A 60,345-nucleotide genomic window follows, 5' to 3' on the forward strand; every position below is an offset into this window, starting at 1 on the left:
GAAGATGAACAACTGTGGCTCCCCTTAAAAAAGCTCAACATTTTCCCTTCTCCCTGAAAAAACTCAACAACCTGAACACCCCAAAAGGGGGTAGATCACTGCCAGTTTTTAACTCTGTGAGTAGATCGCAGTCTCTTGGGAGTTGGTCACCCCTGGTATACACTAATACAAAGTGTGAACAAGTCACTGGGAAGAAAGGGTGACATACAGCCACTGGGGAAGACGACTTGTGTCTAGGCTGTGTCCCCTCATTGTGGTTGCCATGTTGGCCGACGTGTGCGACTGCATTGTTGTTTCTGCTAAGAAAGTAGAGTTGTTTAGCAGACCCAGCTGATTATATATATATATAATAAAGACAGAAGCCATAACATGCACAGGTACAAGGATCAATAGGAAAACAAATTGTCTTTTAATATGTTTGAATTGCATATGCATTCCATAAAATATAAATTCTGTTTATGTAGTGCTTTTTTCCCTAGAAATTCCACTCCTTGACCCCGCATAAAATACAGCAGTGAAGCAGCATAAGAAATAATTAGCATTCTGTCATAATTTGTGAACGTGTTTTATATATTTATATGTTGTACAATAACTATGGAATACATTCATATATGTTTACAATTGCATTTGGTATTCAGAACAGATTTAAATCAATGATATATGTGCCTTCTAACAACTGATGCCTACCAACTTCCCACAGAAAGGCCATCCCTTTTTTAAAAAAAAATAATCAGGCAGTTATTCTCTATAAAGACAAATTGTGCTTCTTTCTTTTTACTGTGCCCTTTTACAGACACAGAGATAAAGTGATGGGAAAAAATTCACCAACTCAATTTCTGCCCATCCAGCCAATGCAATAGGCTTAAGAGAAGGGTTGGTTAAAAACAAAGTCATCAACTCTACTGAAGAATTTGTGTACCATATAGTATCTACAGTAGGGCTGAGGAGACTGTGGTCTTCCAGAGATTTCTGGACTACAACTCTCATTATCCCTGACTATTAGCAGGCCTGGCACAAGCAGCTGGCCAGATCCAATACTGGCTGAATGCCTTAAGGGCTTGGATGGGCCCCTCACTTGCCCAACTCAGTCATGCCCTAACTCCCCACCCTCCCTGATGGCTCCCCAGAAGCTTTGCAATAGCAGGCCATGGCAGAGTTTTGAGTGGGAGCCATGCACCACTCCCATCTGCCATGGTCACCTGCCATTTTAGTTTACCTGAACAAGAAGGCCCCAACCCACAGCTCTATTAAGTGATTTGGTTTCACAGATCTGTGGATTAGGGCATTGCATTTTGGGCGAGTTAAGATGGCGGTTGGCCATCACAGATGGAAGTTGAGCTCAGTTCCCATTCAAAAGCACCACTGATGCATATCCAAGGATCTGGTGGAGAAGAGTGAATGGTGCTGCCATTGTCAAAGCAGCAGCAGCAGCAACTGCCCAGCCCAGCCCTAACTGGCATGGGGGGTGGGTCCTTGAACGGCACCATGCCAAGGACTCCCCAAAGTCTAGCACCGACCCTGATCATTGGCCATTTTGGCTTTGCCTGACAGGAGCTGATCCAACAACATCATGAGGGCTGCAGGTTAGCCACCATTTGGGGGGGGGGTAAGAGAGCGGGGGGGGGGGATTCACATCTGGCAAGCAATGTGCCCCTTTGGTTTCAGATAGTGGCTATGGTGGCTCGTTTACCAGAAGTAATGTATTTAGTGTTAACTCTGGAAGCATATACTCAATTCTGACCAAGCTAAGCCTCCTGGTGTATATTTTGTATATACTGGCATTATTTTCAGCTTTCCTCCCCTACTACTTGCTCCTTGGCTGTTTCACGTATAATGTTGATCATTCATTGGCTACAGCTTCTAGCGATGGTTCGCATGCATAAAATGAATCACAACACACAGAGATTTCCTGTCACCCGGTGACAACATAAAGAATACATGTCACGGAAACCAATCACACATTCCATTAAGCACTGGGAGAGATCAAGTAACATGTGAACTTGCCAAACTCCTTAATAATACCACTTTTCAATAGGGGATTTCTCCCCTGCAAATACATGGGAGCTTCAGTTCACACAATCTACACAAATGGTAGCCGGCATGAATCGCTAACTTTTTGTCATGTCACATGCCAAGTTTGTAGCTCATTCCCTTGTGGAAGATGGTGAAGGTATGGACTGAGCAATTAGGTGATGAGTAAGACGCATAACTCTGGCACGTATGACTGAATCAAAAATGGCAATTCCTGTTGGCTACCCCATGTCAGAATTACCTATTGGAAACACTTCTCTCACTGTTTTATCTGTGCCATATTTCCATGGGGCAAGAATGTTGCTGCTGGTTTCCCTCTGCCACACCTACTTTTCTTTCAACAGAACAGTATTTTCCCTCACCCTTCTATTTCTGAACTGGACAAATTTAAAAACAACACTCCAGAATTATTGCAGCAGCGTAAGGAAGGCCCAGCAAACTGCCAAAGACCGCCCCCCCAAAAAATCTGGCAGTTGTGCACCAGCACAGCTCCCATTCATTGTCTTGCTGGGGCTTGCCAGTAGAAAACACCATAGTGGATTGTGCCCCTAGCCACTTAGATATCATATACCAGTGGTGGCGAACCTATGGCACGCGTGCCAGATTTGGCATGCAGAGCCCTCACTGCTGGCACGCGCACCATCGGCCCATCCGTGCTGTTGTTGTTGTTTTTTTTCCCCCAGGCTTGCGTCCGCTGTTGAAACCTTGAACTTTTTTTTTTTTTGGCTAGTCGCTGGAGATTGTGTTCGGCAATTGATCTGTTTTTCAATTTGCTGCGTCAGTAGTTGTTTCTGATTGGGCATAACAGTGTTCGTTTTTTTAACCCTTATTGTGCTGTGTTGTTGTTTTTTGGCGCTTTGGCAGACGATGATGTCGGCGCTGCATGTTAATTCCAGCAAAGGTATTATTTGTCATTTATTTCTGTTCTTTCCCCCCCCAAAAAAGCTCAGCAGCTTTGGGGCACCCCCCCCAAAAGCAAAGCAACTGTTGTGCGATCCCCCCCAAAAGCTCCAAAACTTTGGTCAGCAGCTCCCCAAAAAAAGCTCAACAAGTTTGGGCACTTTGTGATAAATAAGTGGTTTTTGGTTTACAGTTTGGGCACTCGGTCTCTAAAAGGTTCGCCACCACTGTCATATACCCTGTCCGCTATGAGCGAATCTAGACATACTTTTACATTCCTTTACCTAAGACTTCAACCAAGTGCCTTGCCCATTGTGTTCAATTTGATGGACAGCACTGGATCACAAATGTGTTATGTAATTACAAAGCCAGCAGGAAATATTTATACCATTGTTCTGTTGGCATCAGTGTTGCTAAAGGAATTCACTTCAGCATATGGACTAGCACCAGGTGGCAGCCTGGATCATTTTGATCCATGTTGCAATAAGGACTTATAAAGGGCAGTGAAGAGGAGAAGCTATAAGGCATGGGGCAGGTGCCAGAGTTACTAAGCAAAAAGAATTAAATAATGTTGAAAGGTTGCTATGCAATTTAAGTTAAAAAAAAATAGGAACCAGAACATGTGGACGTGTTTGCTATATGCAGGAATGAAGGGCTCTAGCAAAGGTACCACAGAAGTAAATTAACAGCTTCCCTTTGGGACATACGGTAGCTGGAGACGAGAATTGCTTTTTCAAATATCTCAAGAGCTGAGAGAAGGGCTACATAGTTCAGTGGTAGAGCACATCCGTCACCAGCAGAAGGTCCCATGTTCAATTCCTGGTGTCACCTTTAGCAGGGCTGAAAAGAGCCCCCTGCTTGAGACCTTGGATAACTGCTGTCAACCAGAGTAGATGGACTCAGGATAAGAGAGTCTCAATATTCCTTTGATAAAAGCATCATTATTTATGATGTGTAGATGCACTGTTGCTGCCCTCCATGATCTCTCTTGTAGTTTTGGCTAAAGGCAACAATGGGCAAAAGAAACGAGCACATACACCATGGGCAATGATGCCACCTTCAACTCTCATGCAAACAACTCTCTGTTTCCAGCTACAGTGTGTCAGCAATGACAGCCCATGGTTAATATAAGCAGGCACTGCAACCGTCCAGTACTACTGAAAAGCTCGTACTTCTCTGAGACCTTGGCTTAAGGTTTCACTAATGCGGGTTTGTGCATGACCTTGCAGTGTGGTCCTTGCAGTGTCTCTACTATGGCCAGATTTGAGCCAGCATGTCTCCTTCCTCCCCCCACCTCTTGTCTCTTCCACCAAAGTTGTTGTGTGGCGATCATTAGTCAATTGTTTTGGGGAACAACCACCACCCAGGACCCAAGTTGTAATGTGAGTGGAAAAAAGAGGTAGCAAAGTGGAGACAGCGAGAAGCAGAGGTGGTGCTGTTGATGCTCTGCAGTGATGTAACCATACTTAGAACCAAGCTAAGTATGGGTGCATCCATGGCATTTGGGGGCCCACCCATCAGTGCCATGCAGACAGACTAGAATTTATTTCTCCTCCTGCTCTTCCGCTGCAGCTCTTTCATGTGCATGTGCAATCAAATCTCTCAGCCCTACGCTGGCTTAGTCTCATTTCCATTATGGAACAGTGGTGGCTGAGAGAGCTAATAACCAATTTTTCTTCACAGGGATTTAAGTGGTGTGTGCCAATGACTGAAGCTTCCTTCCCACTGCAAGAGCAATGCAGAAATTAAGTCGAGCAACTCCTGGATGTTGGCATGTTGTGCCTCCAACCTCCCAAGGAGAGCTAACTTCAGTCCTAGTTGCACACAGCTCAAGGGGCACCAAGCTCTGGGGCAGGAAGCACATTATCCTACTGCCCCACAGGCTGAGTATACACATCTGTACATATTAAGGCAGGTATGAACAGAGCTTTTATAAGCAGCTTGGGGCAAGAGTAACACAAAAGCATGAGCATACGAGGGTCTTGGGATCACATTTCAAAGGTGACATCAGCTGCCACCTGTGACATGTGGGCATGGAAAGTCCCTGGCCGGGAGCACCTCCCTCCCAAAGCAGGAAGTTGGGGGAAGAAGGCAAACTTATGCTGGGCTGTAGACTGTCTGGGTTCACCATGATTTCATCTCCTCCTCCTTTTTATCATGCCTGCAGTTTGTTGGTCACTGAGCATCAGCAGCATTCTGTCGTTGGAGCTGAGCCCGCCGGCAGAGTGGTCCTCGAGGGCGACCCGAGCGGCGGAGGCGGCGTGGTGGCAGGCCAGCCATCTGGCGGCAGAGCTCCTCTAGAGACAGACAAGAGAGAGAGAAGAAGCTCGAGAGTGGGCTAACCATGCCACATAATTTACAACCCGGCCATATGCACATAGAATTCCATGACCATTTTTGGGGTGTGGGTGTATGTTATAGTTAGCATCTGTGAGGGAGGGGAAAGGGTTGCGGGGAAAGAGTCTGACACCCCTCTCTCCCTATTTTCTCCTCTTGAAGCAGTTTTACTTAAAGGGGGGGGAAGCATCATCAGCATTGTGAAGTAGAATGGCCCCCATTCAGACTCTTCGAATTGTGGCCACTGAGAAAGGACAGCTTGCTTCCATATATGCCAAGCAGTGGATCAGAGGGGTGGCTGGGGCTGATTTCAGGACACTTTCTTGGGAGTAGGGGTGGGAAAGAAATTCAATTAAGCTTGCACTTAAAGGCCAATCTATCAAATCTGCACTTTCAGAAACAATATGAGAACTGAAACAGCCATTCTTTGAAACTTGAACTTATCTGAATTTTGCGATGTATTTCTCCAACCACCAATGTCTTATATTCAAACAAGAACATCTCTGGGTCTTCAGTTTTCTCCACTATTGCTTTTGCCATTAAGCCCTTCACCATTTTTGTACCTTTCCCCATTTGCCAGCACTCTTCTTGGATTATGTTGCCTGCCTCTGAATGTTGGCCATTCACACAAGGGCATACACCTATTATATAGGCCATCTTCTTCCTCTAAGAGAAATTGAGCAACTTTATTTCTTCCTTGTTTATGGGGCACATCCCTATGGGCATCTTTACTCACCCTGCATGGCTTCATCCTCTTTGCAGACAATGCGAGAGCAGATTTCCTTGTTTATCATGTATGTCCGACGGACACTGTCACCAGAAACGGGGGGGGGGGGGGGGAGAGAGAAGGCAAACAGTAGGAACATAAATCCTTGCGCATCAAAAACTGATACAGACAAATAACTGTGGCTAAATCGTTGCTAGCAGGGGTGCAAAAGGCCTAACTACACATTACACACAAATATATGTTACAGAACCTACACAAGCGTGTTTTACAGGAAAAGCTGATGTGGGGGCTGTGATTTGGAAAAGAAAAGCAGTTGCTGGGGGAGAGGGGAGGAATATGAATTCCCTGCCCTGCCCTTTGCTTCCTTGCTCCAAATCAGCCTTCTAGAGAGTCTGGTGTCCTCTAGATTACTCAAAACTACCATCGGCCTCAGCTAGCATTATCTGGAATACAGATAATGGCCCTGTGCCCTGGGTAATTGCTGAGTAATATGAACAAGTGAAACTTTCATTTGGACAAAAAAGCAAGTCTCCAGCTGTTGCAGCTGCAGAAAATGGATGAAAATAGATGGCCAGTTCCTGCTTTAAACTGTGCTAAAAATGGGATGGGTTAGTGTCTGGTGGGGGCGGGAAATTCCATTGATAGTTCACAGCTTCCTGTGCCACTCATGGCATTCATCCTTTTGTCTTTCTGCCATGGTATACTAGTTGCCCCTGTAAATGACTCCTGGTCATTTAAATGTTGGCGGTTGTGGTGTTTAACTATTTCCAAATGTTTTAAAAATTGGTTACAAGTCACCTAGAGATTGCCCTGTGTTAGGCAACTAACAAATTAAATTAATAATAATTACTTTTCACAGATCACTGTAAGAAATAATATCCAAAGATGCCTGCCAAAAACTATCTGCATTATCTTGTAGAATCATAGAATATGGGGCATCTTAGTAGAGAATTCCTAAACCTCCTCAGCTTCTACCAGAGAGTCTCCTCTCTTACCTGGTAACACACAAGTAACTGATGCATTGCTTGACCGGCTTATGAACAGAGTACAACCGTGTACAAGGAAATTGCTCTTCACGGCATTCTGGGAACAAACAAAGAGGAACATGTTCAAGTTAATGCCACTGGTGTGGCTACATCAACTGGATGGTGGCTCATTGAAACTAACTGCCAAGAGACCAAGTGATACCGTATATTTCCTTTAATGGCACTGGCTTGCCGTAACTTTTCTATGGTTTCCCCTTGCAGACTGAAATTTCATCCTGCTCACACTATGCCATCCTATTCACATGCGGAATTTTGTGCAAAGTACTCCACCCACAGAAAATATTTCGCAAGCAACTTAGAATGCTGGGGGATAAAATCAATGCAGAGCTGTGTTGTGCAGACTTTGGCGGTATATTCAATCTGGAACAGACACCCATGAAAGCCAACTGGAAAATAAGTGAAAAGACCTAATGGGGTCTGAACTGGCAGTGTCTGGCTAGGAACAGGATCTTGAGGTTGTAGTAGGTAAGTCCATGAAAACATCAAGTGAGGAATTCAAATTCCATGCTATGGATTGAAAGGGATAAAAAAATGAAACTGTCATGATCACAACACATCTATATTAATTTATGGCGCAGACACATTTGGAATACTTGAGTAGAGTTCTGGGCACCATGTGTCACAAACTGTATTATTTTTGGACAGACACAAAGAAGTACCTCTGCACACAATGAATCGTTAAAGTGGAATTTATTCCCAAAAGATACAGTGGTGGCCATGGACTTAAATGTACACAACATGCATTCTCCCTGTCTTGTGGGTTTATTGGGAGATAGTGAAGGCTAGTCAAATTCGCACCAATTAAATGCTGGAGTGGTGTGCCCCATCCAGCAGATAATCTGAGCATCTTTAAAATTTCTGCAGCCACCAAGCCATCTCCAGATTTATTGGTAGCTACCCTTGCACTAGATTTACCCTATGACAGTGGTGTCCAAACTTTTTCCAAAGAGGGCCAGATTTTATGAAGTGAAGGGCTGTGAAGGCTGACCAAAGGGCCAACCAAAGTTGATGGGATTGAAGTTGTTGGGCTTTTTTTAGGGTTTAAGTTGTTGAGGGTTGTTTTTTTTTAGGATTTTACCCCAGGAAATAAACTGCCACAAGGGCTGGATTAAACCAACCAGCAGGCTGGATTAGGCCCCCGAAATGGACTTTGGACATGCCTGCCCTATGAGATCTATAGGGGCTCACAGAACTGGGAAATGGAGCCTCTAAATGACTGGCCCAATTTCTGCTGCAGACCCTGGGGAGGACACTGTTCCTTCCTTGTTTTCACCCAAAGAGATGCTGAAAACCCATTCCTTCACAATAGTGGTTTCCATTAGCACCCTTAACCAGGGCTTTTTCTTCTTCTTCAGGGAACTCAGATCTGGCAGTTCTCAGGTGGGTGCCATTGCCATTCTAAGAGAACGAGGGAGGTGTTCATGGTGAGTTCTGGCACTTCCTTTTCTAGAAAAATAGCACTGCCCTTAACCCTTAAGCTTTTGCTAATACATTTTGTGGATTCAGGTTTATTGTTTTTATACTATACTTTTGTAAGCCACTTTGACATGTGAGTTTTAAGTGGGCTATACTTCTTTTCAATGAGTTTATAGGGGAAACAGTGTTTGAATCATGCACATTATTAATCTCTGCAACTCTAATTGAGGTAAAAGTCCAAAACGTGGATGGGGTCAGTATCTGCAAATGACTCAGTCCTGCCCACTCAATCCCCAGCCTACGTGAGTAAAATGAACAAACCAAAAAGCCCCTATAGACCTTCTTTGCTTAGCACAGGAAATCTGGGGCCAACGTACACTGGACCAGACACATGGGGTAGGAGGTGGGGCTTGCAGCTGCCCACACTTTGAGCTTGTGTGTGCTCAGACAAATGCCTGAACATAGCTATGGGTCGAAATAGCCAATATTTAATATGCAGATGTTGAACTGTGTGGGTTCTTTCTGCTAATACAGGAACCAGAAAGCACCTCATGAAATTCACAGCAGTAGAGTAAATACAATCAGATGAGTGCATTTCTCGGCACTGATACACCCAGCACAATGTTGACCCACAAATTTCAAAAACAACTACAGTGGAACCTTGGTTCTCAAACGCCTTGGTACTCGAACATTTTGGCTCCCGGATGCTGAAAACCTGGAAGTAAGTGTTCCAGTTTGTGAATGGTTTTTCGGAAGCCGAACGTCCAATGTGGCTGTCGGCTATTGTTTCTGGGGCGCCTGCACCAATTGGAAGCCATGCCTTGGTTTTCGAATGTTTCAGAAGTTGAACAGACATCCGGAATAAATTACGTTCAAAAACCAAGGTACCACTGTACTGTGTTGCTTCTTGAACATTCCTAATGTTCCATTTTCAGTCAAAAGTAAGTCTTGGGCTGGTTTAAATTTTACTGTTGTTACCTGTATAGCCAGCCTTGCCTTCCTTTCCCTTAGAGATTCAGGCAGGTAGCCATGTTGGTCTGACGCAGTTGAAATAAAAAATTAAAAAATAGTCCAGTAGCACCTTAGAGACCAACTATGTTTGTTCTAGGTATAAGCTTCCGTGTGCATGCAAACTTCTTCAGATACCACTCATGCACATTATTGTATATCCTCTTCAAGAATCCAAACAACCAGCAGGCACAATTTCAGCAGTGTCCTGTGCAATGCCAAAATCTGGTGCCCCCCCCCCACTTGTCCTCCATTCTAAATCACAGTTGTGGAGCCCCCAAGGCTCTGCGTCCAGTGTGACTGAACCAGTTGCATTCCCCTAATTCTGCCTTTGGTACCAGCCAGTCTACTAAGAGGTTAAAAAAAGGTATAGGACCCCTGGATGGTCCAGTCAAAAGCAACTATGGGGTTGCAGTGCTCATCTTGCTTTTCAGGGCTACTAGAAATGGGCTAATAGCTCACTGATGGATTTCAATCTATCTGAAACTGTATTATGCTTCCTATACCGTGGCTCCTGTTGTAATATAGAATTACTGATTTACACTTATGTGCATGAAAGAGTTAACCTGAACCCTGAGCTCGTTACCAAAGTGAAGCCTCTGCTTCCCCTTTCACCCCTTCTCAGTCTCTTTTTCTTTTTGTGCTTCCTGGAACAAGTGAAGCAAGAAGCCATGCAGCCATGGCTCCCTGCAAGTAAACTGAATCTCTCCAAAGGGGTTTTTTTTAAACCTGCTGACCCAAAGATTGCATCATCCTATCATAAGGAAACCAAGTACTTTTCTTTTTAAGTTGTTTGGAACCTTTTTTCATCTCCACTTTACTGCCAATGGATGAACACTTGTTTGCTGTACCTTCTGGAAGCTGTGATTAAAACATTCGCTTGAACCTGCTCAAAAGTTTCTGCAGTGCTCTTCCCCTGCCACCAAACCACAGATCAAATAATAAGAATCTGGCTCCTCATCTGGTCTGAACTCAGGCACATGGTTTGTTCCTTCCAAACAAACCATGAGCGCTAAGCCCTGAACAAATATGGGTTTATTTACGGTTATTTGGAGGAAATAAACTACAAGTCCAGGTTTGGATAATGCAAGGCACAGTGGAGGGGTATGGGGATAGAGAAGCATCATGAAAACCTTTGAGGAATGTGCACCAGCAAGCTGCATCATCTGCATTAACCCCATTTTGTTTTAAATTGTGGTTTTATGTGAGGTGTGAGTCAGGCCATTGGTTGAACAGGGGAGAGCAAACAGGAGAAGAAAGGGATAGAGAACAAAATTAAAACTCACCAGGTGCTGTTGATGGAGCAGTGTCACCTGGAATGAAAAAGGGAAAGGGTTTAAATGCAATTAATATTAAAATAAAATAAAAATAATTTATTATTTATATCCTGCCCATTGGGCTGGGCGGCTCCCAACAGAATATTAAAAACACAATAAAACATCAAACATTAAAAGCTTCCCTAAATAGGGTTGATGTCTTCTAAAAGTCAGATAGTTGTTTATTTCCTTGACATCCAATGGGAGGGTGTTCCACAGGGTGGGTGCCACTACTGAGAAGTCCCTCTGCCTGGTTCCCCTGTAACCTCACTTCTTGCAGTAAGGGAACCGCCAGAAGGCCCTTGGGACTGAAGGATGGGGGTGGAGATGCATTTCCCAAACTGTGGGTCAGGAAGCCTGTGCAACTAGGTTGCTTGCTTTATAAATAAACCCTAAGCAATTATTGTTTTTAATTTCCAGTTAGATCCTTACTGAACTGCTGCCCACATAGCATTTGCTGGATCCTGTGATGCAAACTTCGTTGCTAGTCATCAGGACAAAATGTTGGCAGGCTCTCTCTCCCTCCCTCCTCCCCTTCTTAAGTGTGCTCTCAAACCCTTTCTTCACCAGAGCAGATCAGGGAAAGAGAAGCAGGTAGGGTGCTCAGCTGCAAACTGCAGCCCCAGCAGCAGGACTTGAAAAGCAACCTTCTAACTTGTAGTAGCAAAGAGCCAACACTAAAGGCTGACCAGGCATTGCGTGCACCAGAATGGGAACTGACCTGGCACATCTGCTGCTCCCACTGCAGGGTCAGCTGCATCTGCTGAAAGGAGAAGGGATGTTATAGTGTGGATGTGCATATATATATACATCCAAGGAGCATTCCACACATTATGCGACAGCAAACCTGGGACTCCCACCAAGTATTCACTTGGCAGACCTGACTCACTGTTGCACATACAGTCGTACCTTGGATCCCAAACGCCTTGGTACTCGGACGTTTCGGCTCCCGAATGCCGCAAACCCAGAAGCGATTGTTCCGGTTTGCGAACGTTCTTTGGAACCTGAACATCCGACGGAGCTTCCGTGGCTTCCGATTGGCTGCAGGAGCTTCCTGCAGCCAATCAGAAGCCGTGAATTGGTTTCTGAATGTTTTGGAAGTTGAATGGACTTCCGGAACGGATTCCATTCGACTTCCAAAGTATCAATGTACTTGTATGATACCCGTGTTTTCAAACAGAGGTTTGTCTTCTTCATTAAGCTTCACACTAAAAAAAAATCAACAAAATCTTAGGCATAAACATAGAAAGCAGCATGTGCGAATTGGCCTTGACACTAGAGGTGGATGTGCAACAAGAAGAACTCAACTCACCTACATCACCCGGTATATCAGGTGCATCTGAAAAAAAGAGACAACAGGTTTGTAGCCACCAGTTGTTTGGCGCACGGCTATGCACACAGTTGTTTGTTCTCTTTATGAATCATTTCCTATGAAACATCTTGAAGCAGTTTTACAGTAAAACACAAACAATAAAAACTTAATTAAACAAGTTGATATATATATTTAAAAATTCAAATCCAATCCATCAGACTATACTGCTAGTGGATCTGAGGACAGGTCAGGCCCAGAGGTGAGGGGGTGGTGATGTGGCTGTTTTTACTTACACACCCACCCACAACCCACACACTGCTGCTATTGGGCAAATTCTCAGTTCCACATTTTAAAATTCTCCAGAAATATTTGCTTGTCACATTGTAACTGGCAAAACCACAAAAGAACGCTGAAGGACACACGACTGTGAACAAGATAACAATGAGGGAAGTTTACAATGAAGTAGACAAATATCAGTATAAGCACAAGTTGTACATACTTTCCAGCATTACAAAGAACCATAAAGTACAAAAACCGTTGAAGAATGCTCTAAGGAGCTGACAAATATCATAACACTTGTAAAGTATACATTTCTGGAAGGTCTTTGCCTGCCCATAATTTTGGACCTTTGCAGTGGTATTGATTCCTCCTGGAATCTAGTAAATTCTTTGGGGAGATAGACATCTCTGATGTCCGCCCAGTTATGGAAACTGCAATCAGGGCCTTAAAACACCTTTGAAGTGCTATTATCTGAGGAAGTTCTTGGAAGCAGGACCTTATCCGGAAGCTGGTCGTCAACCACTTTGAGCATTCTTCAATGCTAACTATAGTACCGTTTGTGCTTTATGGTTCTTCATAAGCATTGCTTGAATGTGCACATTCAATTATATTTTGTACTATACAAAGAGCAAGCATTTGAAAATGAAGGGAATCTGGCAGCTTCACAGGATGTAGCATGCATGCTGTCCTGTTTCATTATCAGAATATCATATTTTACATGGGCATGCATGATTTATGCTCACATACATGACTGCATATATGCTCTCTCTCTCTCTCTCTCTCTCACACACACACACACACACACGCACACACACACACACACACTCAGCCATATTATAGGTCCCATGTAGACTCTTAATATGTGCCTCCCCATATATGAACACACAAAATTCAAACACCACATCACAGAGTTGCATAATTGCACTAAACATGATTATGCAGACTGAGGCTGAATCTACTCTGATCTTAAAAACACACACACTATGTATATAGCTCTCCATGCAGTTTTCCATTGACTGCTGTACAGAGCCCCCTGGTGTCACATTTTTATAACACATATATAATGTTATAACTCAGTACATGTACAGTATAGATTGGTTCTGAGTCTAGTGAGATTTACTTCCTAATACATCTGTTTAGGATTGAAGCATTGGTGCAGGATTAAAGGAAACGTACCTGTAGGATCTTCCTGAGCAACGACCACAGGCAGAAACCAGTCTAGGACAAAGAAAAAGATTGTTTCCCTTGTGTAATTCTCATGTGGTAAAATAAAGCAGCTGCAATAAATCAGCAATGTCCTTACTCTCTCCCCCACCAAAGATGGAACTGCAGTTCCCACATTTCTAAAGAAAGAGAGGCAGGAGAAAGAGCCATGCAGACTTTTTTTTTGGGGGGGGGGGAGGAAAATGAATAAATAATGAAAACTGAGTTTATACTTTTTCCACTCTTCACCACAAGGTCTCAGAGCAGGTTAGAACAACGCAATAATATAAAAACAGATAAAATTTACAGTTACAAAGACTAAACAAGTCCAGCCAGAACACAACACTATATATTCAGCAGAAGAGGTGGGTCCAGCAAAGCAAAATATCTTTATGTCAGCGTATTGTTAGTTTTTGTTGTTTCCATTTATATACTGCCCTTTATCAAAAGATCCCAGGGCGGTATAGAATATTAAAAACACATTACAGAACATCAATGATAAAAACATAATAAAAAGCCTACTGCCAGACACCCTAATTAAAAAAAAAGAATAGCCATCATAACAACAGTCCTCTCCTGCCTCAGTCTGCTCATGGACAGGCCAGCCCTGACAGTGACCAAGAAGCCCTTTCTGTCCAAGAGAGACTCTACCTGGTGAACCAGCCACTCCCGTCCGCTGAGGCTGCATGAGCCTCCAAGGACAGAGTTGGATCCACAAGCCCCGCCCCCCAAAGGCATGGACCTGTCCCTTCCAGGGCAGTGCGGAACATGTCACCTCCCCACCTACCAGATTTGAAAACTCAAAACATATACAGCCTGTTCATTTTCAGGATCCAACTTCAATTTGTTTAACCGCATAGATGGGACTTTAAAAACTAAGCGAATGTAATATGGTACAGTGGTACCTCGGGTTACAGACGCCTCAGGTTACATACTCCGCTAACCCAGAAATAACGCTTCGGGTTAAGAACTTTGCTTCAGGATAAGAACAGAAATCATGCTCTGGCGGCGCAGCGGCAGCGGGAGGCCCCATTAGCTAAAGTGGCGCTTCAGGTTAAGAATAGTTTCAGGTTAAGAACGGACCTCCGGAACGAATTAAGTACTTAACCAGAGGTACCGCTGTATATGCTTTTGTAGACTCAAGCCCAGGCTTATGCCATAATAAATGTGTTAATCTTTAAGCTGCCGAAAGACTCTTTGACTGAATTTAGACTGTTGCAGCCATAATACTCTGTTATGCAAAATGCCCCTCTCCCTCTAGATTTTGTATAGCTTTATACATGTTGGCTATCTGTGGAGTCTCCCAATTAACGAACAGCAAACATTCCAAACATCTGGAATATATCAAGGCCAAACTGCATATGATAAAGGACATCTGTGATTGAATTTCCTAACATTTATAAAACAGCAGCTGTGTGTATGCCTGTTGATTTCATATTGGAAGGCAGTTAACCTTCTCCCCCTGTGCTGTTTTCCCGGTAAAAATCTGTCCCTGCAACTAATATTACGAATGTTAGGGGAGCGAAGGAAAGGGTTAAACTCCCTCCCATCCTTGGTGATGCTTCTGTGTTCAAATTAATACCTCCTACAGCTGCTTTGAATTTTTGAAGTTAAAGGGAAAGATATGGGTGGTGCAACAGAGCCCATTGCCACCTGCCCAGCTATTGGCTGGCCAGTGCTTTTTTCGGGGGGGACGGGACGGGACGCAGGGGTATGCATACCCCTAAACATTTTGTGAATCTAAGCTTGGCCTCATTGAGGGGCAGGATTTCAATATGAGTAGGAAAATAATAGTACCCCTAAAAGTTTGTTTGTTTGTTTAAAAAAAAAAGCACTGGCTGAAGATAACATTGGGAGGTAGGATAAGGTGATAGAATCAGCAACTTCAGGGTGCTTCAGTTGTTTTAGACCAGGGTCAGCAACCTTTTTCAGCTGTGGGCCGGTCCACCGTCCCTCAGACCATGTGGTGGGCTGGACTATTTGGGGGGGCAGGGGGGGAATGAAAGAATTCCTATGCCCCACAAATAACCCAGAGATGCATTTTAAATAAAAGGACACATTCTAGTCATGTGAAAACACCAGGCAGGCCCCACAAAAAACCCAGAGATGCATTTTAAATAAAAGGACACATTCTACTCATGTAAAAACATGCTGATTCCCAGACCGTCCTCGGGCCGGATTGAGAAGGTGATTGGGCCACATCTGGCTCACAGGCCATAGGTTGCCTACCCCTGTTTTAGACTGCCTGCTTGCTGGAAGGCTATCTGCTTGATATGTACATTTGTAAATTAATGGACATTTAAACACTAGTTGCCGCTAGGGCTTCCTCCTCCAGACAAAACTGACCTGCAGCGCTATCCTGGAACCTCTCTCTGCTGTTGGGGTGGCCCATCCTATTTCATCACCTGAGGCAATGGAAAAGTGCCTTCCCCCCTCCACTGCTGCCTCTGCCCACCTGCCGGTCCTTGCTTACTGGGGCTGTGTGGCGACAGCTTCCAAGTTCTGGCAAGATCTTGTGAGAGGTCCCCGAGAACTCACGAGAACACAGAAGCTTCCTGACAGGAATGAGCCAGCAGGAAACCACACAGACCAAGTTGGAGTCAACTCTTTATTAGCAAAAACAGGATCTGCACAGGAGTGTCATGCCTAATGAGCACAGCAGCTCATCTCCTGCTTGCCCCCCATGAAGCAGTTGATGAGACTGAAGGTCCCCTCCTCTTCAAGGCCTTTCCCACACAACCTGAAACTGCGCCTTCATGAAGCTAACTCTGCTCTCTTCACGCCTCTTCTGGTTCTGGGAGACAAGGAGGGAGGGGAGCTTGTCGCAGCAGGAAGGTGAGATACCCATGACTCTTCTCTGGCCTGACTCATCTCTGCCTCTTGGCCTCCCTCCTCCCTCCTGCTTCAGCTTCTGTCTCTGATTCTGGATTTCATTTGTCCACAGACTCTCCCAGCTCACTAAGCCCTGTTACCTCTTCAGCTTCTGAAACCTCCTCCTCCCAAGTCTTCTCCCTCTGACCACTCATTGTCGTCCCACCATCACTCCTGGGCTTTGAGCCGTCTTCCCCTGGAGGTTCCCCAGCTGGTTCCTCCCACCATTCCTCAGCGTCCAACCAGTCTACAACAGCAGAGAAGAAGCAGTGGCTTCCATTGAGATCTTGCTAGAACCCAGAAGCAGGGGCGGAGGAACCCTCTCCGGCACCCAGGGCGGGACGCTGAGGGGCGGGGGTGAACTGCCTAGTGGTGTACGTGCAACATCCATACGGACTGCGTGCACATGGCTTTCCATAGGGCTACGCATGTACAGCATCCAGTACAGAGTGTGCATGCACGGCAGCCCATGCACTACATATGGGATGCCGCACATGGTGCCCATACTGACTGCATGCGCCCTCAGCCGCTCTACAGTGGGGGAGGCATGGGCCATCTTGTCAACCCCCCCCCCAGAGGGGCACCCAGGGCACCCCACCCACTCTGCCCCCCACTTTGTACGCCCCTGCCCGGAAGCTGCCACTGTAGTTGCTTCTCCAGTGGCTTCTGGTGAGATCTTGCGAGACCTTCTGGAATCTAGAAGCCGCCACTGCCATTTCTCCAGTGGCAGGGTGCCCATGGGGTTATTGTCCCTCGGATTCCGTGGCCCGAGGTGGCTGCCTCAGTCTGCTTCATGGATGGGCCAGCCCTGCTCTGCTCAAAGGGGAAGGTTGCAAAACCATGCTTTGCTTGTTTGAAACTACAAAAGGACAAGGGAAGTGATTGTTCTGGTAGTTGAAAGATGGGGAAGATTCTTTGCAGAACTGGACAAGAGGAAACAGCTGCATTAGCTGTAAAACTGGCAATGCATAGCAGCAATCGGCAGATGAAAACAGCAGGCAACAAGGAGATGGGGTAGCCCTTTAGATACAGTTAAGATTAAAAACTTCTATTGGTTTTAGACCAGTTTAACTATTATGGCGTTTCTGCCTGAAGAATCGTGGCAACTGTAGTTTAGTGACAATTTTGAGAATTCTGTGTTAGTGGTTCCCAGCCCTCTCACAGAACAGGTCCCAATATTCCCCAGGAAGAGGGAATTATTCTAAAAAACTACACTGAAATCTTGTGCCACAGTACACAGGAACTAGGTGGGTTTATATCTGAGGTTGCATGTCAACAGTGTAGAAATAAGCCATAGCCTGCAGCCAATTTATATATATTTGCAAAACGTACCCTGGGGTTGAACTAATGTTAAAAAAGCTCTGAGTTGGGGTAGGGGCTGACTCTCATAGAAAACATTGCAGAACATCACATTGTTTTAACAGTTGTGAATAAACTTTAAAAGAAAATGCTTTTTTTAAAAAAAAGAAGAAGAAGAAAAGGACCAGCTTGTTTCATTTTAAAAGCATACGCTTCCTTAATCTACAATTCATTTTATCAGATACTGAAATTGGATGAACAAGTATGAAAGTTTTTTTTCAATTTGGAAGGAAAGCTCCTTGGTGAAATCTTAAAGTGATATGCATTCCTTTCTTAATTAAATTAATTTATTGTTCTATCGAGAGAGAGAGAGGAGTCTATAGTCCACCAAGACCTTAAGTGACAGACCTCAGATATGTTGGTTCAGGCAGATAGAAGGAAAGTGAGATTGCAGAAAAAGAACAGATCCAAATATTTCGTTCCTTGAACAAATCACTGGATTCTTTAACCTGATGGAAGGAATTGTGATCTATCGTTATTAAGATGAAGATTCCACTGAGGTTTCCTTCTAAAATGTGTGTTGTCAATTGCTTCATTTCAGCACCTGATAAAATGTTAGAATCATAAAACTGTAGAGTTGGAAGGGACCCTGAGGGTCATCTAGACCAGTGTTTTTCAACCTTTTTAAGGCAAAAGGCACACTTGTTTCATGAAAAAAACCATGAGGCACACCACCATTAGAAAATGTTAAAAATTTAACTCTGTGCCTATATTGACTATATATAATTTTTCAATTTTCCCACGGCACACCAGGCAACATCTCGCGGCACACTAGTTTGCCGCGGAACAGTGGTTGAAAAACACTGATCTAGACCAACGCTGGAATTTCAGCCAAAGCATCCATGACAGTTGGTTACCCAATCTCTGTCAATGAAAGCTCATGCTCCTCAAGTACACAGACACATGCACAAACTAACCTGACTCTGAACTTAAATTTTGTCAGTACAGAACAGGCTCCATGTCAGTTTTGCCCCTGGGCAAATGTCCCTTTCACCCTAGCCTGGTGTCCTTCTCCCCCCTTCCCCCATCCTCCTGTCCTCTCTTGATCTTCTGTATCAATCCTTCTTATCACAGAACAATAGCTTCTATATTAGCATACAAGCACCAGGAAAAATATGGCAAATCCTATTTAGCTTCCACTGGATAGACTCACCAGTTGACAGGGCAATGAGAGCTACAAGACACAGCAGCTTCTGAGCTCCACAGGCCATCATCCCTGGAAAGTGAGGAAGAAAGAGAGAAAATCAGTTAAAGCCAATTTTTGTTTTTTCGCCAACTGATGCCCAGCATGCTCCTTTATCTCTCCCCCCCCCCCACTTTCTATGACCAGAAGGCAGGCTGGCTGGCTGGCTTGCTCTACCTGATAACCACACAATTCAAAATTATTCTAACTTAACACAACTCTGTCTTTCCTTTCCTTTCCTTTCTTCTCTTCTAACCTCCTGACATCTATATGCTGTCTTGTACCCACTTACTGTACTACGTCGATTGCTTGCTTAGAAGGATGTCTTTACAAAATCACCCTCTGCAAATAAATAAAAAAATAAAAAAATTGAGACACAACTCCTTCCCTTCACTGTCATTGAGGCACTCGGTTCCTTTGCACTGTGGACGGAGTCTCCTCCCTTCAGCTGGTCCCCCTAGCTTGGCCAGAGTGCCTAGCCGCTCCCAGTCCCAGCAAATGTTCTCCTTTGGCTTGCCTTCAAAATTCAATTCAGCAAAGTAGTAGTACGATTGGTGTCATCATGCAGATGGAATGAGGAGAGGGGGAGAGAAAAAAAACTGTCCCATGACCTCACTGAGTTTATTGTAGCTCGAGTGGAATCGGCACCTCCTATTCCCTCCGGATGAGGAATAGCCAGGGATGGAGTCCCACAGTCTGTCATGCATGTACACAATCTGCTTCATTTTGCCCTGAAGAGGATGAAGCAACGCTTATTTTTCCATGCGAATTCTCCCCAACACAATATATCTTTTTTCCTGGAAAGAAGCATTCCAATAAACCCAAGCCTGGCCTCAAGGCCAGCCTGACCGTTAGGTAGGGTGAAGCAGCATAACTGTTGAGGCAGAAGAATTGGAGGTACCACCACAGAGCAGGCAAATTGTCAATAGCCTAGTTTATTGTTGTTGTTTTAAATGCCACAGTAAGAGTTGCCATTGGGGATGCTCTGCCTTGGGCATCAAAATATTTTGTGTGTGTGCTTGTCCATAAGGTGCAGTAAGGTGGCAGCCTTGCATGGTGATGGCGGCCGATGGGTCTCAAACCCTCAGTGAGTTAGGGAGTTCTCCTACATGAGAAGACAGGCTCCAGCAGATTGAGTTGGCAAGTCTCAGATTGGGTCCAATGGATAAAAAGGCAGTTTTTTGCAAATGCTGCAGAAGGAAGTGAAGGGCAGGGAAGGAAATTCTGATCCTAAACCTCCTCTGCCTTGTGGGATATTTTCAGGAGAAGAAAAGGCTAAGAAGTAAATGCTACACAAATCCAGAGTGGATTTGTCCCTAAGACAGTTGGATGACGTCTACTTCCAGTAACACCATAGTCAAGGTGGTGCCAAATGCATTGCTCTGCTTTCCTTTGGACACATCAATGAGGCCGAGAGCGGGTGCGACGAACCTCCACTTCAGACTCTCCCCTCGTTACTAAGTGAATTTTTAATCAGGTGTTCTGGGTCAAATTACAATGCACCCCACCTGTCCCTCTGAGGTCCGTCTGTTATTTCAATCCCCTTTTATCTATAATCTGGGAATCCCTTAGTAACGGGAGTTTTCCTGTCCAGCGGCCGTGGCTGGTTATATCCTCTGCTCAGGGCTTCAGGGGTTAACCTCTCCTTTGCCTACTGTTCGGGGTCTCTCCTTATTAGATCTCCTCACTATATCAGTTAGCTAAGCCCTCTTAGCAACTTTGTGGCATTACCAGGGTTTCCACCCGCTAGCCCCTCCTGAGGGAACTCCAAGACACAAACTATCACCCTTCAGTTTAGTTTTGTCCTTTCCCTGAGTTCACCTCCTCAAGAGCCTATATAACTCGCTGGACCAAATGAACGACGATATTTTCTGAGCTCAACAATAAGAGGTCTTTATTTCTTACATAACATAACGGTTTCAGTGATGGTTCATAAGCTTAGTTTCATAACAGTGTAAACTCTTTCTTTCAGCAACATATACACATCTTCAACAATCCTAACCTAACCTAACCTAAACCTAACCTGGCCCCACACCCTCTTCTTCCAGTCACCACTCTCCTCTCCAACGGCTGCTCCCTCCTTTTAAAGAGCGGAATGTCCCGCCTCCCAAGGGATATCTGCCACTCAAACTGGGGTGCCCATTAACTCCTAAAACACCGTGGGTTTCTGAACACCCCCTAACTTAGATCTGATTCATTACACGGGGTCCTGTCACCTGGGCAGCCCAGGGCATCATACAAACTTGCCCAGGCTTGCAGCCTGGGGAGGTCATTTCGGTACTGCTAATACAACAGTTTGACTTCACCCCCAGAGGTGCACTCCATTGTCTTTGGAGACAGATGCCAGCAACACTGATATGGACAACCTTACAGGGTCGATGCAAATGCTTTTCTATAACTACAATGTGGTTAATTTTTCTCCCTCCTTACTGCAATAGAGCTTCTGAAAATCCTTCATTCCTATACACGTCTCCTCAGAACAAAGCATCATTGAGTTCACTGAGACTTAAAGGTAAAGGTAAAGGGACGCCTGACCATTAGGTCCAGTCGTGTCCGACTCTAGGGTTGCGGCGTTCATCTCGCGTTACTGGCCGAGGGAGCCGGCATACAGCTTCCGGGTCATGTGGCCAGCATGACAAAGCCACTTCTGGCAAACCAGAGCAGCGCACAGAAACGCCATTTACCTTCCCGCCTGGAGCAGTACCTATTATCTACTTGCACTTTGACATGCTTTCGAACTGCTAGGTGGGCAGGAGCTGGGACCGAGCAACGGGAGCTCACCCCGTCGCAGGGATTCAAACCGCCGACCTTCTGATCAGCAAGCCCTAGGCTCTCCTTGCACGGAGACTTACTCAGATATAAATGAGTACCCTGTACAGGGTTGCACCCTTAACCAATCCAATTTTCTGAAAAAAATAAAACGGGGAAAATATAAGAGTAAAAAAATCCTTTGCCTAGAAATGTGCTAACAAAATCACTCTTGTAACAAGAAACATGGGAACTGTAGTTTCCCACCGGGACTTCCTGGCACTTAAGCTGAAAACATATTTTACAGTCTCTTGTTGTTTTGTTTATTTGTTTCATAAAATGTATAGACCACTTCGTTGCAAAAACCATTAAAGCTATATATATATATAGTATCAGTTATTAAATTGCATACTGTCCTTCATCTGTAGATCTCAGGGCGGTTCACAGCATAGAAATACAAGATAAAAAACACACAAAATAAACCAAGAAAAAATCAAGAAAAAAATTCACAACCCTGCTTTGCAACATACAAAAGTTGGATACTAAAACAGATTAAAATTATCTCAACTTTCTAAGCAATCTAGGTAGGTTTGTCTAAACCAGAATGTTTTTAGCAGGCGTCAGAAAGAGTACATTGAAGACGTCTGTTTGATCTCAGTAGGCAGGGAGTTCCAAATATCATGTTCTTAGAAATAGTTTGTTGCTATCTTAGAATTAGCCTTCAAGGCCATACATTCATAATTTCCCCTGGTCTTCCATGCCCATTCTCTGCAGGTTGTGGGTGTACTGAAACAGGATCAGTAGAGTGCAATTTTTCAATGTGCATTTAAATTATAATAACCAACATCTTGCTCACCTGCAGAACACAATTCTAGAAAATTGTAGCAAAACCAGTAAAATACACACACACACACACACACACACACACACACACATATATATATATATATGGGACCCAGGTGGCGCTGTGGGTTAAACCACTGAGCCTGGGGCTTGCTGATCAGAAGGTCAGTGGTTCGAATCCCTGCGATGGGGTGAGCTCCTGTTGCTCGGTCCCAGCTCCTGCCCATCTAGTAGTTCGAAAGCACGTCAAAGTGCAAGTAGATAAATAGGTACCACTCCACCGGGAAGGTAAACGGCATTTCCGTGCGCTGCTCTGGTTCGCCAGAAGCAGCTTCGTCATGCTGGCCACATGACCTGGAAGCTGTACGCCGGCTCGTGAGATGAGCGCCGCAACCTGAGTCGGACACGACTGGACCTAATGGTCAGGGGTCCCTTTACACACACACACACACACACATATATACATATATATATATATATATATATATATATATATATATATATATATAACAAAGCAATATAGCCAAATACAGATGTATCCTCAGAATATTCTCTTATATGGAGGTTAATCCCATTGAACTCAATGTGACTCACTTTTGAGTAGACATGCCTAGACTGGCACTGTAAATCTGATGATCAACTCTTGCAAAGCTTTAAGTTGCAGACTACAATCTTGTGCATATTTAAGCAGCGAAAGGAACCTACTTGAAGCATTTTTAGAAGATTAGCTTTGCTCTGCTCTTGTTTGGTAAATTCCAAGTATGTAATGAAATCATTCTGAAAAGAGCCAGTCTGTTGCAAAGGTCAATCCTAAGCATGGCTTCCTAAATGCAGTATATACTCACATCTCTCCTGTCACCTGCCAAACTATGAGTCACTGCATGATGATATACCACACTTGTCCATGCCCACCTGTCAGCCCAGTCTTGTCTGTTCACAGTCCATCCATCAGCTGTGCCTTCCCCCTCCGACAAGACAGTATCACTACCATTCTGTCTAACCCAATGAAAGGATGTAGGGAGAGTGTTGGAATCCTGGAAGCCAAGACCTAAGTTTGGGGCAAGTACTCTTTAGTGAGAGAACCCCAACAGAGATTTAACATCACAAAACATGTTAAATGAAAGGAAAGCATGGAAATGTAGGCTCTAAAACTTTTAAATACGCCCTTCTGTCCCAAAATGTCCCCCTTTAAAAGCTCTTTTTTAAGCATATCCCACTTCCTTATCATAAAGATAGACCACACATTTGGTAAGCATAAACAGTTTACTTACAAACTCATCAAGGCCAAGTTCGTGTGCTTTGCATACAGCAGTCCTAAAAGATGCATAGGCAAACTTGCTTAGTTATAGAAGGTAGAAGTTTCTGAACTATTGGTAGAGGAAACCATTAGTTTCAGACTCCATTCTGGTCTGAAACACAAGAAGGCTGATTAAAGCCATGTGTTGGAATGTCCAGCTCAGAGTTCTTTACATGCTGGAAACTGCATGGAGAGAAAGAGATAACGAAGGCTCAGTGGCTCATTTCCTCACAAGGTGGGAGGCGATGACATAGGCTAAGCCTGGCAGAACAGCTTACCCTATTGTTTGACCCTTTCGTGCACAAATTAGATTCAAACATACTAAAGTTATATGAGGCTGGAACCCTACAGAAAGCAGGCCAAGTGTGCAGCTAGGTAGGCACTGCCCTCATGATGTTCTGCAATTCAGTGCCCTCCCCCATTGCCCAGGTGGTGGTAAAAGAAGATTGGGAGTGAAAGACCCAAGAGGAAGTATGGATGCATGTAAGCAATTGAAGTTATTTGCTGGTTAGTTTACAACTATCTATATCCTGCTTTTCAGAATACTGTACAAGCGCTTCCAAGTAGTATTGCATTTTTTAAAAATGCAATAAACAATGTGTTTAAAAGTCACCAGGGTCCTTGCCACAGGGTAGTTGGTGGTAGAAAGGTCCTGTATTATTCCGCATGCCATGGAGTCAGAGAAACCAACGCCAGAAAAATAACACATGGGAAAGAAAAGCCTATGATAAAGATGCATGATTGCTATAGACTGCTGACAGATGGAGGGCCTGGCAGTCAGTCAATCAGCTGGCAAAGAGTGTGATGACATCAGCTGATGGTCCCTAAGCCAGATGCTTAAAAAGCTAAACATCCTCCCTTTAGCTGGCTCCTAAGACATGGGAGGGACCTTGCCCCAGGGACTTCAGACTGTATAGCAGGGGAAGTGGAGAAGAGAGTAAAGGACAGAATGTGCAGATTGGGAGGGGAGACTTCTGCATTTAATTTAGCGTCTCTAACAGCTCAACAAAACAGAAAGTGCATGTTTGTGTATGTATTTAATAATGAAAGATCTTTTAGGTGAAGGGAAGGTGAAGGGAAAGCTGAAGATTTTATGGCATGACCCTACTAGCAAATCTACCTACCTTGTTGAGCTTGAGGCTAAAGAAATTTGCAGTGTGTACACAAGTTTCTCAAGTTTACACTGATAAACACTGATAAGAAGGCATCATCATATGACATTATTTGGAGCAAGACTCTCAGGCCTGGGGAACTGAAGCTTATGAGTGTGTTTTGTAGGATTGCTGGCCATAGCTGTCAAGTCTCCCTTTTTTGCGGGAAACTCCCTTATTCCAAGCCGTTTCCCGCTGCTATCCCTTATTGTTGATATCCCTTAAATTTCCCTTATTTCTGGGAAGGAGCGTTGGAGTCCGGGGACTCCTTCTGCATTTCTCAGCCCTGCCTGCCTGCCTGCCTACCTCACAGGACTGTTGTGGGGATTAAATGAGGACTAGGACCAGGGAGCTCCTTGGAGAAAAAGGTGGAATATAAATACCTAATAACAAACAGACAGACAGACACAGAGATATATAAAGAAGAAGATAAAATAGACGAATGTTTCTCTGCAACAGGTGCTCCAATTAAGCATTGCTGCCCCTAACTGGAGGCAGAGCACAGCCAACCTGGCCAGAAGCCATCAGTGGTCCTCTCCTCCTGCATGAATTTGCCATCTAAGTTGGTGGCCATCGCTGCTCCCTGTGGCAGGGAGTTCCAGAGGTTAACCGTGTGCTGTGTGAATAAGTGCTTTCTTTTCTCTACCCTGATTTCTCTTTCCTGGGAGCTCTATCCTGGTGTAAATTAATCTGTAGCCTGGGGGGGATTACCACGGGGTGGACTGTCCCTGAGAACCGTAGACTGTCCCCGGGACAGGTGAGTGTGCTTATCCCTTATTTTCAAATCCGAAACTTGACAGCTATGTTGCTGACCAACCTTGGGGAGGGTGGGAACGATTTGGGCGGGGTGTTGCGTTGAGGTCTGTTAAAAGACAAACAGTGGACCAAGTTGTTCTTGCCACCAAACACACACACACTTCTTAGTTGCATAGAAATCATATAATTGTAGACTTGGAAGGGACCCCAAGGGTCATCTAGTCCAACCCCCTGCAATGCAGGAATATGCAGCTGTCTCATACAGGGATCAGACCTGAAACCTTGGGGTTATCAGCACCACACTCTAACCAACTAAGGTATCTAGTATGATTTTGTTATTTCTGTATATGAGGCAGGTTTGGTGTTGGATTCCACCCCCAGCCTTTATTTCAAAAGTTGGCAACCCTAGCTTTGCAAGTCAATAATGAAATGGCCACCGAATGGTGGGGATGTGTATGAAAACACATCGTTTCTTCATCTATCTCCAGCCCCTTTCTCCCCACCCCACCAGCTTTGGTTCTTTTCCATTTTAACCCATTCCTGCAGCCATGTTAGCTAGGGGAAAGAGAGCACAGAGAGATGTGCATTCATGAGACCAACAGTCACTATTGTAACCTGTGTCTTTATTTCAGAGCTTTTTGCCCCCATTCCGTAGGTGGTGTTGGTTGCTTGGCATGCAAATAGATCTGAACTGAGGCTGCCCCAACACTTCCTCCAGCTATGGTCTCCCTGAAAGATCCTTTTGGAGGGAGGAACAGGGCCCATTGTCACCAAACCTCAGGCGAAGGACAACAACCCAGACCTGCTGTATTTGTCTCCTGTTGAAATGCATAGCTATCTCTGGTTTGTGGCAAGCTTTGAAGCAGGCACTATGTCAGAACTGAAAGCTTAGAATGTGAGGGTACTTATTAAAATATTGACATACCACAAACCCAGGGCCAGCCCTTCCACAAGGCAGAACGAGGTAGCTGCCTCAGGTGGCAAATTTTGAGGGGCAGAAAGTGGCTAGAAATGTGTGCCATGTGATGTGTCCTGCAGGCCCTAAGCTAGCTTGCTACCCCAGTGGAGGACCCTGCTTGCCACCAGCGCTGAAGTAAAATTCAGCCACCAACCTAGTCAGATTTTGTGCACAGAATGGCAAATGTGTTATCTTGTCCTTTGCCTCAGGCATAAAGATGGCTTGGGTCGCACCTGCATAAACCCAGCTTCAGTGTTGCTGCGAAATGCAGAAGAGGACTTGAGCTGAATGAGCAAGGGGAAGTGCAGAGGTGATGTTGTAGGCAAAAACAATATTGTGAGGCTATATAGAATGTGTTACCGTTAAGATAGGGTGAAAGTAAGCGGGAGCCATAGCCTAGCCATTTCCGTGCTTTTTTTGGCATCAGAAATCTGAATGTTAAGCTGACGTCTTTGTTTTGTTAAATCCTGCTCTCTCCCCCGCCCCCCGCAAAAAAAGCTGGCAAATGGTGCCATTGCACATTGTAAACACTGGAGGGAGCTGCAAGATAGCAACAAAGAAATAACATTTTCAAGCAGCCTCCATTTACATTGCAGTTCCTCAAAATATGCAGTTCTGTTGTGTCAGTTGCACGAGATCCTAGGTCAGCTGAGTTCTGCCGCCCTCAGCAGTATCCTGACAGGACCCTACTTTCTAGACCACAGCCTTGCCTAGACGCTGGAGACAAATCTTCAGTTGCCCAAACCCTGGATGTTTTTCCTTCGGTAAGCTGCAAATTTCTGGAATTCCCAGAATCGCTTCCCCCACCCCCAGGAACTCCAAGACATGTCTGCATTCATATTCAGACCATCAGCGCAGGAGACCCCATTCTGTTTTCAGCTGTTTTGGTTCGTGTTACTGTCAAGAGAATTTTCCTCTCGCCAGCTGCTCATTCCTGCACATCGACTAATGCACAATTCCTTCCCCAGGCATCTGCATGGCCCCTGTTGCATAGCAATAACTCGTCTGCACCTTTGGAATTTTGATGAGGTTTTGAATCCTGGGAGGATTTTTTGCATGCTTGAGGAACTTTAAGAGTAGAAAAACTGTACAGGTACTAACTGCATGTTCCTTCTGTTCTCCCTCCTCCATTGTTCTGCGCTCATAAGCTAAACCTGCATTAAGTTACATATCAGTGATTAGGCATTAATGAGCTGCAGCGCAGTGTCTGAGCGCACCGGTGTGAATAATGTAAGAACTGTGTGTTCAGCTAAGTCACTGTGGGCGAGGTCACCAGTTCTTGGGTCACAAAGCTCACTTAACTGAATCCTACACAATGGCATGGCCTCCAGCAGCTTCATCTGTTCCTTTGTTGAGCCTCTGATATCGGCGGAGATTATTAACCTTAAGCACCTCAAGTTTGTTTAGTGCCATTACTTTCCCAAGCACGATTCACTCCTAACTGGAATTGTGCTCAGCACATTTTAAAAAACGGGAGCACTGCTAAAATCTAGAATGCTCAGGTATCTCTCACTTGCCTGTGTTCGTTTTGCAGCTGCAGCTTGATCTGGCAGTCGGTGTCGTCAAACCCCCTCTTGTATCAAGATCACAAAGGGAGCTCTGCACAGGGAGAAACACAGTCCATGTAACCCACTTTTGCAGAGCAGTTTTTCAAAGTAACAGGCTGTTGTGGATCCCATCTATGCCGTCAATAAACACTTTAAAAAGAAACAAATAACAATTGGTGACCTGCAATTTCTGTGGCAGATGGAAGCTCTTCATAAGCACCTGCTCCAATTTGTCTACTCCCACTCTAGCAGAGGGCTCGCCCCATTCATATTACTACACCACAGATTCCCCCATGTGCTTTATTTCTTTTTGGCTACTGTTTCTTTTGAATATTTTATATACTTGTCTTTAGCTGTTTTTATCAGTAGTTTTTATGTTTTATTTTATATTTTTCTAAGCCCCTTAGATGTTTTCTTAAGTCACATATAAAGGTAAAGGTACCCCTGACCATTAGGTCCAGTTGCAGATGACTCTGAGATTGCATGCTCATCTCGCTCTATAGGCCGAGGGAGCCGGCGTTTGTCCGCAGACAGCTTCTGGGTCATGTGGCCAGCATGACTAAGCCACTTCTGGCGAACCAGAGTGGCACACGGAAACGCTGTTTAACCTTCCCGCTGGAGTGGTACCTATTTATCTACTTGCACTTTGACGTGCTTTCAAACTGCTAGGTTGGCAGGAGCTGGGACCAAACAACGGGAGGTCACCCCATTGCGGGGATTCGAACCTCCAAACTTCTGATCATCAAGCCCTAGGCTCTGTGGTTCAGACCACAGCGCCACCTGCGCCCCTAAGTCACATATAAATGTTGTCAAAGAAATACACAAGGAAGCCTCCTTGTGGTGCAGTAATAAAAGTGCCAGAGCACTTGCAAAGCTAAGCAGGGTCCAGCATGGTTCCAAATTCGATGGGGGAGCACGTGTTGAGATTCCTGCATTGCAGGGGGTTGGACTAGATGACCCTTGGACCCCTTCCAACTCTACAATTCTATGATAGAGATGTAGAACACATGATTCTTATTCTTCCAGTGTATTTACTGTGCTTCAGAAATAGCACAGCTGACAAGAAGCGCCACAGCATCAGTCAAGATAGCCACACCAAGTCTCACCTTGACTTTAAACAATACAGTGCAGCCCCTATCTGTTTAGGACCTCAACCCCCAATCCAGGAATGGGGAGATCTGTGTGGCCCTCCAGATGTTGTTCAACTCCAACAAGCATGGTCAGTGGTCAGGGATGATGGAAGATTGAATTCTGACAAAGAAAGCACCCAAAGTCAATGACCCTGAATTATAATTTAGTGTGAACATCATATCCCACGCTTTATTTTGTGTGGATCCCCGGATCAGACTTAAAATGTGTGCCATTAAGGACTCAGAAAGATGCTCTGAAATATGAGGGTCTGTTTTGAACTGTAACCCTCACAACCTTTGAGCAGGATATTGGGGGGGGGACCCCAGGCTTCTGCCTTCTCGGACTGGCCAAATACAATTTTGATGCCTGTAGCCGAAAATCCACATCTTTCCCACTAATTAAGATAGATTTTACCCCATCTGGACATTCCCATACTCAAGCTTTATTGAAATGTGTGTGAGATATATATATCCAGTTCAAAACGACACAAAGACTCGGCTGCCTTAGGTGACTGGGCCACCACCACCACCTCCCCAATTCATATAGTTGTCTGTGTGAAGAGAGATGCAGGAGGAAGGGGAGGAAGAACAGCAGCACTTGGCTCTCCTCCTGCTGGCTGCACTTTGCTCACACACCTTGGTTTATTTAATACTTAGCTTTCCAGAGTGCTCCCAAGTGTTCAGAGCACTTCACGTACCCTGGGCTAGATCCAAAGTGTCAAGAGTCAAGGTGCTTCTGCCTGCATGGGGAGGGGTAAACGTGACTTCTGCGAGCTCCGTTTCCATCTGCAGCTCCCTCGCATCACCTCTCACATCATTTCCCTGAGTCCCCTGGGGCAGCACAGGGAGCTGTAGCATGGAGGAGGGAGCTGGGTAAAGTCCCATTCCGCAAGTGGAATTAGGCTCACCGTTTGCTGGATCAAAGACGTCCCCTTGTTGCAATCCTTACAACAGTTTTGGAAGGAAGGCGGGCGTTATTGTCAGCACATTGCACAAGGAGAGATGTGGCTAAGAGGGGCTTGCATAAGGCATCCTGGTGAATTCAGGGCAAAGGTGAGTCTCAAATGGGGGACTTCATGATCCATAACAGAGTCACTCCCCCCCTCCCCCCGACACACACAATTCTACACCAGCTCACTATTTAGATATTATTTGTTTGCTGCCTTTGTAGATGCCCTTCCAGGCAAAGAAGTTTACAATAACAATGTACAATTCAAGTCTTAAAAGATAAATCTAAGTTCCAATATGCAAAAAGTCTAACCAAACAGCAGAAAGCCTCAGCCAATCAAATGGAATGACAGCATAAGCCAAGTAACAAAGCTTTTAAAATCTAATTGCTGAGGGAACAGTGAAAAAGAGGGGAGTGTGTGTGTCTGTTGAATCACCGGTGGAACAGAGCTTTAAGGAACAGAAAAAGACTAAAGCCACAATTTATGGTACCCAGAAAAAAGGACTTGGTTGGCAGATCTTAAGGCCTGCTGAGGCTCGTACAAGATGCTTCCTGAAATAGGCAAGACTAGGCTTTAAAGATGAAGGCCAAAACCTTGAATTGAACGCAGGAAGTGCCTGGTAGCCAATAAAGATGTTTCAAAATGGTGGTTATGTGTTTATAATGCCTTCAGCCCTTCAGCAGACAGGTTCTGAACCAGCTGAAGCTTCTGAACTGTCAAGAGCAGTCACAGCACAAACAGCAGAAACTCTAAGCCATGGAAGTCATCAATACAAGAATGACCATAGATGTCTCAGGGGAAGCCTTCCACAGGTTGTGGGCTACATCAGTCCCAGCATAGGCAATGGTCAGGGACAATGGAGCTGTGGTCCAACAACATCTGGAGAGCTATATCACATTGACTGTACCAGAGCTAGAACCTGACCTTCTACAGTAGCAACAGGAACAACTGGACTATTACCCAAAGGTAATGGAAAGAACTCGACCACAATGCTTACATGAGCATCTTGAAACTATGCTGAGCCCAAAAGTGCTTCCCAATTGTGAACATGATCCCTAAAGGACAAGTGCAAACCCATGAACCCTGAATAGCTCAGTTGGTTAGAGCATGGTGCTGATAATGCCAAGGTTGCAGGTTCAATCCCCATATGGGACAGTTGCATATTCCTGCCTTGCAGGGGGTTGGACTAGATGATCAGGGTCCCTTCCAAATCTACAATTCTATGATTCTATGAAGAGCAGATTATTTCTGCAACCAACCTGTTTACTGAGCCTACCACCACCATCTCTTGTCTGGGTTGAACTACTTATTCATCCTCGTCTGGACCACCACTGACCAAGTACTCATTAAGGGTGGCAAAAGCCGCACCTCAACATGATGAAAAGGAGAAATAGAGCTGAGTGTCATCAGCATTTTGATGCTACTGAACTCCAAATCTCTGAACAACTTCACCCACTAGTACAATGTAGATGTTAAAAAGCCTGGGAGATTATATTGTCTTTTTTGTGGTAAACCACTTTGAGATTTTCTCTACATTCAAGCAATGTATATATTTCACAAAATAAATAAATAGAATCCCATGGAATCCTATGGAATAATTCCCATGGAGAGGAACAACAGTTTCCTAGAGGCACCATCCAGAATATGTTTGTCAGGAAGGAATGGAACAATCACAAGACATGATCTCCAGACCCTCAGCAATACTCTCTTGTTAATTCCTGAGCCCTCAACTTGCATCGGCAACTCTGAAAGTGACCAGGACCCACCCAGAAGAATTCAAGAAAAGTGCTGTGTTAATACTTTAAGAGGACACAGAACTTCTTTGTTCCATGTGACTAACTGGACTGTTGCAGAGAAACAGAGACATAAACAAGTCTTCCTTCAAATCTTGCTCACTTCTTTCTGACAACAGATACTGTACAGCTATCTTCCCAAGCATGTATTACTTTCAACTTTTGATACAACTTTTGAAAGTTCGGCTTCAGCTCCTCCCACATTCAAGCCTATTGCAAAAAAAATTGGGATATATTTATGATTCCTGGTTCCTAATTCCTTACTTGCATGAAATATCAAAACACAGTTTAACCAGAAACATAAAAAGATTGGAAGTTTATATGTCCAGGAAGCAACTTCAGCAATGTACAGGGTTTTACCATCTTAGCAAAATGTTCCATACACCTGAACTCTTGTTTCCACAACACAAAATCCAGTACAGTACTAGCTATTCCTGCCATAGGGAGTATTTCTGAGCTAAGGCATCAACAATCTTCTATTATCTGATTGGGTAAATTTCTACAAATAAACACCCACATTTTTGCAAGATGATACGTGTGTTAGTAACCTGTAGCTGCAGAAATGATTGTAACTTGGACAAAGGATCAGCTGTGTCTTTATTCCCCCCTCCAGCTTTCTACTTTACAATTTGAGGGTGCAAAACATACCATGAATTACACCTCCATTTAGGATTATTAGAGCAATGTTGGACACTGATGAATGTAAGATACTTTCAATTTTATTCAGGTATCGGGAAATAAACTGTGCTCTGCAAGTCACAACACACAATTTCTTTGGCTCATCATTGCTCAGTCAATGGAAGAAACTATAGGTTTCTTGGGGGGGGGGTGAGGTGCCTCCCTCTGCTTACACTGTGTGACAATAATCATGGAAACTTTCCTTGGGAACCACAACTAATATGTTGAGCTATCCTTAGTCATCATTGCAACAACCTTTGAAACGTCCTGAACCTCTCCGAGGACTGGACTCAAAACTGGGGCAATTTGCAGCTCTCTTTTTTAATAGAAAATGTGCTGCTTGTATGCAAATGTTTACTCAAACATTTTAAAGTTAAAACTGTGCTCGTATCTCTTCCTTCCCTGATCCCTTTCCCTTCATCTTTAAGCAGTTCTCCCTGCTGAAAAGTTTTCTGCATCTTCCCTTTCTTTATGTTCAATACACTTTCCAAGTGTTGCCCACATTTTCCTGTCTGTGTCTGCTGCTCTCCATTTTGGTCGTCCCCCCCCCCCCCGCTTCCACCATGGCTGCTCTCTTTCCCTTCTTAACATCCCTCTCTTCTTCTTCTTCTTCTTCTTGTCTGCCTCTGTTCATCTTTCTCACAGCTCTCCTCTGTGCTCCTTGCTGCTGTCTCTCACTCTCCCGTCTCCTTGGTTTCTTTTCAGTCACCTTCGCTGGAATGTTGGCAGGCACATTTCTCTCCCCCAGCCCACCCACCCTTCCATGCCTGAAAACAAAGAAACTAAATAAATTAAATATCTAAAAAAAGCCTGTTGGCTGGCAAATTCTGCTTCCGAAGGCTCTGCATTCTGAAAGTCTTTCTTCTCCCTGTAGTCAGTGAATAGTTATGCTCTCTAGCCACCCCACCCCTCCAGACCTTGTGAGTGATGGATTACACTGCAGTAAAGGCTGGGAGCACTGCAGAAAGAAAAGGCTGGAGAGGGGAGGAGCAGAAGAAAAGGCTGTCAGCATCAGGGTGGGAAGGAGAGGGATGAGTGTGTGTGTGCGCGCGCGCGTGCATGTGTGCAGACGGCGCCATTCTATCTTTGGCTGGGTAGGTGGAACTGGGCTTTGAGACAGGGAGCCAAAAGACAGGCTCTTGCCACTGGCTGCTGTATCTAAAGTGAAGGTGTAGCAAACAGAAGCACGCAAGAAGAAAAAGAACAGCAGAAAGAGCACTTTCTCCAGAGAGGCACATCAGAACATAGGATATGGCTCGGAATGCAGAACTACTGTGTTTCCTTTGTGGTATGACCCATGCTCCACAATCGCACGCTTCTTTGCACCAGCTAATGCAAAACAGCCTGTGCTAGTGATGCGAAAATGTGCAAAGAGTTGAGATGTGTGCAATAAGGAAATGTGACAATATGACCTTCAGTTCAGAACTGGCAATGCTGGCTGAGTGGGGTGCAGCTTAAACGCTCCAGGAATGGTGCAGTAGGAAGGTCTAACGGTTCTGGGAACACTGTGTGAGTAAGGGGGTTATCCGAGCCAGAACTAGAAGATACTATCCCTGACCGGCTAGTTCCAAGACATGCAGTGATACTTTTGGAATTAGGTGGCTCAGAACATGTGCATCATACCAAAGTGAAAAGCAGGGAGCACTCTATGGTGCATTTTGGAATATTAAGTTATTTCACCCGGGGGGGGGGGAAACCAGATTGTTTGCACAAAGGACTCTCTTCAATTCTGTATCCCACGCTTCTTCATTTTATCTTCCCTCTCTCCCTCTATTTCTGCTCTGAATTCCATTTATTCATCTCACCATCCCCCACATCTTGATTCCTTTTTGCCTCTTTTAAAAGCTGTCACTTCCTTCCCTTTCCATGCTTCTTCCTATTCCATCATCATTTGGAATCTTCTCTCTCCCTCCTCTCTCCCATTGTCTCCTCCAGTCCCTCATTTGTTTCACCTATGCTGTTTCTCCATTCTCGCATTTAGTGCAGGAAAACCAAGTGCACTCTAAGCAATCTTTGACTGCGATCAGTTCTGATCCAGGCAGGCAATAGCAAGGAGGGCTTGTAACTGACTGTGGCAGCCTTTTTCTCAGTCTCAGATAGGGTACTTCCCAAAAGGAGGAAGCAAGCAATGCGGGTGGGAGGAAAGAAAGAAAGAAAGTGCAGGGGGGAGGGGGTGTTAGCTGCTTGTGCAATCAGCTTTCAGGAAGAGTCCCCACCCTGCAACTGCTACCAGCGACCCCCCTCACTCTCCTCCTCCCCTGCTGCTACTGAAGCCTCCCTTGCAAGCTTGGCTTACGTTCCCTTCCCTTCCCGCCATTCCCTTCTTTCCTCCTCTGCATCCTTCCTCCTAGCATCACAATGTATCAGAGGCAGCTGCCATCTACACACTGACCTACTTCTCCCTTCAAAGCATCTCCCCCTCCTCCTTCTCTGCTTCTAGCAATTGCAGTGTCTGAAATAGAAAGAAGGTGGGGAGAGAGCAATTATCGGTTCCTATCCTCAGTAAGCACAACATTCACCATTTATGTAAGGCTACCCCACAGAGGAAATGGGTTATCAAGAGAGATCTTCCCCCACGTTGCTTTTGAACACATGTGGTTATATTTATAGCCAGTACAGAACTATATGGTTGAAGGATGAAGCTGGAGGAAAAATTGAGGGAAAGGATAACTTTCCCACAACGAAACCATCACTTCACCAGTTTTACTATTTCAAAACACAGGCACACAGGGTGTTGTAAGAACAAGGATATAAACAGAGGCTTTTAAAACAGGTTAATAAAGGCATACAGATTGCAGGGCAAATGGTGAAACATTCTTGAAAGGCACACATTTTTCATGCCAACATGAGACACTCAAATGAAAATTCGGATCTGGCCAACTCTTTGCTATTTGTTGAACAATGTCTGGCAATCTGGCAGGAGTGAGATTTAAGAAAGGATGGAATGCAGGAAGAGTAGAGAGTGAATTAGCCATGGATAGATAGAGTAGAAAGAAAAAGAACAGCACAAGGGCTCTAGACTTCATGCAACAAACACAATTTCTGCAGACACACTGTTTCACAGGTCTTTTACACAGACAGCATATACAGCATAGATAACATTTCATGCTATAGTAGATAACAAAACTGCATTTTTTAAAAGACACTAATGTTTGGACTGAGCTGCAGCTACGCAAGGGGAGGGGCTAGCCAGGTTTTTTTTTGCCCTGTGACACCTCCAGAGGGGCACCATTGAGGCTCTCAACCTGTGTGGGTGTGCATGCAAATGCGCATGGGGGGTGCCAAACTGGGTCTTTGAGCTGGGTGAAATAACGCTTAGTTTTGCCCCTGGCTTGGGAGCCCCATTCCAATCTCAAGATCTTGGCATGTGTACATAGATGTTTAAAAATGCAGGTATAATGCACACACTCGGTTTTTGCTGCAAGGTATACCTGCAGCAATTATCTCTGACATGTGGAGTCCAGAGCCACAAAGGAGAATAAAAGTGGGGAGGAGAACAGTCAAGACCAAAAAGAGGAAGATGGGATAATTACCAATGCATTCATTCCACCTTGTTGCAGGTACTACACCTGGAAAATACATTTTCTTGCATTAACTAAGACACACACAGTTCCAAACAAAGAAGTGCAGTTTTGGCCTCAGACTGGTACAGGGTAACAGGGTAAAATGCTTAAGCTTTATTTCCCCATTATATTCTACCTCCTGTTTGATATGGCACGCATAAACAGAAACAATACCAATGGCTTTCCCGCCCTTCTCTATTTTTCTCTCTTCCCTGGGTCCTCTCCTCAGGATGTGAGCAGATGAGGTTTTACATTTCAGACTTGGCCCCAATGAGGCTTTTGGACAGACTTCACTTCTCCTAATCCAATCAGCCCTTAAAAGCTATAGACAAACTTCAGGGGAGCACCTTCTGATATTTGCAGATGCCATTTTTGGATTTTTTGTTCCCATTTGTTCTCCATTAGTGGATACCATCTAATCTTTAAATTTTTATCAAATGACTTCAGAACAAAAGTGTACCTCCGTGTTTTGTTTGGGGAGACTGAAATACGCCCATTTTTAATGAATGAATTAATGAATGAATCTTTTGCTCTGGTAGCATTCCTTGGTTCTACAAAGTGCTTTCCAGCCTGGATCTCACCCATCTAACAATTGTATGAAGGAAGCCATCAATAGCCCCATTTTGCAGTGAGAGTGACATACACAACCATTTCAATCGTGGCCAAGCAATAACCACCACATAACGGAGCAGAGAACTATTAACACTGCCTTATAAAGTGATAGGTGTGGACTAGATGACCCTTGTGGTCCCTTCCAGTTCTATGACTCTACAATTCTAGGTTTCTATGAATATGGCAGGTGGTGCTTCCCTCCCTCCCATCACTCCACCTCCATCCTCAGGCAAAGCTTTGCACACCAACTTAAACACACAGCCCAGCCTCAGAAAGCATAATGGAAGGGTCAGTAAAAGAGATGGGGTGGCAACAATGCTTCAGTCCTCTCAGCCTCCTTATGGAGATTCTGCTGCGTGCCTGATCTTGGTGGTTCACACGAGTGAATGTCAGAGTAGGACCTGGGAGAAAACAGGAGGATTCATATCCTCCCCACACAGCCATGAAGCTCCCCGGGTGAGCTTGGCCCAGTCACTGTCTCAGTCAGCCTAGCCTACCTCACAGGGTTTTTGTGGGGATAAAATGGGGAGATGGAGAACCCTGCATGCCACCTTGAGCTCCTTGCTAGATTATAAATGTGACAATTTAAATTTTAATTAATTAGTGTGTGCCAACTTAACGTGGGAGAGCAAGCTCCGCTGAGATTTACTTAGACGTGTAGGGCTGCGGTGTTAAGAAGGGAATAAACATAATCGCCTTTGGACGAGCTGCACCCCTTTCTCCACTTCCCCTTGGTTTAATCCCGCAAGCAGCAGCAGCGACGGTAGCAGCATCCTTTGGATAGGAAGGGACGGCCCCGGGGAAGGAGAAGCGTGCAGGCGCGTTGCTGTCCTTCTGAGGAGGTGGAGTCGCGGCCGCCGCCGCCCCTTTGCTGCTGCTGCTGCTGAGGCCGGTTCTAGCCGGCTTGCACCAGAAGATGGCAAGGCGGCGCCGCAAAGCTGCAAAAGTCGCTGCCTGTGCTCCTCCAGCTGGCGCGCGAGGAAGGCAGGAAAGAGGAGGCGGCGCCGCGCAAGCGGCTGCAGGCCCCGCGAACGCGCGCGCCACGTCCCCCACCCACATCCCTGGGACGCAGAGCGCCCCTCCTCCCTCCTCTTCCCAGTGACCGCCCCAGGGAAGAGGTCTTGCTGCGTTCTTGGACACCTCGGCGGCCTGGCGCAAGGGAAGCATATTGCCAGCCAACGCCCAGGTTTCCCAGGCTGGGCCTGGCTGCCGTCTTGGAAGAAGGCGCTCGTCTTCCAGCACATCCCAGAAAGGCAGGGGACGCACTTCTCACGCACTTGGCTGAAATACGCAGGCAGGCAGAGCCCTACACACACACACACACACACACACACACACACACACACACACGGGGAAATGGGGAGGGAGGCTTCAGCCTCGTAAGAGGCAAATGTGCTGCTGAAGGACACCTCCTTAGTAAGCAGGCAACAGACTCCGTGTGCCACGTGCATGAAGTGGGTGGCAAGAACGGAGCTGCGACGCGCTCCCCACGTCTGGTTTTCTGAAATGGCATCCGTTCAGGGCTAGCGTGCGTCCGCGGTGGCGTACTTCCCCTTGCGCCAGGTCCTCTGCAAATCGATACTGGGAGGACTAGCTCTCCAAAGGCTCTTGAATAAAAGATCAGGGTCCGGCTTGCTGCTAAGGCAGGCAGAATACCATCATCGTCGTCGGTGACACTAAAACAGCCCACTGCCCTTTAGGAAGCCGAGTACTGTACCCTTTTCTCTCTGGAGCAGTTTTTGAATCCTTGGGACCAGTAGGAGCTATGCAAGAGTGCTGGCACAATGGTGCAGTTCTTAGTCGCTTCAGCGGTATTGAACAGGAGGACCTCTGAGTGGGAATTATTCCATGGAGTACGAGTTTTCCTTCCTGCCTTAATGGTGTCTAAAGTCTGCCATCTGAGAGGGATGTTTCATGGCAGGGCTGCCCCTGCAAGATCTTGGATGTACTGTAACTGATAGGCACTGGGTTGGATAATGCAAGGGTGGCTCCAAAAGGGTTTGTGAATAGCAGGAATGTTACACTGGGTGTTTGCAGACCCAAATATGTCAGTATTCTTTCCCATCGCATCTCTGCCACAGTTGCACCTTACTTTTCCCATTTTCTCTCCAAAGCTCATTTTATTTTATTTTATTCATAATCAATGAAAATGTAGGCAGATTGTGTGATCGTACAGTAGTCCCCCAGCAAAATTCCAGTTAATTTCCACAGATCTGCATTGCCTCCTTGCATTTTTTTAAGGTATGTTCTGATCGCAGAAACCATTGATCTTTTGTACACTATAATTGTACAGCTATTAATCACACTTGGCAATACTACGTGCTTTTCTTTGGACAAAGGAACATAATATTAAGGGCCCAATCCTATACTTCAGCTACATGGGCTAGGGGGCTATTGGATATGGTGGCTGCCTCCCTACACTGGCAGCATGTGAGATATGCCACCACCATGAGAGAGCCACTAACATGACTGCGCGGATATGCTGGGGTATGTTGCTCTGGTATAACAGTCAAAATGGAGATGAGACATGGGCGAGAAAGGGAAGAAACAGGCTCTCATCAAATCCTATATGCCAGTTTGCTGCTGCAATTGTTTCTCGTGTCTCTCCTGCCTTGCCATATGTCAATACTATATTGTCCCCAACAGCTTCATTTAGATGTTAAAGCCTTGGGGAAAAGACTGTATTCTGTGGCACCCTACAATATAACTGTCAGGGGACAGGAACAATTATCCAATGTTACCTACCCCAGGCCTGTGCAAAGGGGGGTGGGCAGCTGGGTACACTTGCCCCAGCAATCACAGAAGAAGGCCTACCATTATAATGCTTTTTCAGGTGGTTCAGACTTTTTCAGGTGGTTTCAGACTTTTTCAGGTGGTTCGCAATTTAGCGAAATCACCTGCTCCATCAGGGCCCAATATGGGCCACATGATCTCCTGCAATGATTTTGCAAAGTTTTTTTGCAGATAAAGTCACTCAGATTCGGGAAGAGGTAGATTCCACCGTGGGAGCAGGGCCGGGGTGGGAGAGTGCTAGAGTCATGTCTAGTCCAGTTGCGTGGGATCAGTTCCAATCTGTTACCTCTGAGGATGTGGACAGGCTGCTTGGACGAGTGAAACCAACCACCTGTCTCCTTGATCCTTGCCCATCTTGGCTTATAAAAGCTAGCCAGGAAGGGCTGGGCGATGGGCTTCGCGGGGTAGTGAATGCTTCTCTCTGTGAGGGAGCCTTCCCAGCCCTGCTGAAAGAGGTGGTTATTAAACCGCTTCTTTAAAAAACCATCTTTAGATGCGGCCAATATGGCCAACTATTGCCCAGTCTCAAATCTCCCATTCTTGGGCAAGGTGATTGAGCGAGTGGTTGCTGAACAACTCCAGGCACGCCTGGAAGAAGCGGACAATTTGGATCCCTTCCAGTCGGGATTCAGGCCTCATCATGGGACTGAAACTGCCTTGGTCGCACTGGTCGATGATCTCCGGCGGGCTAGGGACAAAGGTGAGAGCTGGATCTCTCAGTGGCTTTTGAAACCATCGACCATAACATCCTTCTGGACCGTCTAGAGGGGTTAGGAGCTGGGGGCACTGTTATGCAGTGGTTCCGCTCCTTCCTCCTGGGCCATGTTCAGAAAGTGGTGGTGGGGGATGAGTGTTCAGACCCCTGGGCTCTCACTTGTGGGGTGCCTCAGGGTTCTGTCCTCTCCCCCATGCTTTTCAACATCTATATGCAGCCGCTGGGAGAAATCATCAGGGGGTTTGGGCTGGGTGTTCATCAGTATGCGGATGATACCCAGCTCTATCTCTCTTTTAAATCAGAACCAGTGAAGGCGGTGAAGGTCCTGTGTGAGTGTCTGGAGGTGGTTGGAGGATGGATGGCGGCTAACAGATTGAGGTTGAATCCTGACAAGACAGAAGTACTGTTCTTGGGGGACAGGAGGTGGGCAGGTGTGGAGGACTCCCTGGTCCTGAATGGGGTAACTGTGCCCCTAAAGGAGCGGGTGCACAGCCTGGGAGTCATTTTGGACTCAAAGCTGTCCATGGAGGCACAGGTTAATTCTGTGTCCAGGGCAGCTGTCTACCAGCTCCATCTGGTACGCAGACTGAGACCCTACCTGCCTGCGGATTGTCTCACCAGAGTGGTGTATGCTCTAGTTATCTCTCGCTTGGATTACTGCAATGCACTCTATGTGGGGCTACCTTTGAAGGTGACCCTGAAACTACAACTAATCCAGAATGCGACAGCTAGACTGGTGACTGGGAGTGGCCACCGAGATCACATAACACTGGTCTTGAAAGATCTACATTGGCTCCCAGTACGTTTCCAAGCACAATTCAAAATGTTGGTGCTGACCTTTAAAGCCCTAAACGCCCTCAGTCCAGTATACCTGTAGGAGTGTCTCCACCCCCATCGTTTTGCCCGGACACAGAGGTCCAGTGCCGAGGGCCTTCTGGCTACAAGAAGCCAAGTTACAGGGAACCAGGCAGAGGGCCCTCTCGGTAGTGGCACCCGCCCTGTGGAACACCCTCCCACCAGATGTCAAAGAGAAAACCAACTACCAGACATTTAGGAGACATCTGAAAGCAGCCCTGTTTAGGGAAGCTTTTAATGTTTAATAGATTATTGTATTTTAACATTCTGTTGGAAGCCGCCCAGAGTGGCTTGGGAGGCCCGGCCAGATGGGCGGAGTATAAATAAATTATTATTATTATTATTATTTATTATTATTATTATTATTATTCCCTTCTAGCTCACAAAAATATCCTTGTCAGTCCCAATCACACACACACACTCACCAACCTTCCCGCTGGAAGAATCCCTTATACTCTCACACAAACTACCCTCATGCATCCACATGTACAGTCATCACGCTAGCTATCATGGGGGGAAATGACTTGCTGATAAACACCATACAATATTCTAGCTATAAGGATAACATATAATACTCAGAGTTCTAGCACTCATCCCTTCCCTACTTCATCAGGAGTCACAAACAATCTTCCCTGTCTCTCACGCATGGCATCTGCCACAAATTGGTAGATAATTACTGGCAATTGGACTCAATCAAATGCAGCTACTTAGACCAGGTTGGTGCCCCCCTGATGTTTTTGACTACAATTCCCATCAGCCCCAGCCAGCAGAGCTGTGCAGGCTGTGAAATAAAGGGCTGAGCTTTCAAGAAAAGCAAATGTCTTTCAGATGTTGACGAAGGTCAGGGCATGTTTTTAAAGGGGGATGCCACAACTATGTTATTTATTTATTTTGATGATTTTGAAGATACTTATGCCTCTATTCAAAAAAAGCTTCCCCAAGATGGCATAGTCATTATAAAATATATTAAAATAACATAATTGTCTTAAATTGTAAAACAGAGAGCAGTATAAAATATTTCACACCAGGAGAAAGGACACATTATTTAAATCTGTTGGTTTGACGAATGCCCAATACACCATTAATGAATACAGCAGTAGGAAATACAGTATGTCTGACAGGGAAGTTCTTACTTGAGTTCAGAGGGAAAGGGATAGAATACATGTATCTGCAATATACATTTAGAAAACGTGCATTTGCCTAAAAGATGGATAGAGACAATTGTTCGCTTTTTTAACAGTTAAAAGAAGGCTTCAGAATCAATATATGCTATGCCTAGTGACCCTAGGATGATGTCTATATCTGCATTCCAACATTTTTTGATAATGTGGAACAATGATGAAATTGCTTTTCTCCACCCCCTGAAAGTCAGCCAAGAATGTCAGCTGCCTGTAGGCCCATCCATATTCTCACATGACTAAAGGCATTTATTCAAACAAGAGACTTTGCATTATGCTTTTGAAATTTATTTGTCAATCCTTGAATCAAGTTCAGCATGAAATAGTACTGAACGATTCAAAGAACCAATTGAGTAGTTGACACAAATAATTGTCAAGAAATCAAATGACCAGAACTTACAAGTACAAATTTCTTATATTCAAATCAAAGAGTTGAGTTCAAAGTCTAAATAGTACCATCTTTGTGTAAAGCCACCATTCAATAAATCTAGGGTTGTATCCAACTAAGTTTTACTTAGAGTAGACCCTTTGAAATTAATAGACCTACCTTAGCCATGCTAATTCATTTCCGTTAATTTTTCTCTGAATAAAACTTTGTTGAATACCACCCCAGGACTCAATTTGTATATTTGGGCAAATGCTTCATCATCTTCATGCCTGAGATGTAAAGAAAAATGAAGCATATTAAATTACTAAACAAAGAAAAGGGTGGGCAGGAGAACATTAACATGTCAAACACAAGCAGAAGTACCTCACAACTGCTAATGCAGGAATATGACCCTAGTCTAGGGAAGTTGGATTCCAACTCTGCCTGCATCTTCTATGTTGTAGTTTGGAAGTACCGGTAATTGTTGCAACAATAAAGATCAAGCCTCTTGGCTGCTGTTTTGCTTCTATATCCTAGCTATGGTCTTTGTTTGACTCTGCAACCTGAGTCTGCGGAGCTTTTCGGCGGCAACTCCCATCGGCACATTGCAGTCCATCATCTGGAGAGGCTCAGTACACTAGGGTTAGATCTACAGGTGAAAATCCGTCTCTGAACCCTATGTACCTACATTCTGGAATGCAGCTGCTATCAAATGTCCTATGCTTCTGAGATATCCTCCTAATTGAGAATTTTGTCCTTGACAAGATGCAAATCATTCCTCAGTCATCATCCATCCTCAAAAAACTTAGGAAAAATTTATGGGGAATGGCAGTCCCAACAGCTTGAGTGATTTAGGAATTCCCCACAAGTAGTATATATGATAGCAGTTACTTTTTTGTCTATTCTCTCCACATGGGCAGCAGGATGGTCCATTCTAGGGGTATGTCCAGAAGCCAGGTTACATTTTTCTCCCTTCCCTATCTTTCTAAAGGCAATGCTGGGGGCAAAGTGCTTTTCCTATTGCTGTGTTCTGTGTTGATTGCCCCTTAAGAGAGAATGGTTATTTCATTAACCTCCAGGCCCCAGCCCTGCAAATCTAGGGAACTGCTCTCCTTTCCATTGGTTCTTTTGCTAGGGCTTCCTCCATTGATGGTAAGGGTTCTAATAATACTTCTGAAGAATAGTGGACAGGGGCAAATCAGATTCTTTTTGGTCTGGTATGCACTGGACACATTTCAGTTAAATGTTTCAGAAACTTCCAGCACCCACCAAACCAGTTGGAATGGACCTACCTTTTCCTACTCTGTTTGTCTCAGGTTCCTTGGTTCCTTTCCTGGTGTGTGAATTTGCCATGAGAAAATAAAGAATGGGCTGAACCCTTTGGGTGGGGTAAACCATCCCTTCCTTGTTCAAGAAATTATATTACCCAAGGATGTTTTAACAAGTGTTATGTGAAGAGATGGTTTAGTGGCTCCCTTAACTCCTAAAGCTATTTCGCCCATTAATTTGGATGAGATAATGTGGGGCTGACACAAACCCCCTGACATGTTGAAAGAAGGTATTAAAGGGATTGTGGGACTACACAGCCAAGCCCCCCTCCCTGTTGCCATGCTCTCCTAATATCCGCATGTTCAAATTACATCAGAAGTTCTACTTGTGTACACTGGTACATGAGTAGAAGTTTTGATGTAACTTTGAATGTGTGGTCACCAGAAGAGTGTGAGGGTGGTGTGGGGGCATGGCTTTTCCATGTGGCCCCATGTCCCCTTCCCATCTTCTCTAAATACATTGAGAGGTTGTGTGAGTCCTCAGATTGTAGAGTTTACCTTGCATAGGATAGTTGAGGCTTTAGCCCTAGCCTTTGAGCCTCCTCGGCTTTTTCATACTTGCCAGGACTGCCCTCATATCCACAAATGAGATTAGCCTCACCAGCAGTCTTTTTCACAGATGCTTTCCTAGATGCTTTGCAAACAGAAACCCACTCAAGCAGAGAGGCTGTCGGTGTGCCTCCTAAAAAAAAGGGACCAGAAACCCTCCACTTTGAAACATTCCTTTCATCCCTCTTTTCTTCCCAGAATAGATGTGACAACAACAGGCCCAAATGGCATTCTCCCAAGTCAAAAGGCAGCTCCATATATTCTTAACCCTTTGGTAACAAGCCCTCTCTTCCTCATGACTACAGGAATGCCAGCCTTAACTCCTCCCTTTTAGTGGCAAACTGCAGGCCTTTACAGATACCTGGAGGACCATCAGTTCATTAAGGAGGATGTTACAAATGCTTCATAAATGCCCTTTCCTTGGATACTTTCATATTTTGTTGGACTGAGTCAATCCATCCCCTGTTTGCAGCATGGAAGAACACAAGTTGAAATGGGTGCAGCAGAGGGCAACCAAGATGATGAAGGGTCTGGAAACCAAACCTTATGAGGGAACGGTTGAGGGAACTGGGTGTGTTCTGCCTGGAGAAGAAAAGATTGAGAGGTGATATGATACCCATCTTTAAATATCTGAAGGGCTGTCACAGTAATGATGGAGCAAGCTTGTTTTCTGCTGCTCCAGATGGTAAGATCTGAGCCAATGGCTTCACATTACAAGAAAGGAGATTCTGACTAAACATTAGGAAGAACTTTCTGGTGGTAAGAACTGTTTGACATTGGAACAGGCTACTTCAGAAGTTGATGGACTTTCCTTAATTGGAGGTTTTTTAACAGAGGTTGGATGGCCATCTGTGGGGGATTCTTTAGTTGTGGTTCCTGCATTGTGGGGGTTGGGCTAGATGACACTTATGTCCCTGACCCAGCTCTACAATGGTACGATTCTATTGCCTCCACATTCACATTCACCCTTGTCATTGCACTTTCTAGGATTTGCTTGAAGGAACAACCAGTACCAGTTTGGAGCCCTTTCCTTCAGTATCTTCTCCAGCCTCTGTAGAGTCTGAGTGCCCTGACTGCTCATCCATTTTACATAGATTATTTTTATTAGTGTCCCTTCCTTCAGCCAAGGAATTGGAACACCCACCTTACTTCAGCTGAGGTGTCTCAGCATCCTAGTAAACAAAACCTGTTCAATAGATCCAGCATCCAGGAATTCCCCTCAATACATGTCTGAACAGTGTTTCTCTCTCAGAAGAGAGGATTTTGACCCCTTCAAAATAAGTTACCCAGTTCATCTTCAATCCCTCACCAGACTGCTAGGCAAGATTATTTCCATCATGGTTAGTATCTTCAAAAACCTTTGTTACCCTTCCACGATGAGACCCTATATTTCTTAAATCCTTCACTAAGAGGTTCACAAGAGCTAGCACTTCAAGCAAGTCATTGAGACAGGAGCTCCTACACTGTTCCATCAGCCTAGAGACCAGTGCTTAGGGCCCCACTCTCTTGGGGCCCCCAACAAATTTAAAGGAAAAAAACCTGGATGTACATTTCCAAATATAAGACAAAAAACAAATAAAACCTATACAGCAACAGTGTTTTGTGTTGTGTAGGCTCCTATAATGTAAGTAATGGGCCCCGCCTGCTAGCCTGCTCCCTGAAATATCACATAAAAAGGGCCCCATTACCTTCAGTAGCTTAGAGCCTCATCAAACCTAAATCTAGCTCTGCTAGAAACTGGTAAAAACTGGTGTCAATCAGTCTAGCTGAGCAATGCAAGCTGAGCAATGTTTAAGGGACATGGTGGCAGAAGGAGGCCTTTTGCAGCATAAACCTCTTTGAACTTTGGGTGGGTCAACTTCCATTGAAAGCCTTTCCTTCATGACACAGTTCCAGAGATATCCTTGTTCACCTGGACAGCATATGTACCAAGTCTTACATCAACAGATAGGCAGAATAATTTTCCACAACTCCTCAAATAGGTGATCTGTTCGCTTCCTTGAGCAGAAACCTATTACTGCCCTGGGAACCCAGAATCTGAGGAGAGGGCTCCAGGAAGACTCTTCAGGTCTGGTTCTTATTTCCAGAACAATCAAGAGAATTGGGGATCAGAAAACACTATCATCTTTATTGCCCCCCATTTGTTATAGGTTTCAGACCTGGTTTCCCTCTCAATCCATGACCTCTTCTGGAAATTCTGGATTGCTGCATGACATGCCTCCTCCAACATCCTCACCTACAACTGCCTGGAGGTTGAAAGGCAGACTCTTCTAGCCCTGAGCTGCCATCCCAAAGTAATTTTCACTCTTTTAGTCTCATGCAAATCTCCCAACTGGGTACCAATCATACTTGGGTATCATAATCTACCCCATTATACATGATTTCAAAATAAACTTAACAGAATAGAAGGGCCTTTTAAAATGCTGTGACAAGTCACACAGCAGCCCTTGGAGCTTCCAGGCCTTCAACTAAATTTCTTGAAAAGAAAGCAGGATCCTTAACAGTCCGTATATCCTAGGGCTCAGAATACGTGGGGGTATTTGGACGCCAAGTTCTCCCTTCCAGGGATGTACAGTGGTACCTCGGTTTTTTAATGTCTCCGTTGATGAATGTTTTGGAACTCGAACGCTGTAAACCCAGACATAAATGCTTCGGTTTTCGAACATGCCTTGGAAGTCGAACATGCCACATAGCTTCGGTATTGTTTTCCTTATTGAGACTTTCATTTTGAGTTTTTTAATGTTTCAGAACTCGAATGGTCTTCTGGAACAGATTATGTTCGAAAACTGAGGTACCACTCTACTACTTTTTAAAAATACCAGTCAGAAGTGTCTTCCTGCCCATGTGGGGAGAAAGTATTATTTTTACCCTGGTGAACATTTATTCTCATGGGTAGGACATCCTGCCCATCTCTGCATTTACTCCAGTTACTATGAATCTTATATTTTCCAGATTTTGTTTGAATTTTTTGGAGAGTGGAAGTTATCTTGTTCTCTCTGTTCCAATTAATATGATCTGTTGGTTTCATTTCTTCCCATTCTATGGTGGTGGTTCTTTCTAGCTCTTTGTTGCAGATGCTCTTTCCTTAATATGCTATGTCATTGAGTATATGATGAGCATTTCTCACCTTACAGGAAGTGACTTTTCAGCCCGGTTTTCACAGTCCCAGAGGCAGGACCTAACTGAATCTGGAATGTCCTCTGCCCCCTACCTGCATTCTCATCAGGTAATAACTGCATTCCTCCACCATACAAGACTTATCTCTACAGTTTAACGTTGTTATAAAAGTACAGTGGTACCTCGGGTTACATACGCTTCAGGTTACATACTCCACTAACCCAGAAATAATGTTTCAGGGTAAGAACTTTGCTTCAGGATAAGAACAGAAATCGTGCTCTGGCGGCGCGGCGGCAGCGGGAGGTCTCATTAGCTAAAGTGGTGCTTCAGGTTAAGAACAGTTTCAGGTTAAGAACGGACCTCCGGAACGAATTAAGTATGTAACCAGAGGTACCACTGTATTGAGATTGCATATGTCAGGAGCGGCCAACCTTTCCTGACCAGTGGGGCAGATCTTAATCTCCTTACCCATGGTGGGACAAATCTGACAGGGCAGGGTGAGAGTACCTACCTGTCAGTCACCTGGTGCCATAGTGATGTCAGGTGGTGCTATATTTTGAGGCCCTTGTTGTCGCAACTTCAAAGTACAATGCAGGGCAGTTTTCAAAAGGGCTTTCAAACAGCCCTGCGCTGCTCTTTGAACTTTGGGTTTTTGGAGGTTCAAAGAGCAATATCTGGGAGCGAGAAGTAGCTTCCAGTGTCGCATCAGCTGATGAATGGAAGCATGCCTTACTCTAGCAAAGGAAGGATCTGGAGCTCACTTTAAGCTACTGATAGTTCCTTATCAAAAATATATTTATTAAACATCAAGTTGGCATACACTGAATTTTTATAGTTTCCTGATAGTTCTTTTTGAAGCCCTGCCCTTATCCATCCCACACCTGACATCATGTGTAGAGACTGTGTGTAGGGCAGGTGGGTGTAACACCCCCAAAATGGCCCAGCAAGCCACATCTTTGATGATGTGGGTGTAGGTGGCTGAAGAAAGTTCCATATAAATATTAAAGATTGTGAAAATTACTTACATAAAATGAGTTTAAGTGGGAAGGTGGCTGTGAAGATGTGTGACTATGAATTCCTGGAAGTTGCTCCATAGGGTTAAGATAACTCATGTTAGGCGATGTGCAGCAAGCTGGGGGGCAGCAGCAATATTGGGCAGCAGCCCTAAATAACAGGTGGTTTCTACACTCATCTGTAATATGGAAATAACACTGGCTTGCTTCTTAAGGTTGCTGTGTGTAGTGTGTTCATTTAGAAGAGTTCATCTTGCCTGTCTCCTACGGATTCACCACTAGTGTAGCATACCATGCAAGGCACTCTGGCATGCGTTAAAATAATTGGTAAGTGATTTGATGTTTTGTGGTACTTCAGTTTAAAAATCAAAAGAATTTATGAGGTTCAGTGTCCTGAGTCCATGTTTTTGTGTTGTGGTGGTGCAGGGAACACACAGCCCATGTATTTTTGTGGTGCAAACCGTGTGGGCAGGGATGTGATCTGATGACAGTTTAGGTAGAATCCATGTGGATACGTGGAGTAGATCGACATTTCTGCCTCATAGAGGTGCTGTGAAGCCCTGGATCTGTATCCCCCCCCCCATTTCATGATGCCTTTTGGGGAAGCCTATACAGGAAAAAAAACCCATGCCAATTCATGTATGTGTGTGCGCGGAACCCCTCGCTTTGCACCAGGATGGTGCTGCAATTTTCAGTTCAGCTGATGAACATTGATGCGAAGTTCAATTTAGCAGTTTATTGGGGGGGGGGGGCGCCGCCATATAAAAACCATGTGCTGATTCTTGGTTTTGCGCCATGGCACCGGGTGTGGCAATTTTCCTGGCTGAGGGTGTAGCTTTGCCACCTGCAGTTTGATGGTGGAGGGGGGGGGCGGTGAGTGTCCCACCCCATGGAAAGATGCCTACAGACTAAGTATTTTTAGGAACGCGACAGTTATTGAATTCCAGATAATTTCTCTCTTTTTCAGCGTTATTCCACTCCTTTTTCCCTCAGAGCCCTCGCTGAGGCGGTCGCACCGCAGGGCAGCGCGGGCTTACGTTTGCGCGTTTTCCTTCCACTCCAGAGGCCTACAAAGCGGGCGAATACGACTAAAACTATTTTTTTTTGGCGGGGGGATGTAGAACTGGCCACGAATTCATGGGGTGCATGGGGTTAAATATCGTCTCCTCAGCTTCGCCTGGAACCATTACGCCGCGTCGGAGCCAGGAGAGGAGGAACGGCGGCGGCGCTTCCCCCGGCTGCTTCTAGCTCACTTCCCCTTGTCTCTCCCTACCACACGCAGCGCCCCCACCCCAAGTTTTAACGATCCGAGCCACCTCAGAGGGCGGCAGCCCAGTTGGGGCGCGCGCTCGGCAGCGAGGGGAGGGGGGCGCTCTCTCTCCGCGCGCCTTTCGCGCTCCTCGAGCCTGATTGGCTGCGAGGAAGGGGAGGGGGCTTCGAGACAACGGGCACGCGAGGGAAAGGGGCGGTCGCGGCGGCGCCGGAGCCCCTTCCCGCTCCCCCCCACCCTCTCGCCGCGTTCGGACTCGACGCCTTCCCTCGCTCCCCTCACGCCGCGTGGGCGCGCGCTGACGGCCGCGTCTTTCGGTTCCCCCCTCCCCGCTTTTTCTCCCGTCCCCCCTCCCTTTTAACCCTTTCCCTTCCTTTCTTTAGGTCTGCCCGCTTTTCCCCCCGCCCACCGCCCGCTGCTCTTTTTCCCATCCTTTCCTCATCCGGCTCGTCGGTCAGTCGGGAAGGCAGAGATCGGCTGTGAGGCGGTTTCTGAGGAGGCTTGCTCTGCGGAACAGCCTCTGGGGGCGAGCGAGCGAGCGGGCGGGAGCTGGGTGGGTTGCCTGCCTGCCTGCCTGCCTGCCTGCCTGCCTTTAAAGTCGAGGGGGGAGGGAGGCATTCATTGCTCGCTTCTAAACCAGGGCAAGTCGCCCCTCCCTCCTTCCCCCCCCAACTTTCACGGTTTTGGTTGTGGACTCGCGGAAAGCTCCCCCCCCCAACCTCAAAGCGCGCGCGAGGAGGGCGGGGCAGATTCCGTCCACCGTCTACGCCCCCCCCCTTTGTTTTCAGCCCTACTTCGCAATTTCTCCCAATTATTGATCATGATCACCGGAAATAATCGGGCAGGGTACTAAGGAGGGCGGGGAGGGGAGGGGGGAAAAACACCCCCACCCCCAATCTTTGTTCTTCGGATTCGCAAAGCGGTGGTTTAGCCCTCTTCGTTTTGCTGTAACTTCTCCCCTTACCCCCCTCTCCCATCCCACCCCCCCCCCCCCGTTTGAGGTCTCCCCCCCCCCCGCATACTTTATTTTTATTAACCCTCTTTCCCTAATAATCCGGGGAGGGGTCGGAAGACCGACGCATCTCTTTCTCTCTCTCTCCCCCGACCCCCCAACCCTAAATCCAAAGTGCTGCTCACATGAGGAGGAACAGGAGTCGGAAAGAAGCAACCAGGTTAGTCACTCGTGTAAAAGCCGTGCTGCCGTCTGATATTGGCTTCTGACTCATTTTCTGTGTTCAAGATGGGGAACGCACGTGCATATTTTATTTTATAATTCTTTGTCTGAACGCAAGATGCTCCAGCGTTTATGTCGACGTGCAAAAGCTACCGTGTGGGGAGTACAGTGTAGTGTATTTTTGGATTGTGTCATCTTAAAGCCCTTTCTGTTGGACCTCAAAAAAATCTGTTTTTTAAAGAACGAACGAACGGTAGCTTGGATAGAAAATACAATATCCTTGCAGACTTGTGTGCTAACGTGCGTTTTGTAGTAATTATTCTGCTTATTCTGTATAAGCAAACGCTGTGCCTGAAACAATGACCTTTGCTTTTCTCAGGGGCTTACAGTTTTACACATTAATTTGGCTTCACTTCGATTCTGTATGACAGTAGTTCCGTTTAAGATGTGGGTGTTGAATGCAAGTTTTTACTAAAGCCAAGGCACAGATTTTGTCTTTTTAACTGTATCAAAAATGTAAGCTCTGTTAGGCCAGTTTCTTTCCCCCTTTGAAGTTGCCTTAGGTTACACAGGGCTTTAGTAATTTGAGAATTTAACCATGTAGTTTGTCTTCTGTTGTACACCACTGTGTAAAGCTTTAAGTGCAGCAAACTAACCTGGATCTTTTCATTCTTTTTTCCTAGATATTGTTGGTGCCAGGTGCAGCTTTTTAAGGGGCCCAGTTCTGAGGGAGCAGAAACACAAGAGGAGTTTATTGTACTTTGAATCCTCAGAACCTAAGATTCTTTATTATCAACCTTCATTAGAGGGAGGAGGAATATAAAGTCTGTCCCCCACATTACTTTACTCTTCAGAGCAGTAGTTAGGCATCACCCATTGGGGTACCAGGATAATACAGTTCACATGACAGCTTCTTTCTTTTGGAGGCTCTGTGACCAAACCAAGCTTGAAGAGCTAAAAGTCACTGAGAGGACTTGATTACCTCCCTGGGGTGGGGTGGGGAGAAAAAGAGAAGGTCCCAAGAAAAGCCTATTCGCATTGAAGGAAGATTGAAGCAACAGTCTCTGGATATTGCTGCTCTTCCCACCCCCAAGCGTTGGGTAAGTTACACTACCATTATTCACTTATTCATTCACTCTGTTCTGTTTCACTCCACCTCCACTCCACTATGTGGTGAAGAGAAGTGTCTCAAGATGGTGAGCGTGGTGGTGGTGGGGAAGCAGGGATAACTGTGTGTGTTAGTATAAAACATTGAAAAGAGGGTTTGTATCTCTTGTGCATTACCAGTTTGGGGTTTATGTGCTGTTTATGTGGAAATAGCTGGCACCTGCAAAAAGGAATGCAGACTTAATGGGTGTGCAGAGACTTGTATCACCTAATAAGGGGATGACTCTTAGTATATTGGTACAAAAAATAAGGATGAGTTGTACAAGTGAGTGGAAAAAAATCACCCCCCCCCAAAAGAAAATGTATGGGAGGACGCATAGAATGAGTTGGAAGATTAAGGAGTGTTTTATGGTTCTGCAGTTGGACAAACACAGTAGCTGAAACAGTCCTTTCTCTCCAGACTGGTGTCTTTTGCAAATAAAAAAGGGATGCAGAGTAGTGGTATTGACATATGGATGCTTTCAAAGAAGTGTGTAGTTTATCACCTGGTTGCAGTGGCTGTTTCTATAATGGAGAGAGGATGAACAGCCAGAATATGCAGCTGTATGCAGGCTTCCCTGGTTGTGTTAACGCTTGCTTGATTTCAAATTGTGCTTCATTTTATGCTTGTAATACCTTGTGAGCCACTTTGAAAGGCATATTCCTGAAAGGAGCCTATAATTAATGAAATGAAATTCAAATATATATTATGTTCTAAGAACCAAAATTTGCTTATACAGTATCTGAGATGTGGTTTGGAATTGTATTTGTTTCATTGGGGTGATTCAGATGCAATGCCAAACCATGATTTAGCGCTATATGGACAAACCTGGCTGGGCCCTCAGGCATGTGTACTTTGGTTTATTCTGCTGTGTAAGCATAAATAATCAGTTTGCTGGTTTGGGATGAGGTGGCAAACTATGGGTTACCTCATACAGTACTAGGAAAGAAGGTTATAAATTGCTGTTGCAGAAGGCACTGGAGATGGGAGGTGGAGTTTGTGAGCCTGAGGGACCAGCCAGACTCATGCACGTAATGCCAAGCCATGTTTTGGTATTATGTCTAAACCAACTCTTTACATGTACTTTTTTACCTAAGTATATTGAAATTCTGCAGTTGTGCTTTCCTCCTCTGGATCTTCTCATTTTGAAGTAGTATTTTAGCTAAATTATTTTTACATTTACACAACTGGGCTGTAATTTAAATGAATATGTTGTAAGGAACATGAATTCCATTATGTGGCAATTGACCTTTTGGGTCTTGTCCACTGCATGGTGGTTAGTGGGATTCAATCAGGCTGATTTCTATCCCCAGCCATATAGGAAGGGTTGCTCCTGCCTAGGGGCCAAACTGCATGTCACATTTGTCATGTAGTTGGTCCTTGAGTGCAGGCCTTTTCTTCTAGAAATTGCTAGTGTGCACCCCCATTCCAGATTGAGAATATGACATTAAGGAGCTTTAACCCTTTGCTATGGTCATGGTACAGATTAGTTTACGCCATCTTCAGATTAGGGCCCCAGTAGAGGTCAATGGATTAAATTCTCCTGAACTCATGGCAGGATCCTTGTTCAGATTGCCCCCTGTCCACACTGGCAATATGTGAAGGAAAAGTATTGTGCCTAAGACTTTAAAATCAAGTCTGGTTTGGCTTTAATCATCATTGTGGCTGAAGATTTTCCTGAAGAAAGTATGTATCATGGAATAAACAATTTAGCTTTTTAAAGTAATTAAAAAAAATAATTTTCTAGTTTCATACCAAGAAACAAAACCCTGTGCCAGAGATATTAAGGGGTAGGGCCACCCAGACAAGGGCTTGTTCAGTCCTGCCATTGAATTCTATGGGATGTAGTAAACAATTTTGGACATAGTTGAATCGATGCACTGCAGTCAACAGAACAGGTCCACCCCGACTCCAGTGGTATCCTTGAGTGCATCACTTTACATGGGCCATAGTTCTATGGTAGAGCTCCTACTTTGCGTACTGACTGTCCTAGGTTCAATCATTTGCATCTCCACAAATGCAGGTGATCAAAAAGATCTCTGCCAAAGGCCTCAGAACTTCTTCAGCAGCAGCTCCAAACCAAGTGTGCATAATGGCTCGAGGCCCATCCCTGCTTTCTAGGACTAGGTAGCCACAGGCAGATCTTACAGTCTCTGAATGCTCACCTTTGTATATGCTCCATTAATGGACTCCATATACTCCAGTTCTGTTGCTTAGAGACTTTAATTTGTATACCTACCTAAGTTGTTTCTCTTGCTTCCTCTCCGTATTAAATAAATCTCAGCTCTTGCTGCTCCCAACCTCTTAAATTGTGCACTGGTTGTTTTCCTACTTACTGTACTTTCAGAAAGCCTGGGGGCTGGAGATACTGCACACTATTTAGGTGGGCTCTGGTGTTCATACCTTCGTCAATCTCATTACTGTTTGAACACAGGTTTCATAGTTCCCTCCAGAAAAAGGGATTGCTGGTAGCAGTGCATTTTTCATAACAAAATGGGGTGCTGGTACTCATATATTGATAAAAGTGCCGTGGGCGCCAGCACAAAATGGCTGCCATATGCAGCAAAAAAAGAATACTGTTGCAAAAAAAGCCCTTCTGGTAGAGAAATTGGGGGTTATGCTTAATTCACCCTTATAGATGACTTACTGTCATTCATTCCCATGGACACTCAAGGATAATATTGCAGCAGAGACAAAACCTCTCTACAAACCCAGACAATTGGGCTGACTTTCGTCTACAATAGCCCATTGTAGTTACACAAAGTCTCTGCAGAGACCCATTGCCCCATCACCACAGTCTCGTGTTCTTATGGCTATGCAATGTGTACTATGCCTATTGTGGTGGATGTTGTGCACTAGTGTTGTACAGTAGTTTATATTGATTAATTCAGGATGCATTCTAGTGATAAAACATTCTTTCTTACTTTGATAATAGTCTCTGACAGTATACAAGACAGCATTAAAACATGTTTGTTTAAGCAAGCCTATCCAGACATGTAAGAAGTTAAATGTGTTTTAATCTGTTTTTTGTTGATTCTAGTTAGGTTTGTTTTACGTTTTTCTAAAACACCTGTTTTTAACTGTCCTTTATTGATATTTTTAATTATTATTTTTTTGTAAACCACTTTGAGGTTTCGTTACAATCAAGTGGTTTGCAAGTTTTGTTAAAGAATAAAATAGTGCAATGCAATGAGGTTAGGTAAAGGCTACTGTACATTATTGTTTTCTTAACAGGATATTCTTGCCATTTTGCTTCCCCCTCAGTGGAAAGGAAAGATACAAAATATACATGGAAACTCACAAAAATAAATAAATTCAGTTCGAGTAGATGCTTGTGAATCCTGGAACTGGGTCTGTCTCAAGTAGTAGGCAAATAACTAATGCTGATTTTTCTCACTCATCATCCCCCCTATTTTTCTACAGACAATGAAGGAATAGATCACAATCACAAATCACATGCCTTAGATCTCATACCAAGTGGTGTACATTTTATAAATTGCCTTCAAGTCTAGTGGTGAAAAACATCTGGAAACATCTTACTCGTTTTTATTGCCTGGCATTGAAAAGGAACACTTGAATTTATTTTATTTGATAAAAAATTACAGCTTATGGCGGCTGCATGTTAAGGTTGAAGAAACAATACTATGTGATTGAAAAATTGCTGCAAGAGAGCTCCATAAAATCTGTTTGGTTGCATTCTTGCTGCAAAATCTCACACTGCAGACAGAAGAAGTTAGGTCAGAACAACAGTTCCTGTGTGGATAGGGTGGTATATAAATTCAATAAATAATAATAACAACAGTCCCTTCTGTTCTTGTCAGTTAAAAGGAGACAGGAAAATGGCTTGATGGTCCACAGAGACTAGGTTCTGCAATGTCTGCACCATTGTTGTCTTAAAGCAGACCAATTATATGGGGATAGGCTTGAAAATGTTTCTTGTATAAAAAGCAGATTTGCAGGTCTCTAGCTGCTCTTAAGATGGCCAATTTGATGTATTTAATGCTCACCTTATAAGGACTAGACCGCAAGAGATAACTGCCTTATCCAGTGCAGTCAAAATTCCACAGTAGTGCTCTTATTGGCTTGTGACAGCAATAAGCCAGGCATTTTAAAGACCAGGTGACCATTTGTGCTGTGATCTTTTGATAGCGAGCTGCTTTTTATGTTCACATTCAGCTTTGTACTACAAGCACGAGATCACAGCCTTAAACTCTTTTAATCCAGAGAATACATAACACTCACTGACCTGAACTTTCAACAACTAATGCAACTTTGAATTTATGCAGTATCAATAAAAAGTTCTGAAAGGTGGGAGTGGAGTCACTATTTAGCTAGTTGGATTATTATTGTGGAATAACTAATAACTAATTCTTCAGTAGGTGTCAATAGTGTGGCCTAGGTGTGTATTAACCTCTGAAGACAACTTTGGGTTTGGTCCCCATATGTTTCTGCTAAACATATCAATACAGTGAGCAGCACTTTTTGCATGAAGATTATATCTGGGAAGTGTTGTATGCAAATGCAAGAAGGTATCTCTCCCACCTTTTTAATGTTTAAACCAGCTTAAACTCAACCAAGCAAGAGCAGACCATCCTTAAAACCTCCTGAGTCATCTTAACTACAGTTGCAGGAAAGTGTGGCAATGTCAGTGTGAGGCATGGTGTCTGCACCTATGAGTGTATTTAAACAGACCCTTAAGGTGACACAAGTTTCTAGTCAAGGACAAATCAAAAAGACTTTGTGAGTGACTTCATTCATTTTAAGTAGCTGAGGCTGCCACAGTTGGACTAAGAACCCTTTTTCTAGTAAGGTGGGAGGGATTGCAAAATTAACTACACTTTGCTTCTACAGAGGAACCTCGTGTTATGTACTGTTCCCCTTGTGAATGCTGCGGGTTATGAGTTCCGCTAACCCGGAAGTAGATGCTCCCGGTTGCAACCTTTGCCCCGGGATGCGAGTGGAAGTCGCACCTCAGTTACGAGCGGTTTTGGGTTACAAACGGACCTCCGGAACGGATTAAATTTGTAACTGGAGGTACCGCTGTATTATTTAGTTAGAAAAGAAACCACTTTGTGTTGAAAACCCATGATATATATCAGGGGTGGGGATTGAATCTGCCCAGCGGTCCAGGTCATTATTTCCCCTCCCCATGCGGGTAAAATTTAGTAAGGGGACAGAGCCATCCACATGGCAAACACTTGACATGACAGTGATGCCAGGTGACTTTTTATTACCTGCAGGGGTCTTCAAAAGACCATTTCAGAGTGCTGCTTTTGCCCTGCATTTTTAACAGGGCTTTGTGCCTGGACACTTTTTATATTGAGCTGGGCTTTCATCTGCCCCATGCCTGATGGTCCCATATGACAACTGATGTAGGGCAACTGGCATGACTTGGCTGAAATGGGGAAGCTTGGTAGATCTAATTAGGTTCCAGGGCTGGCAGTCCCCCCCATATTTTATCATAATGATGTTTATACCAACCTGCAAGTTAGGCTTTTTTATTATTATCCCTTTATAGTTTTGTTTTATTGCTTTCCTAGTTTGTCCAATAGTGCAGCAAGTGTGCTAGGCATACAGTGTGATCTATGATTGGGGAAACCCCAGCCTGTGGCTAAATTAGGTCAAGCAGATGTCCTAATCTGGCGTGTGGAGTTGTTTCTCCCAAACCATCCTCCCCTGCCCGTAATACCATATACGATATCAAGTGGGAGGCAGGTGAAGGTGTGGCCCTCACTTGGAAGTTCATTTTCAAGTGACTTCTATTAGGAACACACTTCAGAGGTGTAAAGACTCTTGCGCGTGTCGGCAGAGCGCATGCAAGCCTGCTTTGCCTCTTTTTGTGATGTCTTTATGATTTGAGGGCTACTTCTGGGTTTCAACGTACGTGCACATTATTCAGACATGCCTAAATTAGTCATTAGCTATAATCTGACATTATTATCCACCTGTCAAACTTGGCCTGCAGGGTTTGGGCAGATAAAGATCTTGGCACACCAGGCAGAAAAGGCTTCCCATTCCCGGAGTAGTTCATTGTTGCCCCAGTAGATGGTTTGATCGGCTTTGGGGAGGTACTGGCACTGCACTGTTCAGTGGCTTGAATGGAGCAGTGGTGGAACAGGTGGGCAGACAAATAAGGAATAGAAACTCTTCCATTACAAGCTGTTCTCAACACACACTCCCAAGAGATTTAGGTTTTTTTTTGCTGGAGTCAGTGTGTGTTCATTATGAATATGTGTTCCTACCTGTAACTTTATGCCCAGCAAGAAGTTCGCACATCAGAGGAATAAAGAAAGATTGGTTTATTGCATGAAATAAAAGGAGCATACATGAAATTTAAAAAGCCTCTGGCTGATGAACACCTTACACCCTTTTAAAATGTGTTTGTTGGGTTTTTGTTATTGTTTTTATCAGGTATTTGTGTTTTATATTTTTATGTTGAGAACATCCCCGAGATCTATGAATAAAGGATAGCATACAAATTTAATAGTTATACTATACTTATAATAATGGATGCTGTTTTGGCCAGCAAGGGACATATAAGAGAGTAGCAAATCATACATACATACCCACCTTGATCTTAAAGAGTAAAAAAAATCCCTAACCACCCAAAAGCCTGAAGAATAGGCACAGCAGTTTGCCACAAACTCACATTAAAATTAGGAAAAGGGGAAGGTATCCCTGTCCTAAAGTAAGAGGAACCCAACTCAGGAATGAGAGACCTTCTGCATGAGAGTTGAGCTCTCCCCATTGATATACTGTACCAGCAAGGCTACAGCATCTCTCTCACTTGTTTCTTGGTCCATGGTCAGGTGAAGCATGAAGCTGGTCCTTGAATTTTAAGTACAATTTTCTACCAATGTACCCTTATGGAGAGGGGAAGGGTCTTTCTGGATGGGTGTCATAATACCTTTATTCCTTTGTACCATTGTTTACTTACTACAAGTTCCTGTCTGTCTATCATTTTGTTTACCTTGCCCATTTTGAAGTCTAAAGGTCATGATCCTCCTGCAAAACAACTAACTGGTTGTCTTGCATGTTTCCTCAAACATTTCCCCCCGTTTGCTTTTATTAGTTTTCTTACTTGATGATAAACAACACACACAATAAAATAATAAAATGACAACAACAACCAAAATGGAAAAAATATATACAAAAGCATACATACAACCATAAATCCATAAGTTCTTACATACAGACTTATGTCACCATACATTGGTACCTCTAGTTGCGGACTTAATCCGTTTCGGGGTGCCATTCGCACCCGGAAAAGTCTGCAACTAAAGCGCCTCTTCTGTGCATATGCACGGCGCAATCGAGTGCATGTGTGCGGCACGATCGAGCACTTCTGTGCATGCGCAAAGCACGCAGAACAAAACCCAGAGGTAAATACTTCCAGGTTTGCCGTCTTCTTAACTTGAAAAAAAGCAACCTGAAATGGCTGTAACCCGAGGTATGACTGTATTCTTTAATCCCAATTCCTTTTGTTCTCATAGACTTTTGTCCTCCTCAACGCGGGTCTATTTTGTCTATTTGTTAAACTGCTCCTTTTATCCTTTCTTCATTTCTACTGTTTTCCATGTACTATACTTGTAATCCATGTTGTGATTTGCAAAAATTAATCAAAACAAATCCAGGATTTGACTTGGGGACATTTTTTTTAGATAATCTCTGTAAATTTCCCATTCCTTTTGCAGTTTTTGGTTAGGCTGTCTCCTAATCACAACCGTCATTTTTGCCGATTCGAGAGATTCAAATAATTTATCCTTCCATTCCCTTTTGTTGGTACTATTTCACATTTCCAATTTCTAGCTATTAATTTTTTGCT

General features: G+C 44.7%; 1 protein-coding gene and 1 long non-coding RNA gene across 2 annotated transcripts; one reads left to right on the plus strand and one right to left on the minus strand.

Moving 5' to 3' along the window:
• Nucleotides 1-3,536: 3,536 nt before the first annotated feature.
• MFAP5 (microfibril associated protein 5) lies at nt 3,537-28,329 on the minus strand. The gene is made up of 9 exons (XM_033173168.1): nt 28,259-28,329; nt 18,959-19,021; nt 13,549-13,590; nt 12,094-12,120; nt 11,503-11,544; nt 10,752-10,778; nt 6,991-7,078; nt 6,005-6,078; nt 3,537-5,228 (listed from the first exon to the last, which is right to left on the minus strand). The coding sequence occupies exons 2-9, from the start codon at nt 19,017-19,019 to the stop codon at nt 5,107-5,109; spliced, it is 483 nt and encodes a 160-aa protein (XP_033029059.1). The 5' UTR covers nt 19,020-19,021; nt 28,259-28,329; the 3' UTR covers nt 3,537-5,106.
• Nucleotides 28,330-51,227: 22,898 nt separating this feature from the next.
• On the plus strand, nt 51,228-52,101 carry LOC117061083. The gene is made up of 2 exons (XR_004428050.1): nt 51,228-51,371; nt 52,057-52,101. It is a non-coding gene; the product is annotated as an uncharacterized LOC117061083 (long non-coding RNA).
• Nucleotides 52,102-60,345: the final 8,244 nt, after the last annotated feature.

The sequence above is a fragment of the Lacerta agilis genome, chromosome 16 (assembly GCF_009819535.1).
Source record: "Lacerta agilis isolate rLacAgi1 chromosome 16, rLacAgi1.pri, whole genome shotgun sequence".
NCBI lineage: Eukaryota > Metazoa > Chordata > Lepidosauria > Squamata > Lacertidae > Lacerta > Lacerta agilis.

Excerpts from the sequence above, each read along its gene's own strand:
- MFAP5 (XM_033173168.1), bottom strand. The coding sequence starts at position 19,019 with ATGATGGCCTGTGGAGCTCAGAAGCTGCTGTGTCTTGTAGCTCTCATT. Across the intron at positions 13,591-18,958 it reads TCTCATTGCCCTGTCAACTG|ACTGGTTTCTGCCTGTGGTC; the intron begins GTGAGTCTATCC and ends TCTTTGTCCTAG. Across the intron at positions 7,079-10,751 it reads TGCTCCATCAACAGCACCTG|AATGCCGTGAAGAGCAATTT; the intron begins GTGAGTTTTAAT and ends GTTTGTTCCCAG.